Below are 72,089 nucleotides of genomic sequence, written 5' to 3'. Positions count from 1 at the left end.
CAGGACCTCAATGAGTCAGTAGGACCTCAATGAGTCAGCAGGACCTCAAGCACAGTGCTATTTCGACGCAGTTGACCACAGCGTCAAAACTCCGGTGCAACAGACAATTTAAAAGCACCGCAATGTTTACGGAACCTCAGTCACCGCCTCCTGAGGTGAGGTTGGCTAACGTAGGTTATTCAAGCTTCTGGCTAGTCTAAACCGATGGATATTTGACGCAGGTGAAGTGGCTGGTGCAGTAGTTGTGTGTGTGTGTGTGTGTGTGTGTGTGTGTGTGTGTGTGTGTGTGTGTGTGTGTACTCACCTAGTTGTGCTTGCGGGGGTTGAGCCCTGGCTCTTTGGTCCCGCCTCTCAACTGTCAATCAACTGATGTACAGGTTCCTGAGCCTACTGGGCTCTATCATATCTACACTTGAAACTGTGTATGGAATCAGCCTCCACCACATCACTGCCTAATGCATTCTATTAAATGCTGTGGGTACAACTGGAGCCATGTGTGTGTGTGTGTGTGTGTGTGTGTGTGTGTGTGTGTGTGTGTGGGAGTTGTGTGGGTAACAGACCACTGTGTGGTGTGGGGGGGAGGGGGTGAGGCCGGAGGGAGGTGGTTCACACCTACACACAGATAAGATAAGATAATGGTGGTGAGTGTGTAGTGGTGATAAAGCTCCAGGTGTGACCAGATAACAGCCTCTATGGCTACACTTCCCTCACTCACTCACACACACACACACAAACACACACACACACACACACACACACACACACACACACACACACACACACACACACACACACACACACACACACACACACACACACAACCCACATGATGATCACAACCTACAAAATCCTCAGGGGAATCGACCGGGTAAACAAGGATGAACTATTCAACACTGGTGGGACGCGAACAAGGGGACACAGGTGGAAGCTGAGTACCCAAATGAGCCACAGAGACGTTAGAAAGAACTTTTTCAGTGTCAGAGTAGTTAGTAAATGGAATGCATTAGGAAGTGATGTGGTGGAGGCTGACTCCATACACAGTTTCAAATGTAGATATGATAGAGCCCAGTAGGCTCAGGAATCTGTACACCTGTTGATTGACGGTTGAGAGGCGGGACCAAAGAGCCAGAGCTCAACCCCTGCAAGCACAACTAGGTGACAACTAGGTGAGTACACACACACAACATTGAACAAGCCAATGAATAAACTTGTCAATTTTAACTCTTTCATACAAGGTTTGACAAGTCTTGGGTTGTAAATATAGGTGAAGACGCAACTATGTTGGGGTGGGGGCTGTGGGGTGGGGGGTGGGGGCTGTGGGGTGGGTGGTGGGGGCTGTGGGGTGGGTGGTGGGGGCTGTGGGGTGGGGGTGGGGGCTGTGGGATGGGTGGTGGGGGCTGTGGGGTGGATGGAGAGGCTGTGGGATGGATGGACGCCGCTGTGGGATGGGTGGAGGTGCTGTGGGGGAGCCAGTGGGTGGGTGTGTGGGGGAGCCAGCGGGTGGGTGTGTGGGGGAGCCAGTGGGTGGGTGTGTGGGGGAGCCAGTGGGTGGGTGTGTGGGGGAGCCAGTGGGTGGGTGTGTGGGGGAGCCAGCGGGTGGGTGTGGGGGAGCCAGCGGGTGGGTGTGGGGGAGCCCGCGGGTGGGTGTGGGGGAGCCAGCGGGTGGGTGTGGGGGAGCCCGCGGGTGGGTGTGGGGGCGGGAATGTGGGCAGCGAGGCGCTGGGCTGACCCTCCCGGCCAGTTATATACCCAACATGCAATTTCCTTATCAAGGGTCTCCAACCTTCCTCGTAATCCATTGTATTTCGATGAGCCTTCCCTGGTCACGGTCTGTGGTCCCTGGGCACGGTCTGTGGTCCCTGGTCACGGTCTGTGGTCCTTGGTCACGGTCTGTGGTCCCTGGCCACGGTCTGTGGTCCCTGGGCACGGTCTGTGGTCCCTGGGCACGGTCTGTGTTCCCTGGCCACGGTCTGTGGGTCCCTGGTCACGGTCTGTGGTCCCTGGGCACGGTCTGTTGTCCCTGGCCACGGTCTGTTGTCCCTGGCCACGGTCTGTGGTCCCTGGTCACGGTCTGTGGTCCCTGGTCACGGTCTCTGCCCCCCCCCCCTTCCCCCTACTGGCCACGCCCCCCCGTACTAAGCCCAATCACTACCGTACCTTAACAACCACGAATCTCAACACCACCGATACAATCATTAGTCACATTTAACGTTGTAAACATTAGCGGCCACAGCGTAGTGCGCCTGTTACGTCACCCACAAGAGGTTCAACAACCCCATAAGGCTGTTATATCTATCTCTGAGGCTCTGAATAGTCAACCATATGACACTGTAGCCCCTCAAACACCAGCCAGTGATTAAGGAAGTGGTTTATCTTTGTCTGTACCCGATAGGTCTGTCATTTTTCAAATTGCCTCTCCGCTTCTCTTCTGATTCTGGTGTATTAATTTCTGGTCCCTCCTTAGATAAGGTATTTATTAGGATATACGTCTAATCCAGTATGCTTATACAGTCCTGAGTGTATAGGCATACTGGTGAGGCATGATTGATGGGGGTGAGGCATGATTGATGTGGGTGAGGCATGATTGATGTGGGTGAGGCATGATTGATGTGGGTGAGGCATGATTGATGAGGTGAGGCATGATTGATGGGGGTGAGGCATGATTGATGTGGGTGAGGCATGATTGATAGGGGTGAGGCATGATTGATGGGGGTGAGGCATGATTGATGTGGGTGAGGCACGATTGATGGGGGTGAGGCACGATTGATGGGGATGAGGCATGATTGATGAGGTGAGGCATGATGGGTGAGGCATGATTGATGGGATGAGGCATGATTGATAGTGTGAGGCATGATTGATGGGGATGAGGCATGATTGATGGTGTGAGGCATGATTGATGTGGGTGAGGCATGATTGATGGGGGTGAGGCATGATTGATGAGGTGAGGAATGATTGATGGGGTGAGGCATGATTGATGGGATGAGGCATGATTGATAGTGTGAGGCATGATTGATGGGGATGAGGCATGATTGATGGTGTGAGGCATGATTGATGTGGGTGAGGCATGATTGATGGGGTGGGGCATGATTGATGAGGTGAGGCATGATGGGGTGAGGCATGATTGATGAGGTGAGGCATGATGGGGTGGGGCATGATTGATAGGGTGAGGCATGATTGATGAGTGAGGCATGATTGATGGGGGTGGGGCATGATTGATGGGGGTGAGGCATGACTGATAGCATGAGGCATGATTGATGGGGGTGAGGCATGACTGATAGCATGAGGCATGATTGATGGGGGTGAGGCATGACTGATAGCATGAGGCATGATTGATGGGGGTGAGGCATGACTGATAGCATGAGGCATGATTGATGGGGGTGAGGCATGACTGATAGCATGAGGCATGATTGATGGGGGTGAGGCATGACTGATAGCATGAGGCATGATTGATGGGGGTGAGGCATGACTGATAGCATGAGGCATGATTGATGGGGGTGAGGCATGACTGATAGCATGAGGCATGATTGATGGGGGTGAGGCATGATTGATGGGGGTGGGGCATGATTGATGGGGGTGAGGCATGACTGATAGCATGAGGCATGATTGATGGGGGTGAGGCATGACTGATAGCATGAGGCATGATTGATGGGGGTGAGGCATGACTGATAGCATGAGGCATGATTGATGGGGGTGAGGCATGACTGATAGCATGAGGCATGATTGATGGGGGTGAGGCATGACTGATAGCATGAGGCATGATTGATGGGGGTGAGGCATGACTGATAGCATGAGGCATGATTGATGGGGGTGAGGCATGACTGATAGCATGAGGCATGATTGATGGGGGTGAGGCATGACTGATAGCATGAGGCATGATTGATGGGGGTGAGGCATGACTGATAGCATGAGGCATGATTGATGGGGGTGAGGCATGACTGATAGCATGAGGCATGATTGATGGGGGTGAGGCATGACTGATAGCATGAGGCATGATTGATGGGGGTGAGGCATGACTGATAGCATGAGGCATGATTGATGGGGGTGAGGCATGACTGATAGCATGAGGCATGATTGATGGGGGTGAGGCATGACTGATAGCATGAGGCATGATTGATGGGGGTGAGGCATGACTGATAGCATGAGGCATGATTGATGGGGGTGAGGCATGACTGATAGCATGAGGCATGATTGATAGCATGAGGCATGACTGATAGCATGAGGCATGATTGACAAAAATAATATTCAAATCTCAACTAAAACACCTTTTTTATGTTTTAATACCTTAGAATGTCATATGGAAACCTATGCAGCTTTTGCTCGCTTGCTATTGGCTGCCTGCGCGGTCACCCATCCAACGTTGACCTTAACCTGACTGATCGAGACATTTAACTAGTCACCAACCACTATCGCCATCAAATTAGACAATCACTATCGCACTGTACCTACCACCACCACCCTTAACAATTAGCTAACAGCTACCACCATCCACTACACTACCACCATCACCACTCGTATACTGAAAATATGACTACCACTACTAACACCAGTTGTAACCACCACTACAACCATTAATGTTATCCATACATCACTACAAATTCTTCCATTACCCTTACAATAACCACAATTACCCCCCCCCCACCTTTCACTATAAGCACCATTAACCCTCAATATAACCATCCATTTATTTTAACAACCACCATTACCACCCTGTAATCACCATTACTCCCACTTTAACCACAATTACTCTGCTATAACCACTATTAACCCCATTATAACTGCCGTCAATACCCCCACTCCATTATAACTACCATTACCCGCAACAATATCCACTACCACCCCACCACAATAACTACCACTATCCCCCCCTCACAATATCCACCACAATAACCCCCACTACCCCCCACAATAACAACCACCCCCACAATACCCACCACTACCCCCACCCCCATAATACCCCCCACCCCCATAATACCCCCCACCCCCCATAATAACCACCACTACCCCCACACCCCCACAATAACCACCACCACCACCTTGCTGCTACCACGCAAGATAACGTCGCCTACCTGACATCCCATTCATTCCCACCTGCACCCCTCCACCTGCACCCCTCTAGCAACCCCACCACCAGGAGACACAATGTGAGGGGCGCCTCACCAGGCCTCCCCAACCCCTCACAACACACACCGCCGCCCGTCACCACCATACGGGAGAAAAACAGAAAAAACACAGCAATTCGGCACGCTTGTCTTGGCGCCCGGAGGGAGGGGCGGCCGCTGGCCTCTCCCCCCCCCCCTCATACCAACCCTCCCCCCATCTCCCCCCCAGCATTTCCTCACCATTTCCATGCGTTCGTCAGCTAACGCAAGCATCTAACGCATATAAAAGGGCGTGGCACTAACGTGCCACGCCCCCCTACTCCTGACGTAGGGGTCAATAGAGAGAGGTGCCAAGTTTATGAATGACAACACCATGACGTCACCAAACATTGGCTGACACTGACACAGCTCCCCCCCCATAACCCCCCTAAAAAAAACAAAATAACACCAATATACCTCCTGTAGGAGGCGTTGCACGTGGCGGGTAAACACCCCCGCCTCCTGCAGAAGCCCCCAGGAGGCGTCTACAGCCCTACATAATAGTAGAAAAGAGATGTAGTAAATAAGGGCGGTGTTGGCGTGTCGCCGCGGCGGTCGTGCGTCTGGCAGCGGGGTCAAGGGATCGCCCATTCTATCCCTCGCTCTTGGCTCCAGGACCGAACCCTTAGCCAGCGGCGCCAGGCTAAATTTCCATCGATTTCCCCGGCTTTTCCGAGGGCGTGACCCTCGGGTAGGGATGCCCAGGGCACCGGCAGGCCCTCATGGTGCTTGTCAGGGCCAGGAAGGGCCGGCCACGGCACGGGACTTACCTGAAATAGGCTGAGAACCGAGGAGGTGTTGTCCCCCCGCCCGCCCCTAGGCTCGAGCTCTCACTAGTGGCTCCTCTTTCAGGTGCACCGCACCGACCCCTGTGTGTGTGTGTGTGTGTGTGTGTGTGTGTGTGTGTGTGTGTGTGTGTGTGTGTGTGTGTGTGTGTGTGTGTGTGTGTGTGTGTGTGTGTGTGTGTGTGTGTGTGTGTGTGTGTGTGTGTGTGTGTGTGTGTGTGTGTCTGTGTGTGTGTGTGTGTGTGTGTGTGTGTGTGTGTGTGTGTGTGTGTGTGTGTGTGTGTGTGTGTATTGTTGTGTGTGTGTGTGTGTGTGTGTGTGTGTGTGTGTGTGTGTGTGTGTGTGTGTGTGTGTGTGTTGTGTGTGAGTGTGTGTGTTTGTTTGTGTGTGTGTATGTGTGTTTGTGTGTGTTTGTGTTGTGTGTGTGTGTGTGTGTGTACTCACCTATTTGTGCCTACAGGATCGAGCATTGACTCTTGGATCCCGCTTTTCCAGCCATCGGTTGTTTACAGCAATGACTCCTGTCCCATTTCCCTATCATACCTAATTTTAAAATTATGAATAGAGTTTGCTTCCACAACCTGTTCCTTAAGTGCATTCCATTTTTCCACTACTCTCACGCTAAAAGAAAACTTCCTAACATCTCTGTGACTCATCTGAATTTCCAGCTTCCACCCATGTCCCCTCGTTCTGTTATTATTACGTGTGAACATTTCATCTATTTCCACATTGTCAATTCCCCTGAGTATTTTATATGCCCCTATCATATCTCATCTCTCCCTTCTTTTCTCTACTGTCGTAAGGTTCAGTTCCTTCAGACGCTCTTCATAACCCATCCCTCGTAAATCTGGGACAAGCCTCGTCGCAAAACTCTGAACCTTTTCCAGTTTCCTTATGTGTTTCTTCCTTATGTGTTAAATATATATATATATATATATATATATATATATATATATATATATATATATATATATATATATATATATATATATATAGTATTCGGTCCCTGCAACTCACATACCGAAAGTCCCTGAAAAATTGTGCTGTGGGCCGCCATCTTGGAAAATGGCGACCGGAAACACATTTTTACACTTCTCGGAAGGTATCGATGTTGTCAAAATATGTTTCAGACCAAAAATATTTGCCTTAACAGGGGTGAGAGAGCAGAAGCCACACCAGGACGGTGAGGGAAGGAAGGAATGATGGCGTTTAACAATCCTTCTCCCGCCACAAAAGTCTTAGTTGCTACAGGAGAGGAAGTGTTTACTTTGACCATCAAAAAATACAACTTTAGATGATTCGCGGTGCTACACACACACACACACACACACACACACACACACACACACACACACACACACACACACACACACAAATCTTGCTTGACAGGCTTAATAGAATTCTACGACCAGGTGACAAAGATTAAGCAAAAAAGAGAGGGCTGGGCGGACTGCATTTTCTTGGATTGTCGGAAAGCCTTTGACACAGTACCGCATAAGAGGCTGGTACATAAGCTGGAGAGACAGGCAGGTGTAGCTGGTAAGGTGCTCCAGTGGATAAGGGAGTACCTAAGCAATAGGAAGCAGAGAGTTACGGTGAGGGGTGAGACCTCAGATTGGCGTGAAGTCACCAGTGGAGTCCCACAGGGCTCTGTACTCGGTCTTATCTTATTTCTGATATATGTAAATGATCTCCCGGAGGGTATAGATTCATTTCTCTCAATGTTTGCGGACGACGCCAAAATTACGAGAAGGGTTAAAACAGCGGAGGACTGTTTGAGGCTTCAAGAAGACCTAGACAAACTGAAGGAATGGTCAAACAAATGGGTGTTAGAGTTTAACCCAAGCAAATGTAATGTAATGAAGATAGGTGTAGGGAGCAGGAGACCATATATAAGGTATCATTTGGGAGATGAAATTCTTCAAGAGTCAGAGAGAGAGAAAGACCTGGGGGTTGATATCACGCCAGACCTGTCCCCTGCAGCACATATCAAGAGGATAACATCAGCAGCATATGCCAGGTTGGTCAACATAAGAACGGTATTTAGAAACTTGTGTAAGAAATCATTCAGAACTTTGTATAACACCTATGTCAGGCCAATCCTGGAGTATGCAGCCCCAGCATGGAGTCCATATCTAGTCAAGGATAAGACCAAACTGGAAAAGGTTCAAAGGTTTGCCACCAGACTAGTACCCGGGCTGAGAGGTATGAGCTACGAGGAGAGACTACGGGAATTGAACCTCACGTCGCTGGAAGACAGAAGAGTTAAGGGGGACATGATCACCACGTACAAGATTCTCAGAGGAATTGAGAGTGTAGATAAAGACAAGCTATTTAACACAAGGGGCACACGCACTAGGAGACACAGTCTCTCACGGTTGAGAGGCGGGACCAAAGAGCCAGAGCTCAACCCCCGCAAACACTTTTTAGTGTCAGAGTCGTTGACAAATGGAATACATTAGGCAGTGATGTGGTGGAGGCTGACTCCATACACAGTTTCAAGTGTAGATATGATAGAGCCCAGTAGGCTCAGGAACCTGTACATCAGCTGATTGACAGTTGAGAGGCGGGAGCAAAGAGCCAGAGCTCAACCCCCGCAAGCACAAATAGGTGAGTACACACACTCAGCAGACATACGGTGTCTGCCTACATGTTTAGCAATGGCTGTGGAGAGATGGAAAGCCTTTCTGAATGGGTATGGGTAAGAGAGGCGCCTTACAACTGCATACAAGGTGGTAAGGTGCCTTTCTTACCCTAAAATCTGCTGCACCAGAGTGTTCAGCACTCACCTCCTACATTCGTAAGCCCAACATTTTCATTAATACAGTATGTCATAATTTTATAGAAGAATTCGAAATTTTATACTTAGATTTACTTGCGGGGATTGAGCTTTGACTCTTTGTTCCCGCCTCTCAACCGTCTATTTATTGGTGAACAGACTCCTGAGCTTGTCGAGCTCAATCATATCTAGATTTATGTCTGATGTCTAAGATGATAACTTACTTGTCTAATGTCTACTGATAAAACAGGTAAATTATTTTTTAATTCATTGGAATGGGATTTGTGAAAGTTTGTTAAAACTTTTTTTTATAAAAGAAACTATTTAAACTTTAATTTCATAAACATTTGTAAATAAATAAATAAATATATTAAAATATATCTATGAACAGTTACATGAAAGCCTACTTCAAAATTGTGTTTTCTGCAATGTCTCATTTCTGAAAGTTTTTTTTATTCAATTGTGCCTTTAATCTGGAATGGTTTGACGACGTATATTTGTTTTTTTCAAAATTTAATACAACCTGGCGTAGGTTACTTAGAACGTCATAGTCTTTCCATTCTGGTCCTCTTCATTATATACGCACGATCTCTTCTTTGTGATGCCCGCCCTCTTTGGCAAAGAGGAGTGTTCATGGTATTCTCATATTTTTCAACGTTAAACATATTATTTCTGGCTTAATGGCAAATTATATACAAATTTCAATGAACAAAAATATGTCGACAATGTTAAAGCTGACATTTATGGTTTTAAACATTTTGTTTAACGTGGTTAGTTTCAGAGATAGGTTTGAATAATGGGTTTTCGGCCGCCATTTTCGAAGATGGCGGCTATAGCACATTTATCTTTCTTTTTCGATTTATCGGAGAGTTTCAATGCTAGTCGGGCAACCAATTTCTATATATATGGCTAGTCACTTGCTTGTAAGAGTTGCTTTACCTAGTTTTAATAACATTACTGCACTTTTTAACTATTGTGCATGCCTTGAATTGACAGGGGAAATGTTCAATCTATATTTAGCACAGCAGTAATATCAGATTACCCAGCCAGTAATCTCAGTTTAATCTCAAACGCTTTGGATGAAATAAAACTTTGGCAATACGACACTTGGGTTAAATAAACACTAGAAAATTCATGACATGAACTCAAAACGTAATATGCAGCAAGAACTCAAGTCTAAACTTGGACTGAAGGCAATACGTTAAATTTGTAATTCTGTCCCTGAGGGCTATAGTGACAGTATTGGGCAGCGTCACTCATCCTGTGAGTGGACACACCACCATAATGACAGTATTGGGCAGCGCCACTCATCCTGTGAGTGGACACACCACCATAATGACAGTATTGGGCAGAGTCACTCATCCTGTGAGTGGACACACCACCATAGTGACTGTATTGGGCAGCGCCACTCATCATTTGGCGCCAAGACCAGACGTGACAGGACTGATCTTATTATAAGCCGTTTCAAGCTCAACAAGCCACAGTGTAGTGCAGATGCTTTGATTTTGCCATAGGATTATAAACCGATGGAACCGCCTACCCGCAGAAGCCGTAAATGTAGGAAAAAACTGCTGAATTTTAAAACCCAGCTCGATAAAATTATTAGGACAAATGTAGGGGAGGGGGGGAAGGACCTTTGCCAAGCCGCCGGCTTCCTGTCCTCGTCGAGGTCACTAGAGAGATTGTGGTCCATAGTTACATCTGGTCCACAGCCACACCTGGTCCACAGCCACACCTGGTCCAGAGCCACACCTGGTCCAGAGCCACACCTGGTCCACACGCCAGCACCTCCAGTAAAGGGCGCGACGCAGTGCTTCGAGAGACCCAAAGCCATTGATGATTCAACCACTGTGGAATTCAAACCTACGAGGCCAGTTTCCCTGAAGGCTAGGCTGCGCTGTTGTGTTGTGAGGCTTCCTCCAGGTGTAAGTCAATGTGAATACTTCAACTACACACACACACATTATACATTAAATATATATATGCATGTATATATATATATATATATATATATATATATATATATATATATATATATATATATATATATATATATATATATATATGTCGTACCTAGTAGCCAGAACGCACTTCTCTGCCTAATATGCAGGGCCCGATTTGCCTAATAAGCCAAGTTTTCATGAATTAATTGTTTTCGACTACCTAACCTACCTAACCTAACCTAACCTAACTTTTTCGGCTACCTGACTTAACCTAACCTATAAAGATAGGTTAGGTTAGGTTAGGTAGGGTTGGTTAGGTTCGATCATATATCTCCGTTAATTTTAACTCCAATAAAAAAAATTGACCTCATAATGAAATGGGTAACTTTATCATTTCATAAGAAAAAAATTAGAGAAAATATATTAATTCAGGAAAACTTGGCTTATTAGGCAAATCGGGCCTTGCATAGTAGGCCGAGAAGTGCGTTCTGGCTACTAACATACACAGGCATCCTGTGTCCGGGTGGCCATCGCCGACCCGGAACATTGTATCAGGTGGACCACACTGGTCCGCCCAGGACACTCCAGGTGGACCACACAGGCCCACCAGGTGGACCACACTAGTCAAATGGTGGACCGCACTATTTCTGCACTTTCCAGCGTAACAGAAATCTTCAACTCAGTCTAGGGTACGAACTCGGGTCGCTTCGCCTGCGTGTTCTATGGTATAATATGTACCCCATCTGAGGGCTCGAACCCGGGTCGGCTTGCTAGTCGTGCTGGTGTTATAACCACTTTACCAGATGCTGGCGCACACTCTTTGGTAACTATGTGGAAGTGCCATATATGGTTTTCCATTGTCAGGGAGAGGAAACCGGTTAGGCTTATGGAGGCCTCCCAAGCCTGGGGCAAATCTGGCCAGTCACCCCCATCCAATTACTGGCCACACCCAACGGTACTCAACCTGTCTGATCGAGCGACTCGCTTATCATTCACTGCGTCAAACTTTGTAATGAAACAATTGTCGTAAGAGGAATATTACATTAGAACTTCCATCAAAACCATCACCGCAATTGCCGCCAAAACTAACTCCATCCGTTGGGGGGTAGAAATAGCCTAAGCTACTCTCTCCCTTTGAGATATATTTCTTTCTTGTCTCAATAAACATACTTGAACTCCATCCACCACAATTATGTGGCATATAATTGTACTTCGAGTCCAAGCATTAAGAACTATGCAGTGAAACTAGTTGGGGAATAGACGTTAAATCTGCAGCAATATCAAACGTGCAATCCAAGCCCACAATGCAGGCCCACATACTCATCCAAAACCTGCAAAGAGCTAGTCCACCTCTGCCTGCAGCTCCTCCACCGACATAGTTAAAAAGAATATAGCATATCCATACATATAACATATCCATACATATAACATATCCATACATATAACATATCCATACATAAAACTATATCCTTACAATGGGTGTTATCATACTGTGGCATATAATCCACAATGATATTGTTGTTGTTGATTTCCGGTCCATGACGGCGGTGTTCCCTTGAAGGATAAAACGCAAAGCTTTGCAGATATATTAATGTCGCCTGTCGGTGGATTCGAACGCGCCTTGCGGCAAAGTAAGGCAGAGGTTTGAGGAGCCTCGAGAGTCCCTCAGGAAGCCGAGCTCTGGTCCCCATCCCACACAGAGAACAGTAGGTAGCCAAAGTCGAGGCAAAACCACGGTCACCTAAACTCTTACCCAAATTGGCAAATACACAAAAACATCTTCCAGTTCCCTCTGGCAAAGCAGGAGCCAGCCGCTCACCACGCCCTGAGGACACAACAAGAGCCTACGTCGTCTCGTGGCACCTCGATCTCTGCCAAGCCGGCGCCAAACATTGTCTTTTCCCAAAGAACCACCCAGAAAACATAAACATATATCGACTTCCTTGTGACCCCAGTCGATAACTGCGCCAGGCGTCGTAACAATCTGGACCATTGAACAGGAATGCTTGATGGCAGTATCAAGAGCCAATTGGTAAGCAGGCGAGGAGACACAATAACGTGGCTGAAAAATGTTGACCAAACCACACACTAGAACGTGAAAGGACGACGACGTTTCGGTCCGTCCTGGACCATTCTCAAGTCGAAACGTCGTCGTTCCTTCACTTTCCAATTGGTAAAATGGCGTCACGTGTTCCAGCGGTCCCCAGGCAGCGGTGTTCAGACGTCCACTCGTCACTAAGGTTGAAGCTGGAGTCCGCCTAATCCACAATGGCATTGTTGACGAATTAGCAAAACAGTTTGCACTTCACAACACACGTTAAACACAAACGAATCGTAAATATAGCTCAGAATAAAAAAAAAATATTTTACAAAATATTTGAAATACATCATTACTTAAAGCACAGCAAAATGTAAAAAAAAAAAATCAAAAGCCTCCTATAAAGAAAACTTGCAGAATAACTTTAAAATACAGCAGACACAATAAAAGAGACAGAGAGAGAGATATAAAAATGGCCAGAATACGGCTGGAATATTTTAAACTACAGCACACAGATATAAATAAACAACATGAATGAGCAATGCTTTCAATGGTAAGTTTCAAAAAGATTCGAACATTATATCTCCTCCAGTGTTTCAGAGACCATAGCTTCAGAACCATGTTCAAACAATAACCTATAAAGAGAAGACCTCCCACATTCATGGAAAACAACAAGTAGTCAAAGCACTCGGTAAATGTCTCGAATGTAACAAAATATTAAAATACAATTGAACCATAATATAAGTTAACAGTCACCCCCAACTACCAACCACAGAAAACGTAAACATCACAGTGTTAAGAGAAGCGTCCATCAGATGTCAACAACATCCAAACTTATATTTTTCTCTCGCCGTGTTGGAATCTCCTAGTTAATCCTCGACACTGATTCGATGTGATATAGATGTCTAGCTCTTGCTTCGTTGTGAGGTCATCGGGAAACGTGTTACGACTCTTGTTAGTTGGGTCACGATACTGTCCTCAAGCATATTTCTTCAAGAGCCCCTATTGCCTTGGGTCATTTGCCCGAAACGCTCTGCGTACTAGTGGCTTTAGGTATTGTATGTACTACCTCTAATCTTTAAATCAAACAGAATGTTTGTACTGTAACCCTGCAACTATGTATGTACTTTTCCTAAATAAATTATTATTTGTTAGGAGGATGCCTGATATCGTCTGAGTTCATTAGATGCCTATCTAAGATTTTCCACTTTAACATCTTGTGGGGAGTGGGATCTGCCACTTCCTTAATCAAAAGTAGCCAGAAGTCAGTATATCTTTGCTGAACTATCATAGCCACTAAATCATCACTACCAACTTACAAACACTTAATTTCCAACCGTTGCCAGGTAGAGACAAATCTTCAGGCACATGTATTTACCATAGGGAAGAAGATTCTCATGCTGTCATCAGGAGAAAACTTTAGGAATGCTTCATGCTGATTATTTGGTCAAACACTTAAGCATAGAGTAGCAACTTTACAAAATTTCTCTTAAGACTCTTAATCTACAAATATGATCAGTATACTGAATAACCAGTCTAGAGAGATATGTCAAATATTTTATGAACAAATAAATTAATATATTAATTTGAAAAGATCTTTGGATTGTCTAAAGTATATTTTTTTTCCCCAGGCACAATTGTACATTGGACCTACTACAGAGTAGCTGCCTCATCTTATTCCTGGTCTCTGGAAGAACCCTCACCATGTGAAATGCTTTGATAAAGTATTGACTCTCCTGTGTACTATAATGTTAGACACGTTTTATGAAGTTCTTCAAGCATTGCAATGTCGATGTCGACCTTCTTGACATAAGACTATTGACAGCTATCCAGACTGAATAAATAATTTGCTGTCTAACTCATTAACCCTTCAGGGTATTAGACCACTAGCTGGCCCAACGAAATCTATTCATGGAGCTAGCATGATTGTCAATATGGGAAAAACTAATAAAGCACTACTCTTGATCCTAGTGTTTTTTATCAATCAAACTGTGATATGCATGCAGGACACATGTGACAAAGGTGAACAGAAGAGCAAAAGGTAAGACTTTAGAATCATCTGTCATATAATAAAACAATCCTCTCCTATATATATTAGAAAAGTTTGGTTCCAGATCTATTCAAAACTTGGACTTGTACAGTATATTAAAATTATGGTGATCTGAGCACAAAATGCTTGCTTTCCACCTACTGTACTCTTTCTTCTTTTATATATTTTAGAACTAATGCATACTATTAAGTTAAATGGTATTAGGTCACCTTATTGCACTTCCTTTTGATATTTACAGTACTGTACTTATTGCATTTTCAAAATCTTTTGATTTCTCCTATTTCTCTTTCTCTCTGTAAATGAGAAATGTTTGCTTTGCCATTTTCAATGGTGTCATTAATGATTGCATTTATTCTCATTTTGGCCAGATCACAGGAACTCTCAGCTACACTTAGTGGGTTAGGTGATGATGTCTGACCCAGTGTAGTGTCCGACTTTCGATACATATTAAAGAACAGGGACACCACAGCAATTCTGTGAAATATCACCAATAAAATGACACTTTTTTATTAGTTTATGTTCTCATGGGAATGAGTGACATTTTTATAATCCTAAATTAAATAAATTCAAATTTATACATAGTGAATATCTGAATACAGTACTGTATATATATATATATATATATATTGATTTTTTTATTACATGAAAAAATATATAAATTCTTACATTTAGAAGCCAAACATAACTACTATATCAAAATAATCTTAAAGTGATTGTATAGCATAAAGTTTCATATCCAAAGATTCATCAGAAATGCATTTCTACAGTGCAGTAGTTACTGGTACTGTAGCTCAATCAACATTTTACAGTTATCTAACATTGATAATAAATATTTTAACAATTTGATAATGTATATTTTACATACTGTGGGTTTATATCCTTGATAATTACATTTCCAGGTATCTTTTATATGATGTCAATCCTGGAGAAGGATTTAATCTTCGCCGGGATGTGTATATTCGTATTGCAAATTTGGTTCGAAAGCTGAATGATGCAGATAACTGGGTTTTGGTATGTAACGTAATATACTGTATTTTAATTATAGGGTAATTTTGTTATAATGAAATGAAACATATCTGATATGTATGTAGTATGGATGTTTATAAATGTCTTAATCTACACGTAGGTATATAATTCTATCATGCACCTAGGTTAGTGTGGACATTTTCCAAAATTGCTCATCTTATTATATTTGTTTTTAAGGCCTGTATGGCATTCTTCTTCAGATACTTCCACCATGGGGGAACTTGTATCATTGGCAACGTGTGCAGCGTGGAGTGTATGTGCCTTGGAAAAATTTCTTTGATATTGAGAGCCTGAGCAAATGGATACCAGTTGCAGAGTTTTCTGATTACTTGAAAGGTAAAATGGAAGGGGATGATTAGTTATGCTTATTAACAAAACCTAAATCCTTATTTGTGTGTAAGTCTATCATCCAGTCTGTCTTGCTCCATAAAAATGTAGCACAATTATTTTTTTTTGTGGGCTTTCTACTGACCCCTCGAGTGTCCACCCCGACCAATTGACACACTTTAGTACAAAAGAAATACAGTATCCCATACACTTCAACCCACTTTCCTCACTCTCAACTTGGAAAACCAAACTTTAGAAAAGATGCAGGCGATGAGTCACAATAACGTGGCTGAAGTATCGTGGCGTGAAGTACAATCGACTTGAGCATGGTCCAGGATGGACCGAAACGTCATCGTCCCTTCAACTTCTAGTGTGTGGTCTGGTCAACATACTTTAGAAAAGATCAAAACTACCCCAAATACCACCAAATGTGAACACCGACCATAGCCCACAACCCTCACTTAATGAATGGTATCCACGCCATTCAGTGGCCAGCTCGCCAGACACCAGATTTTAGATGAAGTGCTCTCCCTTGTAGTTTCTGGTGATTTTTACTGTCCTTGCACAGAGGTCACATTCTTCAATATTTGCTTCAATGCATGTTGCTTGGCTTTTGTGTATCTGACTGCTATCTGCTTCAGCTTTGTTTGAGCTTCTCTTACCTTCTGCCGATTGTTGAGCAGAATCAGCTGTCAGAGTTTTCTTACAGCGTGGCTTGGTGCTTGTTGAGTACTGAATTTCACAATAATGCTCATGCAGAAATCCATACAATTGTTTGTCATTATTGTCTAATCTGTTTTGTAATAATGTAACTGCCTTTAGCATAATCCAGACTGTGTGTATCTACTTGCTTTCATGTGTCTGACTCTTCTAAGTTATCAGTAGGCTATGTCTGTGACCAACGAGCAAATTATTAACACTTTAATGACCTTGAAGCATTACATTACAGACTGAACTCCCACTCAACACAGCCTGCCTATACATACAGATTACAGACACCCTGTTTGTACTCTATATGTGTATGTAGATGGCCATTGGATACCATGGCTGTCTCCCTCCACCTCCCAAAGACAGACTCTTGGCTAGCATTCCATCATCAATTAGTTTTTGGGAAGTTTGCTTCTTGCTTTGTAACATCAAGAGCCTCATTTGTTAATTAAATAAATTTTTCCATTGTTCATGTGCTTGCTACCAGGCCAAGGATTGCCACTTATAGGCCTTCTGGCCTTGGTTGTCCTCCTGAGGGATCCTTTTTATATTCTTTCAGCGTTGGTTCCTTGAAGACCTACAATGTCTTCCTTCAAATTTTATACTGAATTGTTCGGCACAGGCTGGGGACTTTGCCTTCGGTCTTCACTTTGCTAGTCAGGAACAATAGTCTCTTATTAACATTTGGGAATTTGTGATTTTTTTTTTTTGCTTTTGTGTACTAGTAAATATAGATATGTAAGTTGGCTACTAATCTATGTATCCCAGATTCGGTTTGAATTTAATGATTATGTAACTTTACCTGGATTTTGGCAATTAGACCTGGTGGTTCAGGCTTGTGAGGTTTGAATTAGTGAGAAATTGATGTATAATCAAAGTACAGTACTAAATAGTAACAATGTGAGTATCTTTTACAAATTAAAATTACTATACAGTATATGTACTATACTAATAACTAAAATTATTATTATATATTTAAAAAATAGTATTTAAAGGATATACAGCACTTGAAGAGAGGTTTAAATATATGCACATTATATTATTTTTATACCAATGATGCTTAATGCACATTATATTATTTTTATACCAATGATGCTTAATTATACCATTCTGAGACTTGTATTGTACTCAAGACATTAATATCTGAAATTCTATTTTTATACCTAAATAGATGAAGGACCGAGAGTGGGGTCAGTGTATGTGCTACAGCATTACGCTGAAGGATGGGAAGGCAAATGGGAAGAAAAATATGATAAAAGAAAATGCATTGACAAGCACAACTTTGAGTACCGGTATGTATGACCATCATCCTGTGTGTCACAGACTCACAATGTCCCATAATATGTGGGGAGATACCATTTACCTTAGGCCTTTTCCTAGATATACAACAGGACAACTTGCAAAGATCCCAGTCATGGTGGGAAGGAAAAAGAAACAAGAACCTAATGGGTGGTATTAGTCCTTGATTGATCATTTTGGAACTATCTGTTGGAGTATCTGAGAAACATGCTCATACAGGAACATTTCAGTTCTGTTTTCTATAAATATATATACAGTTAAAGGCATGCAAATACTGTTCTGTATTCAAGTAAAAAAAAAATGTGGGTATACTTACACAGTTGGGGCAGTGTGTTGCAATGCATTGGTCTTAGGGATGCCATGTTTCTTAAAACCAAGGTTTATCCAGTAGCTTATTCTTTTTGGTCCTAATTTATATACAAGGTACATTGGTGTTCTTACATTCTTGCAACGCCACTAACATGCATAGTGTTTCAAGCTAATGTATTGCAAATCCATTCAATTGAGGTTACACTGTACGTGTACTGGATTTCTACCTGACCATCTGTTTAATACATTATTGTCATTTTTACAGAGGAGGTGATGATGGCTCATGGGTTGGGCAAGTATGGGGTACAAAAATTCAGACAGAAAACTTTACATGCCTCTCTATCCAAGGACAAGCATCAACTTTAGTGCCTCTTGTTACACAAGATTTAAAGAGGAGGTAATGTAAACTTAATTTTGTTTTATCGAAAGTATAAAGCTATGGCAACGATAATTGTCTTATTTATTGAAAATACACATTTCAAGAAACCAAATTGGAGCTATAATTGAAGAGTTAATCATGTGTGAAGTTAGAATAAATGTGTGAATAACTAATTGCAAATTGAGGAAAGACAACTGAGAAGCTACATTATTGTATTCTACATTTGTGGTATAACAAGTAAAATAATTTGATGAATGTTATTGAATATTTGTCTGTATTACAACCTGTTCTCAAGTTGAATTATTTAAGTACAATAAAGGGACATTGATGTACCAGGCTTGACAATGTTAGATCTATAGGAATGTTTGAAATAGGCTAGGTGTATTTGTGCCTAAGGTTTATAGCCCATGTTAGTTGGCTAGGTTTATATGGCTGATATTTTACATAATGTCACACTGAGAATGTGCTATATATTATTACCTTATTAGTCTACTTGACAGATCTGTGTTCATTGTTCGAGCTGAAACCATCTTGCACGATGAATATGGAGGCAAGTGGTACTGGAATGCTAGGAGAAGTATGCGCTTTGCCCACCACCTACGAGAAGAAGCTGCAAGTTTTAGAAGAAAATACTTGAACTCGGAAGATGTACAAGATAAAACTGTAGTGAAAGAGGACTGGCGAGATACACAAGTAAGTTTGACAATTCTGAAATTTTAGATCTTGTTGCATATCTTACTTCTTCTTACTCAGTAAAAATAATTTTTGATGGTTTATAATTACTGGAAGTATAAGTCTTGCAGAATGAATTGAGTTTGTATCAAGTAAATAATAAAATGCTCAAAGTATGTTAAAGATCATGCTCACTTTCACATGCATTAAGTTGAAGGTAGAGTTCATTCACAGAAGCAGGATGAAAGGCTCTTAATGTTATTAAAATTCTATTTAATTTCACTCTGCATATGAAGTTGTTTTAAGATGTACAGCTTGCGTACAAGTGGCAATGAGTTAATTTGAAGTGAAGAAATGTATGTGGTTAGGCTACATATCAAGAAAACAAGATTAACTCATAGGTACTTTATTGTTAGATTTCAGAACTACCTTGTTCTGCATATTCACTCTTCTCCTAGTATAAGTTTCTGATTATCAAGATAATTGGACATTTTGCTTTACCACTGCTCTTATTGACCACATGTTCCTTGGAGAATCTGACTCCTTTGACAATGATCATTTTGTCAATTATATCTACAGTAGAATCTCTTGAGAAACTTATTTGAAACAATTTATCTTATTCAATATGTTATCTTAAGCTGTGTACATGCATTCTTAACACAATCTCATGCAATTAACACTAGGAGATAGCTTGATATGTTTTAATACATAATTCAATTTGAATACTGAGTATAATTGGCATGGCATAGACCAGTAAGTGAATGGGTCACTGTGCAGACACAGCCTCGACTCCTGGCTAGAAACACCTTGATGGACCCAACAGGATTCCATTGACTGACAATGGCACACCAAATACTAAACTGATAAACATGCCATTCACAAGCACATATTATGTATTTCATATCAATTACTGTATGTAATAACCGCTTCTGGCAAGGGCTACCACAAAACGGATAACTTTCATGAGCGATGAATTAATAGTAGTACTGTACTGTATACATTTACAATACTAACATAACAAATTACAGTTTCTCACTTCATAGCACTTCATAGCTAAACTTTTCGTCAGGGTAAAATGACAACAGATACCCAATACAATACAGGCATCATTCAGGGTAAATAAACGAGCACATGGAACAATGGATCTCTTGAATATTCTATAAAATGGACAGTGCTATAGTCATTCTGGCTAAGAGATTTCTTTGCATAATTACATGTTGTAAGGCTTATTGTAAACTTTCCTTCCTATGAATAAAGTTAGATAGCACTGGTAAATATTAGGAATGAAAGCATAATAATTAATAAGAATAACCCATATACTGTTCAGGTATTATTTCTGACTCAATTGTATAGTTAGTAAAGATGTTCATATTACCTATATCTGGTTATAATTATTGTTTGTACTGCAGCCAAAACGAGGTGTAGCTGTTGGTGGCCCTTACATTGCTGCTCATCTTCGGAGAAGAGATTTTATACATGCAAGAGGTGATGAAGTGCCGAGCTTAAAGAAGGCTGCCCAGCAAATTAAAGAATTGCTGAAAAAAGAAAATCTCACTACTGTTTTTATTGCAACTGATGCTTCACTAGAAGGTACATCTATATTCACTGTATGTACTTATATATGTACAGTACAGTACAGTAATACTCTACATATACAGTAGATTTACTTGTGTAGACAAAAGAGGGTGAAAACAAATTGATTATTAAATATTTAATGTTTGCACATAGTTGGGTGTGATCCTCTGCACCTTTTCAGGATCATGGCATTCTCAGGACACCTACAGCACCAAATCTTCAGGGACATATATATATATATATAGCACGAGGTGCCTTTTCAGGACCATACTGAGGTGCAGGGAGCTACTGGGGAAAAGCCACCTAGCCAGGATAACATATTCAGAAGGATCTGTTCTCTAGCCCAGAGTAACAAGGTCCCAGTTACCATCAGTTCAAGTTGATCCCAGTTACCAGCTTGTACTGTGTTAATTACCAATTAAAATACACATGCCTAGTGCCCTCAGTCCTATTAGGTGATGACAACACTGCAAGGCAGGTGTTGCCAAACCCTGTCAACTTCGTATGGATCTTAACTGTGCTTGTGATAGGTTGTAAAGCTCAGTCATTTTACAGCAAAATGTGACATTGTTACCTTAAGCAGTGGCATAGCTAAGTACACAGTTGTGTGTAAACACTGGTAAGGGTTGTCAGTCTTTTGAGTGTCCCGTCACTGTCTTTGTTCATGCCAGGTGGCTACTCAGAGCTTATTTGTGTGAGCATTTACCAGTTAGTGGTCAATTTCTTGTTTTCTTGTTAAGACACACTGGTATGCTTTAACACTGGTTGCCTGTGGGGTGCAGGTTGTATTGAGTTGAGTGACTATGTACCAGCTTGGCTCTTGGTTGAAGGTCATAATCTATGTAGCTGTGGTGTCTAATGTCAGCTCTCTGCATACCCTTGTTTGGTTAAAAAGTGGTGGTGTCGCAAATGTTTTATTCCTCTATTTTGTTCCAGTGGGTAAGCGTTAAGGGACATGGTTTAAAACTCTCGCTGGTGCATGTGGCTAAAATGCCAGAGTTTTCTGATACTGTAGAAAATAAGGTGCTGCCTCTTATGCTTTGCCTTGTTAGCAAAGTGATGACTTTCATCTGCTGACCTGTGAAATATACAATGAGATGTCCATGCTTCTTGACCATCACTAGATGGATGTCTTACTGTGTAGCCCACCAGTTAAATGTAAGAGATCAGAGCCAAGCAAGGTGACGGACAAGTTTCCTGGTAGTTTGTGGAAACCTCAGAGTGAATGTATAATTTCAAAATTATATCCTTTCATCACGATACCTCCCAAGCATGGTGCACTTCAGCGTAGACCTTGATCCATGGAATCACATGATAACTGCTTTATTGAGAGAAAAGTGGTAAAAGTGCAGTTTTGGATTTACAGTATCTGGAACTTAACTTTTCTCCCTTCCCCATATAAGTGCTAGATTTTTAGGACTGCTACTCCTTGTGTAGAGGGAAGGGGTTCAATGTGCAATTTTTATATCTTCCATAACTCAATTTTGAATGTTTTAAAAAGAGCAAACTTGCAGTTAGGATGGGATGCCAAGATGAAATTCAGGTTCTCCTTGAAGGCCCCTACATTTTCTCATAATATTACCCCTGAATTGTTCTTTTACTATGAATTGTATTTTTACAACTTTACGAGTTTCACATGTAGACACAAATATATACTGTACCTTATTTGCCAGCATAAAAGACACACCTTATTTACCGTATAAGGATATTTTTTGGGGGGGAAAAAAATTTAGTATGTTTCATCATACATTTATTGAAAGTGATTTTTTAGGGGAAAACATGATTTTGTGCATGTAAATACAGTGGTACCTCGGTTTAAGAGTTTAATCCGTTCCTGGAGACAGCTCGTATTCCGAAAACTTGTATTCCGAAGCTAATTTCCCCATAAGAAATAATGGGAAATGAATTAATCCGTTCCTGACTACCCCAAAAACCCCACATCAAACTAAATTTTTATACCTAATTCATCTAAATAAACCTACAAAACTATGTTCAAGTTATTACTTACCTTGCTGTTGGTGTATGGAAGATGGTGAGGAGGGGGGAGAAGAAGAGGTGTTACTGTTTGGAAGGGGAGTCCCCTTCCATTATAACATCAGGCAGTGAGGACTTCACTGGTGTGCACTCTCTGGCACGTTTTGCCTGCATACCACTAGGACTTGCTTGTCTTACTAAGAATCTGTCTAAAGACACTTGTTTTTCCCTACATTTTAAGACTTGTTTGTAGTAAGACATCACATTGTCATTTAAAAGGTCAATGCAACGGCCTGCTACAGCTTTATCTTGGTGAGTTTTTTCAACAAAACTTTGGAGTTCTTCCCATACTTCACATATTTTCTTAATCAAGAAGGGACATCCTCTACTGCCTCTACTCACAGCTATTTTCTTGGGTTGAACCTTACCAATGGCTTTCTTGAGATCCATGGCGAGATATATAATAACAAACTTTTATTCTCAAATGGCCAAAAAAACGACAAAAAAATGTAAATCCCTGTGAAGAATTCAGGAGGGATAGTCACTGGGCCCGAGACACTGGTAAACTGAAGCATGATCGCCGTGCCACCACGCGCTAGTCGGCCTGTACATGTATCAACAAACTCGTGTTCCGAGGCAAATTTTTCAAGCCAATCCTGCTCATATTCCGAAAAACTCGTATACAGGGACACTCGTATTCCGAGGTACTATACTATAATATATATGTACTATATAATGTACATAATATAATGTACTATAATATATATATAGTTGATGGTGGACCAGAAACATGCATCCTATGTTCTGCCAAAGATGGTACTGTATTTACCATAAGAGAGATAACAAGTAAGTATGAGACAGGGTGTGTTAAGATTATAAGTTGGTTATGAAAGGGCTGCAATCTTTACACTCATAATTCTTCAACAGAATTTCAGGAACTTGAATCGTTCCTTCCTGGTTATAAGGTCGTGCGCTACGAACCCAGCCCTGACTTCTTTCACAAGTGGGGTGATGGTGGTGTTGCAGTAGTGGATCAGATCATCTCTTCTCATGCCAGGTTAGTTTAGGAATGTATAATTAATAATAATGTTTATTCAGGTAAAAGTACATTCATTCAAAATGAGTTACAAACAGAATGTTGGCTTTCTAGATAGAGCTAGTATGTACTATGCTTAAAGCCACTAATATGCACAGCATTTTGGGCCATAATAATTCACTGTATCAGGGGACAGGCAGCCAGAGTGTATTCATACACGTTAGGCTTTTATCGAGCTATATATGAACGAGTTTGGGTGGATAGACATAGAAGCTGCCTCGTATGGGCTAGTATGCCTTCTGCATTTGTTTGTGGATACATGGCATCACAAGGTGTTTGAATGCAATGTGTTCAGTGAAGTTAATGGAGTCTTGTTCATTGAACGATGGGTTCATTGTTGGCCCTGATAACTTCAGGTACTGCTGCATACCAAACTTAAAAAGATCTCAGAGTCTAGAGGTGATGGTCATTGCAGAATGTGTAAGTATTCAGAAATTGAATTCATCACTGTCATTATTGACTGCCATCAGGTACTCTCCATTTGGTAGTGGTTCATAGAATTACATTGATCCAACTGTCCAAGATTCTACAGGTAGGGGTGAAAGTTGCAGTAGTGTTAGTCTTGAAGTATCCACCATAGTTTGATAAAGGATAGTCACTGTGCATGGCCTTTGCTTAATATATGCCAAGAAATTGTATTATTTCTCATTGCAGTCATTTGGTCCTCCTGATGTGCAAGCTGTCTTAGTGAAAGTTTTTATATTCTCTTTGGTGAAAGGAAATAAGCAATATTGTTTGTTTCCATCAACCAGTTTTTCTGTATTTTGAATGTCATTTCAATTTCAGACCTCTGCTCTTTCCATTATTGATCTTGTCCTCACCAGGTACTTCACTGGGTCATATGAATCCACATTCTCCTTTCGTATCCAAGAAGAGCGAGAGATTCTGGGCTTTCAAGAGAGAACAACTTTCAACCGACTCTGTGGGAAGAAGAAAAGTTGTGAGCAACCAGCAAAATGGAGAATAACTTATTAAAATGCTAGTTTCGTGATATATTTGAAGTAGTTAGTTTTTCTTCTAAACTTGAAGTTTAGAAGAAAACTAAACTAGAAGAAAATTTAAAGTTTTCATCAGTACTGTACATTATTCTTACCATTAAAGTTTTTTTTTGTGTCTGAAAAATGAAGATATGTAATAGTTTTACTAATGGTGTTATTTAGGTTTGAGAAAGGGTTCAACAAAGATATACCAGGCATTTATTTTTGAATATTAATATGAGACAATGCCACAAATCAGAGAACTTGCTTTAGGCAGCTGGCATTTTCAGGTAGGTAACACTAACACACACTATTGCTCCACATGCTCGTTTATTTTGCCTGAATGATGCCCGTACTGCATTGGGTATCTGTTGTCATTTTACCTTGACGAAAAGTTTAGGTATGAAGTGAGAACTTTAATTTGTTATGATAATTAATAGTAGTTCTGTACTGTATGCATTTACAATACTAATTCATGGTTCATAAAAGTTATCCGTTTTGTGGTAGCCCTTGCCAGAAGCGGTTATTACATACAGTAATTGATATGAAATACATAATGTGTGCTTGTGAATGGCATGTTTGTCAGTTTAGTATTTGGTATACCATTGTCAGTCAATGGAATCCTGTTGGGTCCATCAAGGTGTTTCTAGCCAGGAGTCGAGGCTGTCTTCACAGTGACCCATTCACTTACTGGTCTATGCCATGCCAATTATACTCAGTATTCAGGTTGAATTATGTATTAAAGCATATCAAGCTATCTCCTAGTGTTAATTGCATGAGATTGTGTTAACCTGTGTATACATTACATTCTTAAGATAACATATTGAATAAGATATAAAAAATTTCAAATACATTTCTCGAGTATCCTTTTAAGAAAAGATTAGTTTTTTAATAATACCTTCACTTTGGTTTATATATTTTTATTATACCTGTGGTATAATTGTTGTGCACAAGTATAATAAAATAAATTTTGTAATCAAATAAGTGTTAAGATACATATATTCTGAAAAATTTACATGAAGGCTTTGTGGATGCCTCAAGGTCCATTGGAAACCATAAAACTTGGCATAAACTACTGTATAGGGTTTTATGTTATGTAATGTTTGCTTTAACCAAACCTGTTGTTATTATAGTATTAAATAGAAATACTGGCTCTAGTATTTAATACTAATAGCACTTGAGGAGCTGTATTTTATTACAGTGCTGCAATCAAGAAGTCCACGACCTTTCTCTGTTTCCAAGTTCATCCCCAGAGTTGGTTAGTATCATTTACTGTATATATATATGTTGGTATTACTGTATATAGAAATTATTTGTTTTTGATAGGAGCCACTAATATAATGCCTATGAAGTAAATTTTAGTTACATTATTCTTAACACTGCCCTACCATAAGTACAACATATGTAATTAAATATGTAACTCAGTGGAGAAGCCAAATCACAGTACTGTACTGTAAAGTCTAACTGAAGCCAAGAGTTTACTCCATTGGTCATTGTAAAAGGGTTTCAAACTATCCTATCAAATACAAATTTCCCCAACTAATTTTCTTGATTTTTTGTTTTAATTTGTTATAAAGTTATCTTTAAGCAATTGTATTTTAGTAACATGTTGGCTTTTGTCCTTGTCAACCCCAAAATTTAACTTATTTTTCTTCTTCAGGCTTTAAGCTTCTAGTTAGTACTATGCTATATTCCATAATACCTGATTTATCAATATAGATTGTCAAAATCACCTACCAAGATCAAATGTGCAATATTTGGTCTGAACACTGATTCAGGTGAATTGGTGTCTGAAATTATCAAATGTATCCCTGTTACCTAGCAATAAAATAGGTACCTGGGTGTTAGTCAGCTGTCACTGGCTGCTTCCTGGGGGTGGAGGCCTGGTCGAGGACCGGGCCGTGGGGACACTAAAAAAAAAAAGCCCCGAAATCATCTCAAGATAACCTCAAGAATGTATGTTAGCATCAGGAAAGGATCAAACAAATATTCATCTGCTTTCACAGATACAAAAGTACGAGACGACACATGGCTATGAAATATAAACTCGTGCATATACTGGATGAGGTAGGCATGAGAGAGTAGGTTCTAGGGCTGACCACTGGGACTGTCATTCAATTCTCATGTACTTTATGCAAATGATTATCCATGATAAAATATTAATAAAAAATTTACCTGTTATGCAGGCTTCCAGTTCTGCTTATCTTCAGCACGTTAGATGAAACTTGCTGTTATTTCTGCAGGGAAGCTGGGACTTCGTTAGAATTGGATCCGGTAGTTTTGAGTACTAATACTGCTCTCCTAGCAATGATAAGAAGTGCTGGCAGACAGTTTTCAGTGGCAAAATGGCATCTATTGTCACTTACTAGTGTTGAAGTGAAGGAAATTATCTAAGTTTTCATACCGTGTTTAATGAGCTAGTGTCAGTTTTGTTAGATTTGCACTCATTAAAACATTTCTTTATGGGATGTAGTGATCCTCTTGTATTGTTTTTTACTGGGCTGGGGTTGATCTATTCCTAGATTATTCCTGCCCTTGGGAGGGGGGGGCCAAGTGTTTTTTTTTTTTTTTTTTTTTTTTTTTTTTTGCAAGGGCTCTTGTCCTTGGTGGAGTGTCTCAAGGGTGCCTATCATAGCTAGTTTGACCTCTTTCAGCCAGTGTGAAAGCAGAGAGGAACTGCCAAGGCAGAGCCTAGGCAGCAGCATTTTATTACTTCAGTGCTCTGCTTATTTCAAATTAAAAAAAAATTAGACTGGAGAAAAATAAAGCACCTAGTTCACTAGCTCCCCTTAGCTAATATTGCTAGAATCTTTTGACATTTTAGATATGCCAGGCTCCTGCAACAATCTTGAACCACCAGATACAAGCACCATATAACATCGTGTTGCCTCTTTTTGGTGCAGGGGAACACATGCAGGAATCCAAGATCAACTCACTACAGAGGTAAACTTCCTGCAAACATTTTTTGCACAACAATTAACCAAGTGGGCTTACATAGAGCACGAGTTGGTTTCAATTTAGATATTCAATCATTGAATGTAATTTAAACACTCTTCTGGGAGGCCTCAGTAGCTTCCTAGTGATTGACCTTGGTATCAAGTGCAGCAACAAAATTACCAGGACTCTAAACTTGTGCAAAACTACTGGACATCAGGACCGAAATCTGGTTTGCTCAAAGGTGAGGGAGCATGGGGAAGCAAAACTTTCATAGTTAGAGAGAAAATGGAGACAAGGGAAGCTGTAATTTGCATATGTCAACAACCCATGTTCTAGTACCTAAGTACACCACCAGGTGGCAGCTAAAGTCACCCAGGGGTTCAGCCAACCTGCTTCCACACTTATATAATGCATCCAATTCCCCCCATATGCAAGAACTAAGGTGGATTTGTGGAGCTACTGAGGCGACCCAGAAATGTAATAAAATGGCATTTTATTCCATCTGATTCTCAGTTTCTGGGCTGGCCTCCCTGGTGCATGTTCTAAATGATGCTTCAGTGTAAACTGTCTTTGGGCTAAAAGAAAAATTAATAGAATAACAGAGGCAGAATAACCATTCAGTGATAAGGCCCAAAACCCTGGGCTTGAACCTTGACTGGAAAAGATACCAAAAGCCCCAAGAGTCCCAGCAGGGACGGGAAACATTTAACAGGTAACTAGCAACCAACAGAAATCCAAATATTACTTATAGATACATTAGAAAAGATGGCAGTAATAGTAGTATACTTGCATATTTGTATTCAGATACAAATCAGGCTTGCTGAACAAAACCACCCAATATTGCCTAGCCTTGGAATAAGGGACTTTGTAAATGGGATTGAAAAAGAGCCACAGCTCAGAAAACATTAACATGTAATAAACACCACACAATGGCAAAAGGGTATGATGCACCAACCAGACAAATCAACTATTTGTCACCAAAAACCCCCAGACAAAAAGCATACTTGTTCTTGATCAAAAGGGACAAAGGAGGATGGGGGGGGGGAGCCCAAGCTCCAGGATGTAACAAAATCCATTCCCGCAGGAAAGAGTATAGCATTTGCAAATGCAACTACAGTACCAGAAACCAGCGAAATAATTTTCAGCTGAGGGAAAGAAATCACACCCAAGTTTAGATAATAGGAAAAAATCCTCATTCCAAGGACTCCAGAGGAAAGGAAACCAACTGAACAAGAAAACAGGCCCAAGACGACTTTAGTAAAGGAAGACAGTAAACATCTACCTAAAAAGGCAAGTAAAAGAGGCTCCACCAAGTCCAAATGGAGGGAGGCAATAGTATTGGGTATGTAATAAGTGCTCCACAGAGCCAGAACAGAAAGGACTGACCACTGGCACAAAAATGGAGGACAACCAGCAAAGAGAAAGGGGAACTGGATGAACCACAAACTACTTCACCAGGAAGAAAAATGCCACAAATACAAATGTCCAGTAAGTAATTATCAAAAGAAAGCACCACACCAGGAAGACTGTAGCACCATAAAGTTGTGGATAGACTCCAAACATCCAGGCAAGTGTTTTGCTTGGATCATTAGAGATCAGAACTCTGCCCTCAAAAGTACGAGACTTGTGGCACCAATTAGGCCATGGATGCCCACTCAAGGATCGTGGAAAATATGGCCCGATTGGTCAGACAATAGTCCTACCAACCAGGCTATAGGTAACCTCTTCAGTAATTCAAGTGAGTGACATCACAAACACTGGTGGATAGCATCTTATCCAGACAAGTCTTTGTTGATCGCCTGGAAGAGGTGATCAAATTTATTTATTATTTCATAAAATATAAAAAATCAATATCTTCATAGTGATTGTAAAGAACCCAAGAGGTAAAATCCTTATCTTTTAAACAAGAAAACATCTGTTTACTGTAAAACAAGATCTATTTGGTACAGAATAATATTGACTGTGTACATAATTATACATCAAGAAGAAACATCAAGGAATAGGTTCATGTTACAATTTATTTGCTCAGTTCACACACCAAAACTTGTCTGGTCTTTCCTTGTGTAGTCACGTTTGTTTTGTACTCTTCATAAGCATTATTAGAATTGTGAAAATGTGCCAAGCCTTCGGGTGAAGCCTTTTGAAAGCCCTCAGTGCTCATCTAAAACCCCCCACTTTTGAACTAATTTTCAACAAATTAGCCATCAAATTCTTACAATCTTTTTAGCTTCAGGCACTAATATTACCTAAAGTATTCTCATCCCTTACTTATCAAGTAATTTGTGTATGTACATTTTTTCTATTTCCATGTACGGTGATCGTAAATGCTACAACGTAACACAGTTACTTGGAAAGAACAGACAAGGTTGTGATGTAGCTTTCTAGTACTCTGGGCTTCATGTCCACTGTCTTCATCTGAGTTGGAACCGAGTATATTGTCTAGATTTACAACAGGAGAAAGGAAATAAGTTTTTAAGTACTAGATTGCCGAGTGATGCACAGTTTGACTGTAACATTTCAAAAACTAGAACTTAAAAATTAGGGAAATAACATGACTTAGATATCAATCTCAAAACCAACTCAGTTATGTAAATTGCTTAAGACACAGCATTTCTGTCCCATTCTGTCTTAAATTCCTCTTACAAATTCACCAACAACCTACTTTAACATTTAGTGATTAATTTATCATAAATTAATGTTGCAAAGATGCCAATTAACAAAAACTATAGAAGGATCTTCCTTGGAAGCCAAAAATCATAATAGGGTCATAAGGATTAATTCTGACTAATGTTAGAAAGCAGCTCAGGTTTCTTGTAAATAAATTCTGAACATAATCTAGTATTGGTGGAAGATAATGCATCCAAATGTGGCACTCGGGCCAAGAGCACAAAAATGCCAACCGAATCTACATTAAAATTTGGTGGAACATCACAATAAACAAACCCGAGTACAGCTCCTGCGACGAACACTAAGACAACCCGAGATCTAATGGGTTATTCATTCCTTGACTGTAATGGCCACTTAAAAAGGTGCCCAATGCTCCTTGCATCACAATGACACAGTAACTGTACATTTGTTAAGTAGCCCAGAACCTGGTAGAGCAATTAGGGCCTAAATCACCCACATTACTGCTAGTGACACTTCAAGTAAAATATTTGAGCATGCTTTAAAATAAAGCATGTATTTGTATTATTCAGGGCCATATTAGAAATCTATTGCTACTTCAGCATTATGCTAAAATACATTACAATCTCAAAATAGAAAAATAAATAAAAAAAGAAAAGAAAAAATAAACTCTTCAATACTGTCTGACTCAATGTGCCCCTGTTATCACTGATTGCCCAATGGTCTTGTGCTTTCAACAGCTGCACTTTTATCTAAGCTATGCTGGCAAAACATCGTGGCTTTTATGGGTGCAAATGCCCAGTTTTTATGGTAAATTAAGTGGGATTTGTTTTATCAAAACTTCTATTATAATATTGACTGTACATCAGGTATATAAATACAACTGGAAGATTTAAAATGGACAGGTCAAGTTTCAGTTCATATAAATGAAGTCTTGTCACAAAATAGTTAATAAATAGCAATTTGATTCCACCACAAAAACTGGGCTAAGGCTCCTCTGCGAGGATGGTACTGGGCATGGCAAGAAGTCATGGGTGGTCACAGAGTGGATGACGTCGGCGTGTGAATGAGTCCGCCTGGGGTGGGGATGTGCGGCCGCTCTTCCAACTTGTCATATTCCAGGTGAAATTCCTTTGGAACTTTCCGCCAATTCTGAAAATGAATAATAAGATATATTAAGTCATGGACCAAACATCTCTATCATCCGAAATAACCTGCATTGAATGTAATGAAATGCTATTTTCTGGACGAGTCCCGGAGGCTCTTCGGAGCTATACCGGGCCAATATGTATGTACAGTATTAACCGTGGCATCGGTCAATTCGAATTAGTTCTAAACCTACTGGGGACCATGAGCCAGAACCTGGACCCCCTCAGAAAGACACTAGGAGCAATGGCATATAGAAACCTGCATGTAGTTGGAAGCATTCTATGTCTGCCATCTGCAAAAGTATCACTTTCGCGCAATTGGGAACAATTCCGCAACCGTAATTTTTCTCACGGATGTTTGTCAAGGATGCAGGTCGCGTCCCAAATTAAAATATTAGTTAAAATTCTAATTTTTATCCAATCATTCTGGGACTGGTTTCAAAATGAGTGCTAAAGTCTTCCTGTTTTCTTCCATACACTACATGGCATCTTTGGTCAGCATTCCATGTGATGGGCCTATTGTTTATGTGACTAAGCTTGTGATCGCTGTGCCCTCCTCTCGCGTCCAAAACTTGTGCACTTTCCGGCAATTATCCTCAAGTTATATTTTTTCCCTGTGTCTTTAAACACTATATTTACTACAAGATGGATTGGGATCAAGAACAGAGCAGTTCCATGATGAAAGCAGGGAAAGAATCAGCCCAGAAGGATAAGTAGGGTTTACCAAAAGTACTGCCGAGTGAGGCTCACACCAACCAAGTTCCAGGCTTTAGTGGAAGAATTTTCAGATATTGAGACTGAAGAAACAGTGATGTAGATAGTCAACTCTGATACAGAAACAGCAGGTGAGGATGAATTGGATAGCGAGGAGAGTAAGGATTCTGATGGGGATATCGAAACACGTGCAAGGCCTGCTATTCGAAAGCGTGCTGCACGTAGCGATCACACCAAATCTACTCCACCAAAAAATGATGCTAATGGCTAGTCTACCGACAACACTCCACCACTTTTAGACAGCTTTACAGGAACACCAGGCTTGACTGTACCAGTACCTACCACTCCTTTGGGATTTATAGTTATTTGTGATGAGAGTTGCTTGAATTTATGATATATGAAACAAACGTGTAAGCTTCACAAAACATAGCAAATCCTTCTAGCACCACCACAAATAGGTGGGATGAAGTAAGTGTAAAAAGAGACTGCAAGATATGCGTGACTGTCAACATTGACGGGCATTATGAAGTTGCCAACGATGAGAATGTACAGTACTGGCAAATGGGTAAATTGTGACATGTATCTTATTTTCTTTCAATACGTATATGACTTTGAAACGATATCAATAGATTGCAAAGTATTTTCATTCTCATAACAACAATGCCATTCCCAAAGACAATGAAGACAGACTTGTAAAAGTTAGAACAGAGATGCAATACCTAACAAGCAAATTTACAACATTCTACATTCCTCAAACAATTGAGTTTGGATGAAGGCACATGTTATGGTGTTGCCGACTATCTTGCAAGGTTTATAATCCAAATAAACCTGATAAGTATGAAGTAAAGTTGTACATGCTTGCTGAATCCACTACTGGTTACATGTATGATTTTGAAGTATATGCCAGAATTGGGGAAACAAAGATTGAGACTTATGGGGCTTGATTGAACCCCTGAATTAATTTATAATACATTTATAATCCTGTGGAAAGATAAGCAAGTTGTTTCACTCATCACAAATTGCCACAATGCAGAGACACAACAAGTGAAAGGAAGGAATCTAGTACGCAAACCCGACGGAACATCTTCAGTGCAACAAGTAACTGAACAAACCAAATGCAATATGCGACTATAATTGCATGAAAGGTGCTGATCATTTTTACCAGATGGTCAAGTATTATCATTTCACATGGAAATATCACAACTGGACGAAGAAAATCACCTACTTTCTGCAAATGGCTATCCATAATGCATTTATGTTGTACAAGAACTACACAACTGATACAAAGAAAATGACATTGCTCCAGTTTTACAAATCAGGAATTTGGTCACTACTGAAGTTTGAGAGTAATAAGTGGCCTCTCCAAAATAACAACATCCCACATGCTCCTGATGTTCATGAAGATGGGAGTACATTTAATGGCATAAATTTTGCAACACCCTGACCATCAGGTGTGAAGCAGCCCCTATTTTCCTCAACACCTCGAGCTTAAAGTTCATCTTGTTAACAAAACAATGTTAACAATGTGAACTATGACCAAGGGGCAGACCCCCCTCTTCTTCACCAGGTGTGTAAAAAAAAAAAAAAAAAAAAAAAAAAAAATTATACATCGTCTCCAGGGGAACAGAACCAGCCACCATGATATTATAAGACAAGCTGCACAGTACCCTGCGACAATATTACCTCCTACCCAAGGCCAAACAGTGGCTAAGAAAACCCCAGCTGACACCAAGGGCAGGCAATCACCGAGCAGCAGCAGCAAAAGACCCTTACGGAGGTAGTTCCCAAATGACTTGTGGAAGAGAACCTCAACCTGCAAGGGCAGTACTAGGAAAGAAGGCCCTAGGCACATGCAGCCCCAGTACTTCTCAAAATACTCCGTTCATGCACACCACAACAGAACTACCCCCGCAAGGCACAGCACTGCTTAGCACTGCAAGATTCGAATGACTGCCACTCAACACATCAGCCTCAGGACTCAGGTTGGATAGCCGGTGCGAGGGTTTGGGGCTCCCCCTTCCCCTTGGGGGAGGAGCTGCATAGGCAGGCAGGGGAAGGGGGGGGGGGTGACGTCGTACTTGTTTGCTTTTTTCAGATTGGGGAGTTCTGCTTAGTAGTTCGGTTTTCGGTAGCAATGTTTCACCAGTTTGGAATGCCTACCTTTCTAGGTGCCTAACTCGGTAGATGGCAGAATGCTTCCAACCACATAAGGGGTTTCTATAGGCCATTGCTCCTCATTCTACTCTGATATTGTAGTCCCCAGTAAGCTCTTGACTCCATTTGAATTGATTGATGCCACAGCCTAATACATACATATCAGCCCGGTATAGCTCCAGGGAGCCGGGGAAGGAGGGGGGGCCTCTCTCCCCCTTCCAAGTTTTTATTTACACAAATTATTAATATATATATATATTATATACATGCACACACATTATCTACAATGTAACTGCATGGAAAAGATGCCAAGTAGGTATACTTTGCACAATTGGTGAAAAAAAAAAATGCTTCAGATAAATATCAACTATGCACATGCATTAATAGAATACATAAATAATTCTCACCTGAGCATCAAAATAAAAATACGTCCCACGCTCATAATTTGGACCCTTATCGACAGGCGCCATCCCTGGTGCTCTGGTTATCCATACACGGTCTTCCTTGTGGTATCTCCAGTCTCTATTATACCTACAAATGATTTTCTTTAGATTAGGAGCAAAAAGTACAGAGAAAGGTTTCATGACATCAATCACTTATCAATTACACACCAAGAATTTTGGTCCTTAAGACTATTGCCATCTTGTACCGATTCTCTAGGTGACTGCAGTCAGTCAGTCATTGTCATATTTGGACTGTGTTGTGCACGAATGTTTGAATGCTGACGGTGCCCAAATGCAACCAATCGTTTAACAGCATCTCCCAGCATTCATCAGGGCCACACAACCCTTTACAGACAGATGAACTGGCCCAAACTGGATAAGTAGATTTTGTTTGCTAGATGGGCGATTCCTTCCAGACAAACGTAAATTCTTCATTTGTGAATTATTTCTTCTAATGTAGATGTGGACATCAGGCCAGGCAGGAGGGTGCAAGGATAGACTCCCAGGATGCATCTTGCATATTTCCTTCATAATTAAGCTTACCCAATTCAGCATTTTCTAGGTCATATAGTGCACATCAATACAAGCTTGGACATTGAATGTTAAACAACGTTGTTTATGATCAACCCATGACTTTTTTCTGACTTTCGAGTCACCAATAGAAACAGAAAAACCGACAAGTGGGCCCTTTGAGGATATAATATACCCCATATGCTTTTCAGAACATTTTACTAGAATATCTCTGCCTAGTAATTTTAGTTTGGGATTTAAAAAAAATATATATATATATACTGTATATCCCCAAGAGTTACAAGCAACTATGGCACATTTGGCAGGAGTGAACGTTGGATTCAATCATAATTGAATTAGGTTCAGTGTATTCTGCACAACATCTTTCACATTTATATCACATCACGTCTTCTATTGCCTCTTTTTGATTGTATTTTTCACAAGATAAAAGCAAACTTGTTTACTAACAGTGAGATGATTACAATATATTGCTACAGTCTAAGGGCTTATCAACTGCTTCCATCACTTTCCCAATCATCCTAATATCACATACATTTCTATCTCCTCCTCCATTTTATACAAGATTCCCTCTCCACCACCATTCTTCTGCTTTTATCTACATTCACTTTCAGCCGTTTCCTTTCAGGCACAAAGACAAAGAACTCCACTAATCTAAACCCCCGTCATTCTCTGCTAGAAGAAATGAATCATCCACATACTTCAAATTCTTACATTCTCCATTTATTCTTATCCAGTTTCTCGGTTATGCATTTCAGATTGTAAACATTATGGGCATCACGAGTCACTCTGCGATGACAAATTTTTTTTACAATCATTTAACATTTTCAAACTTATTTGTTGGTTTATAACAATAAATGTGTCAAGATGAATTGTCTAGTGAATAGATGCAAAATCAAAAGGATATTTATAATGGATTTTGATTCTCTCTGCGCGTTGTAGATCATAAACCTAGTGCGTTTAGTGGCTCCTGCCAAGCACCAATCAAAATGTTCATGTTTTCTTGGTTATATTTTAGGTTACAACTATAACTTTGTTGTCAAAATGTTCGCAACTGAATTCGCTAAAGAGCAGATGCAAAAATTAATTTGAATTTATAATAGATTATGTATGACAGTAATGAATATATGAATGTTCATGAACAGCAATCAGATGATGCATTTCAGTGTCATCAGAGCATTTACTGTCCGAGTATCCATCTTAAGTAATCTCAAGTAACCTTAACGTAACTCATAACCCTGTTCACATACCATACTCTATACAACGAACACACACGAACATTACAAAACACTGGTGTGCTCCTACTCAGATATTATGACATTTATTAGTTTCTGTATTTTTATATAGTACTGTATAGTAAACCCATTTTCACCAAATCGACTTTCAATGCAAGCAATACTCGTGTTACAAAAATATAGCTTATACTGTAACTGATCATATACATATTACAAAACATATAGTGCATTTTCAAGAGTAGAAAACCCACTTTTACAAACTGCTCAGTTGTAACAGTATCACTAGTCAAGAATTTAACCAAATTTCTAGTCGTGCACAAAATTCAAAAGGTGCATTTAAATATAATTTAAAAACAAAACTGCTTCGAGTAATGTGAAACACTCCTTTGCACCAGTACGGCTCGGCAAGGATGCTTGAAAAGATCCTTGCTCCGAGAAAATATTTAGTGTGATGGGATTGAATCCACACCCTTTAACTCCCCAAGCACATCATTACTGACTGAACTGTAATGGGCTTAGTCAATAGTGTGTGTGTGTAGCCGAGGTGTTCAGGGATGAGGTTCCAATTCCATCATACAGCCTAAATGTTTTTTAAGAGATAAATCATATCCTTAAAATTTTATCACCCACATTTGTTTTGATGCCAAATATCAATCTACCCTGATCTGACCATAGTCCTTTCCATAGGAACAGGGGACTACCGAGTTATACTACTCGGAAAATGTAAAAACTTGAGACGAAGGGAAGAACTATCAAGGGAAAGTGCCAAGCCATTACGACTATATAGCAACTTAGAGACAAACTACTGTATAAATTTAAACTTACAGTTCAGCTGCGGCAAGAATTTGTAGTAAATCTCCAGCATTAGAGTAGAACATATAAAAGAGGAGATCTTCTCCGTATCTATCAAACTTGACAGGCGCTAACTTTCCTCTGGAATGTGGAAAATTATTTAAATTACTGTCAAATATTTGCTCAAAATAGTGTTACTGTATTTACAGTTAAGCCAAGTCATTGAATATTTTCTTTTGTAGGGCATGTAGATCAGTGTTTACAAAGAATAGCAAATATGATTCAAGTAATTTGAATTAAGACAACTTTTAAGTATAAATTGTTAATAATCAAGTGTTCGCACATGTGATGTACAATATCAGAGACCACTACAGTCACATAGAAGTATCAGACACATTCTACAACATGCCCTACTAGAAGACACCATCCCTAGTGAAAAAGTACGCTACATATTGTGGCCTGCCGTAGCAAAGATGACACCAATATACTCGTGTAGAGGTACCCCAAAACATAGTATGTCGTAGCAAAGACGAGACCATCATGGTCATATTTCCTCCAGTGATGGAGATCATCAATTACGTAACTGTATACTTTCCAATTTAACTATTCTTGAATACACAGCTGAAAGCACTTTTTTCATATGGATGAACCAAACAAAACTATTATTTTATAGATATCTGGAGAATACTTGTCCCAAAAATTATATAGCTTTGATTAGAATTTGTGGAGTTTAATCAAGACTATCACAAAGTATTAAAGTCGTCAAATACTGTATTTGCCGGCGGATAGGACGCATATTTTTGGTTCACCACGAATTTAATGTACAGTATCTTATTTACATCCACAAAATTACACACACAAAAACCACTTTCAATAAATTTAATGAGAAAACAAAAAATTGTAAATTTCAGTATGTTTCCAGGTAACTGCACTTTACCTTTTTTTTTAATTTCACTATTTTCTTAAAGAACAAACCTTATCTGTTGATTTGTAAGATACTCTTGGGGTACGTGGTAGTCAATATCTTGCGGTCTACATGGTGTTTCCGCCCAAGGGCCAGCAAAATTAGGGTAAAGATTTTCTGGAGAATTCAAATTAAGACCTAAAGTAGTAAGATCAGACCCTAACGCCAAAGAGACAAGGTTATGATCCGTTTCTGCTGCTCTGATAAACGTGAGGAGACCCACCATACCAAACTGATCTGTCACCATGCCCGCAGGAATGTTGGTCACCTTGCCTGAAGAGAGACAGTAAATAAGAAGCTATAAATTACCCTATAAAAACCAATTTTACCTAATTCTCAATGCACAACTATCATAACAAAAGGGGTTTCAACATGAACAAATACAATCAAAAGGTGCATGGACTGAGAGGTGAACGACCAAGAGTTGTATACAAACCGTCAGGTGATGTTTGAATTCCTCTTTTCTGAGACTGACTCTTTTCTGCCGCCCGCAGCACCAAATCTGAAGGGGTGTCTGTACCCGTCGCAGAATTCGATTTCTTTTCGTTATTAGAAAACCCATCATCTGAAAATGGCGAAAAGACTTTCTTTCGGTTATTATGAAGTGCAAATAAAGACTAATTAGTTTATCAAATAATTTTTTTATTACCACTTTTATTCTCTTGAAGCAACATGACACTTGTGCCTTAAAACTGGATTAAATATACCTATTACTGCTAAACAAATAAATGCAAATCCCAGAAAAATCATATTTGTTTTAGAGGAAACAAGACCTTTAAGTTGGGCAATGTTTAAAGACTTAAAACCCATTAGTTTTAATTAGGAAACCCTTCCACAGTTCAAATATGCATATATTAATAGCTTTATTGAATATCCTCATTATATAATTATACATAAATAAAAATTTATTTGTATAAAAAATATATCACATTCATTGCCAGATACTCAAGCATACGACGATTCATTACACTTTTCTTACGTTTACACACAGTACATTCCCATATCAGAGGTTTGTGGGTCATGCTTATGGAATGATTAGGGACTATTCAAATATTAATATTAGTGATTTATACTATCAGTACACAAGAAAATGGAGAAGGGGAGCTATAGGCCCGAGAACATATTCAATGTCTCTAGATGAAATCCCACAGGAAACAGTCACAACACCCCAAGCCTCGGCATGTGTACCCAAATAGCATTAAATCGAAGAAGGTAAGAGATGACATGCAGTGGAGGCAGCCAGGAAGTGCAACACCATGGGGCCCCATAGTGGCAGTATTTCCCACAAACTGGAGGGGGGTGAGGCAAGAGGACCTTCTCTGAGTCAACACAGGAGAACAAGTGCACAAGCCTTCAAACCCACCACCAGACGGGAGGAAAGTGCAATTAGGTTTGCCTGCTATACCCAACAATGGATAGTCAAGGCAGAAAGGAAACCTACACCCAATAGGTGAAACGCCATTGACTGCATTGTTATTGTCCAGCATCAAACATCATACACTATAGGGCAAAAACCTGAGATGTAATTCAAAGGATGTGGAGATAATGAACAGGGAAAGAAAAAAAAAAAAAAAAAAAAAAAAAAAAAAAAAAAAAAAAAAAAAAAAAAAAAAGTGCACTAATGTAAGTTGCAATCACCCAAGAAAAGATGCACTGGTCCTGGGACAAGTAAAATTAGGGACACGATCCAGAAAATACTAAGAGGAAAGGTTGAGGGTGGACACAGAACATGGGCTCTACAAGCAGTATGCTCTGGAGGGAAGGAACCCCAAAAGTGAAAGGGGACTCTCGCCATAAATTTGCTGCACTCCCACTTATCACCTGAGGCCGTAATTCCCTATTTATAGATTAGGAGGCCCTTCACAGACCTAACCCACACAGTTACAACTTCACTGGATGCGAGCTAGACCAGAAAAAACATATGGTGGGGGGATGTAGCACCTTAAACCCCTGCCAAGGAGTAAAATTGTCCCCCCCCCCCCCCCTCGCCCTGTGACTGGCTCTCACTGCAGCCTTTTAAATTTGACCACCTAATGCACCATCTTACAGGAGGTAAGATGGTGATAAGATCCCCTAAACCTTTGAATTCACCGTCATCTTGGATCCTCTTAGATCATTCCCTGCATATTATCAAATCCAAATCGAGTTATTCAGGTACCATATTGAGTGATTAGTAACCTCAGAACCTTGATCGATAACCTCGGTTACTCGATTAGTAACCTCAGTCATAACCATCTTTCACAATTTTACACCATTTTTTCCCATTAGGATAACAGTTTGTACAGTACACTAGAAAGTTAATTAACATTAGCAAGGTGGGACTCGGCAAATTGCATTTTTAATCAGAGGAGAAATAAACTGGGGTTGTTTCCCTACCATTACATGTGATAATTGTTCCACACTGCCTCGAAACATGTATTTTTCTAAATCTTTTAACATTTATCCACAAGTGGAAATGGGACCCAATAGCTGCTGCCATCTTAGTGGCAAGAGAAGAAAATATCTGCTCGACACCTGCTTGATGGGGTTCTGGGAATTCTTCTATTCCCCAAGCCCAGCCCAGGCCAGGCTTGACTTTTGAGAGCTTGGTCCAACAGGCCGTTTGTTGCTTATCATTCCATGCAACATCAGAAATAAACATACCATGAACACTTACCTACCTACCTACATCTCCACCTCTCCATATCTCTCTCTCTTTCTCTCTCCATATCTCTCAATCCCACACATTCACAACCATGTGGCTTGACATATTAAAAGTCAATTTGCAAGTTGACCAAACCAACTTGCAACACAAGCAAGGTATGTAAACTTAGGTGTAAATGTTTACTTGCTCATTTTCAACAATGTCACCAATATAAGTGGTATAATGAGTCATATGAAGAGCATTTTCGAGCATTTTCATTAAAAAAAATTTTTTTTTATATATAAAACAAGTCAATGAGAAAACAACACAGATGAATGCAGGTCAACAAAAGGACAGAATGTATTATGTTATAGTTTAAAATTAAAATATATAAAAATTCCTTGGCAAGCATGTCTACTTGTTTTATTTATGATGATATTCTATGTAGTGGGAGCACTGATGGCCAGGCAGGGAACTATCAGGGAAAAGTGCCAAGCCATTACGACTATATAGCCCTAGGAAGGGATCAGGATTACGATTTGGGATGGGCCGGGGGGGGGGGGGGGGGGGGAGTGAGGAATTGTGTCCAGCCACTAGGACTGTTGGGGATTAAATGCCGTCCTGCAGGAAGTGAGACCGTCGCTCTACCGTCCAGCCCAAGTGGTTGGACTAATAGCCAAGTAATGCCAGTCATTTCCCAAGTAATTACCATTATCATTCTTGATATCATATGACTTCTACAATCCTGAGGAGGTTAAATTCTCACAGTTGGAAATTAAGCTTAAAAGTCTTTTTTCATTAAACCAATTGACATTTAACAGTAAAACATTTAAAGTACGGGCTAGAAACACAAAAAGTTGAAAACTTATATACACTATTCTCTTGTAATTAAAACTTAATAACAGTACTTAAAATATAAACTATATAGTTTATCTTACCAATGTTCTCTAAACATATTATGCTACAGCTGGGATTTCCAAAGTAGATGCTACTGCCCCCCAAGGGTAGCTGGGATTTCCAAAGTAGATGCTACTGCCCCCTGAGGGTAGCTGGGATTTCCAAAGTAGATGCTACTGCCCCCAGAGGGTTGCTGGGATTTCCTATAGGGGTGCTATGAGGCAAAGGGGGGGGGGGACAGCAGGGAAGCACTAGCGGTGGGCCCCTTTGAGTGCCTAGCCCTACATCAGTTTATAGAACCAACAACATGGCAACTCAAAAAAAATTAAAATGGAAACCACTGTTCTATCTAGAAAATCATGAATTAGAATAAGGTCAAAAGAAAAAATCTATACATAGTTATTTTGCTTTTATATTAGCATCATGCACTCCAAAGTATATTTATTAAGATCTCCATTGTAGAATTTTTGCATTAAAGCCAATTTAAACTTTACAATGAAAAAATAAATTTGTTTAAATTGTAAAGGCTGAAAGAATTGACCAAGGTAACCAACTGCTTTCTGTGCTAGACTCATTCATCTTTCTTACTAAAGACTTTAATTTAAAAACTATGTAATACAGTGGGACCTAACTAGAACTAGTGTACAGTGTGCAGAGCCAATTCATTAGAGTGTGGAATGTATTTGATTTGCCACAGCTCTGACTACACCCCTTCCCCCCTCCCCCCCATTTACCCATTTTTTTTTTTTTAATCTTTCCCTTTTTCTTTTCACTCTTTTGTGAGGGGCCTAGAACCATTTTACACGTGACAGAGGAACGCCACTTACTTTTACCGGTAGGATTTGCTTGAGAGCCTGGTAACGCTGGAAAGTCTTCACTGCTCATGGTGAATTCTGAGGTCTCTGGTGTAGGCTGTTTAACCATACCAACTGTGGAATAGGCGTGATATTAACAGGTTTGCTCTACTCGCTTCACTAAGATATCAACCTTAAGACTTTGTTTTTTATCAAGTTGCCACTTAGTACTTGAATTGAGCCACAGAGCAAGTCTTTCCCATGTTCACAATGTTCTCAGAGCAGACAAAATAGGGTAAGTTCGGGTAATAACCCTACTACCTCTATTACAACGTCAGTGGAAGGCAGCAGACATAAGCCCATTACAGAAGTTTATTTCTTTAACCATTCTCAATTTAACAGTATAGTAACTGGTGGTCTGCAAATTTATCAATAGCTGCCCAGTTATTTATTTGTATTTATTTAAAAATATATACAAGGTACAATAGGTTGAGTTAGTATATTGACTAAATAGCACATTCTTGCAAAGTCACTGAACACGCACAATTTTTTTTAGCTTATTTAGCCACTCTTATTGACCTGTGTGTTTTCCCAGCTTCTTTTTTCAATGCAGTCTGCTTGAGTACAACCAAGTGGCAATGGATTTACTTCTGGCATCACTAAACCACAATTCAAACAATTTTCAGAACCCCAAAAGGGCTTTTAGAAAGAAGTAAGGATGTAATGAAGCAATGAGATTGGCAGACAAGCCAATGAAAACAGTAAAGGTAGGGAATGAAGAAAGTACACGGGTGAAGAAGAGACGGCTGTTGGGCACGATTGATGAAACAATTGGAAATCTGAAGATAACTCGCTTTGTTAGTGATAAGAATACAAAATGAATTACCAAAACTACATCGTTTGGAAGAGGAAAGTGCATCAATGCAAAAGCTGCAAGTACCAAGAATTGCAGCTCCTTGGCACTTGCAGGAGAAGCAACACCAAATCGTGTTGGTGGACGAGGTCTGTATTTTAGAGGGTGCTCTATATTTCAGATTTTTAACACAGTATACCAAAAAACTCCAGCAGTGGGTACATATGAAAAGACCTTTCCTGTTGAGCACACTGGTTATTCCCATTTATTCCTTTCCCTTTCTCCCTCCTGTGTGCTTAGGAGGGTTTTTCAGTTTTTTCAGAATCAGGCAGGATATGATAAGCTTGGGTTAGGAGGGGTGGTGGGGGGGTCTTCTTGTGTCAGTCTACTACTTGTAGTGGTCAAGGACCGTGGGTAGTGATCGAGCGGGCCATTCGGTACTTGGCCAGGGCACCGAGGTTCAAGTAAATGCACTTTCTGGCTGCATTCCAGGATACATTCAGCCATTCCAAGATAGACCAAGTTCTCCAGTGTCTCCTTAGCACCAGTATGACTGGATAAGAACCATTTGAAAAGTTCCCTTTATGTCTACCAATAATGTTTACCTTGCCTAACTGCACTAGATCCTAACCAGGGCTCAGCAGAGTCTGCCTTAAGGACCAACCGAGTAGGATAGCTCAAAGTTGTAATTGTATATGCACCCCACAGTAAGAGATTTTATGACGAGTTAGGGCAGATAAACTAACTTTGGTGTATAATTTGAAAGGAGAAACATTTTAAGTTTGAGGAGATAATGCAAAGAGTGAAAATTTTAAGAGTGAAGCAATGTTTGAGCACTGACTATTGTTTGAACTGAGAACAAAGTGCTGACAATGCAAACATTAAGTTTTGAGTAGTCTTATTGAAAAATGACGGCCTGAAAGTGCTTTCATCAAATGTCAATACTCACTAATACAAAGTCATCAATATATGTGGGTAGGTCTGGTATAGATGCTTACAAAACCAAATACATTGAGAAAATAATAAAGGTTAAACTAAAAAAAAAGAGGTCTCAAGTGAAATTTTCATGGCTTAAGTGGCAAATGAAGAATAAATTCTTAATTCCAAGATTACATTACCAATGAAATTATCCCAACCACTTCAATTGTCACATTATATGGCTATGCTATAACATCATATGTATATATATATATATCCCTTCCAGTAGTGCAATCTATTTATTTCAGATACTGTATCTTTATTGAACCCAGATCATTAGCCCTCTAAAATCAGAATACAATCCTGATTAAAGTCTGCCATCGTTAAAATCTTGATCGACTGGGCAGCAATTTCCAGATAATAAAATTTGCTCAAAATTTGTACTCTTCCCTTTGTTTTAATAGTACTCCATTATATGATACAGGTAGAAGCACTCATTTTCAGAATACCCATTATCAAAAAAATACCTATAAAATGGTAACACGCTTGCCCCACACTATGCAAGCGATTTTGCAAGAACCTCGAGCAAGAGTTACCTAGGCATAAATTCTTAATTGATCTTTAAAGTTGTACTGCTCTAACATCTCTTTGCCATTTCCTTCAATGCGCAAATCGCCATATGCGCTTGATCCTTTATGGTTTTCGCTACTTCCCTTACCCCCTCCCTTCCATGTGCACCTTAAATGCAGAACTTTTAAATAGGAGTACCAATTGAGGGTTACCTGTTCACACAGGAATAATGGGTGACCTGGTTGTAATCTGACTGGCAGTTCGTGTTCCATGGACAACTAATAGTCTTAAGGTTAGCTATAGGTAGGGAGAGCTCTAAGCCTACTAACAGGAGTCAGAAGCTGTGTGCCTGTGAACTTCTTGTTAGCAGCAGTTCAGTAAAGTTAATAATAATAACAAAAAGAGTCCTATTATCCAAGTCCAAATCATATTTACAATTAAATAACAAGATTAGCTAAGAATATATATATGGTCTGATGGAAATTACTCGACATGAACCAGATTTGACCACGTCCCCCCCCCCCTCTCTAGAATCGATCTTCATTCCGAGAAACCCAAATTTTGGAGATTTACTGGGTGAATTTATCCAGTGTTCAGAAGATTCCATTATGAGGTCCGTATTTTAGAGGGTGCTCTGTATTTAAATTTTTTTAATGTTATACTGTATATGGGAAAAAAAGTATCCGATGTATTATCCATGAGTATTTTACGCATTGGATTAGATATCCTTCATAGCTGTGACATGACTAGCCAGGAAAATTTCATAAAACTACACTGTAACAAAACACAGTACTATGACTAAATTAGCCAAATGATCATTAATTGGTAGTATCTTTCATCGAATCACTTAATATAACATTAAAAATATCAAGAAATTTAAAACGTCCATCAATATTGCATGTACAGTATTTAACTGGTACAATGGTTAACCATTGGCTGCGACAAACGGTAATAATTATTTATTGTTATTACATTTCTAGTAGCAACATCTCTCTCCAGCTGTCAAAAAACAAAAACCCTCCCAACATTATTTAATTTTCAATTTGACAATATGGTCCACATAATATAAAACCAGGCTGTGTGTGTGTTCAAGATGTACAGTAATGTTCATTACTGCAGCACAAGTACAACCAATGAATGATTTTCAAACATTATTTGGGAAGGGGGAGATGCAAGGGGGGTGTGGGGAGGTCAAGAGTTCTTACAGTTTATCTTGCATTTTTTATTACATTTATATAAAGAACAATGTTTGGTTTTCAATATACCAAAAAACCATTAAAAATGGTCTTTTAGATAGAAATAGGTTTGAATCATCATTATATAATATTAAAGATGGACTCTGGTAACGATATCAAAGTATGTGCATTTCAAATGTATAGAATATCATCATAATTATAAACAAGTATGCTTTCCAAGGAATTTCATGTTTTCACGTTACAACCAAAAATTATTTCTGCCCCCATTTTTTTTATACACTGTACTGATTTTCATATTTACCATTAATCATGAATCTGAAAATTGTGAACAAGTCTTGAAAAAGAAGAAACACACATTTACATGCAAAAACCTAACAAAAAAAATCCAAGCATGTAAATTAACTGCAATATGTTTAAATAGTACTGTATACCTTATACGAAATGATACAATATACAAAACATAACATACCTTAATTATGTCCAAAAAACTGCAGAAATAGGTACGAGATGCGAGTTTGAGGGTTTGAAGAAAGCATAATTGCCAATTTTTTGGCGATACCGCTAAGGGGCAACACTCGATTCTGTCTCCAACTGATGCCATTATTTATCAAGTCCAGGTGGCTGTTTTTAAAGTTAGAGGAGCTGGTAAAGCATTACAGAATTTGGAAACGTTTTCCTAGGGGCATGGAGAGAGAGATCGCATACTGTACTGTGGCCTAGGCAGATTTTTACACTGTTGAACGCTGTCGCTTAGCACGGCCAAAGGGTCAACAAATTTGCTTTTAGGCTGGGGCTTTAAAACTAATATTTGTGCCTACTGGATTTCCCTAGCCCTCTTTATTCCGTCAGCCCAATTAATAGCCTAGTTTTATCACCCAAGAAGTTCTAAGGAGTATTTCCCTAGGTAATTATCAATACTGTATCTTCAAATTCAATTATACTGTAATTAGCACTCTTAATTTTTTAATAATAATACCTAAACTCACCATAAGGTTGTCTGCCAGCCATTGGGTTTGGTTGAGAACTATCAGTGTTTCGAGAAGAGAGTGAAGGAAATTCAGTTAAATCTAGTGGGGGTGGGGCAGAATCTCCTCCAAAATTGCTATGGAGGCTCATGATGTTATTCCCTCCTCCACTGCCATACTGTCTACCAACAAAGCCACTTAAACCTCTGGTTCTGAAATATAAGAGAACATTTATTACCGTTTTGCTCTGATAAAGGCATGATGACAAGGCATGTAATTATCTGGAGAGAATGCTTAGCCAGTATAACTACACAGTTCTGTATAACCTTCGAAGTTATAAGAATGATTAACAGCTGGAATACGAGGATGATGTGAAGGGACAGTACCCAGCCACTTGAACCACCAGTGATCAAGTGCTGACCCTGCAAGCAGCAAGGCCATCACTATTCCGACCAATCCAAGTGAATGGTTAGAAGCAATTACAAACAAAAAAACTTTTGCATGACTAATACTGCAGTGAGAGCGCCTTATGTGATGTTGGCAAATACCACAGAAGGGTATTCAGAGCAAAGAGTTGACAAATTGTTAAACAAATTTATTTACAGCATGTCACAAAAGTTAAAATCTGTAATATGCTAACGAACATTAAAATAGGGAAGTCGAAAACATAGAACAGACTGGATTTTAGTGCTATGAAATATGAACTTTGAGGATACCGTATAATAAAACTACAGTATTCGAGCGTGACAAAATTGGAAGAAAAAAATATACATGATAGGTATACATGATATATGTGGTCTGGTCAACATACATGATAGCTATACATATGTCTAGAAAATATATGAGAAGGCACCTAATTATTTTAAAGCAAAAATAAGGGAAACAAGAGGCCAGATTTAAAAAGAAAAATAGAAAATGGTTAGAAAAATAATAAAATAAAATAGTAATGCTTAATAATAATACAAAAAGTTCTGAGGTAGTAATTATCTGAATGATCTATGAACTTCATCTACCTTAGGTACAATGAAACACTTAAAATGAAGAAAAGCTAACATTTACTTAAATACTGATAAATTTTTACCCAATGCCTTGCATATGTCTGAGCATTTCGCTCACGGCCCGTTGTTGTGTGGCAGCTGTCGCTTGAATACTATTCGCCATGAATAGCGAGTTGGTGTTGTGCGTTGCTGCCACGGCTGAAGACAGCGCTGCCAAACTTGGTCCGCCAGAGCCACCGCCTCCACTACTGACGAGGTTCCCCACACTTGGACCACTTGCAATACCACGACTCTCGATGCTTCTGGCAACAGTACCACCTAAACTCCCCATAATACCTGTAAGAAATACAGTTGTTTGCTACGAATTAGTATTCAAGAAAGATACTGTTTCTGATGTGTCTGAAGATGTGTGAGAGAATAGAGAATTTACTCTTGGGATCATCTTTTTGCTTTTGAGTACAGTATCTGGTGCAACCACTTTCTCAACTCATTATGCAAAGAGAAAAAGAGAAAAACAGATAAATGATAAAGAGAAAGAAAAAAACAGAAAAAAAGAATAAAAGTGTGTAAGAGTAAACAAGGAAGTGTACACACACACACACACACAGACAGAGGCAAATTTGAAGTGGAAACAGAACTCTAAAAGGTCTTTACAGTAGAAAGCAAATGACAAGAGATTAGACAGGGTCCAAAAAAACTGAGTATTTTTTTTTAGAACTGCATCAAGAATTTTAGAAGAATTTCCCTATATTATTATTATAAATAAATATATAAATATATAAATAAATATAAATATATAAATAAATATAAATATATACAGTATATATATATATATATATATATATATATATATATATATATATATAAATAAATATAAATAAATATAAATATAAATAAATATAAATATATATTATACAAACACACACACACACAGGGAAGTAATATTCCAGGTAAGGGTGAATAGCTTTTGTAGAGTAATATTAATTTAGACAAAGTTAAACATTTCAATATTTAAAGCCGATGCCTAATTTTTGGGAAGCCTTCTTGGCAACTGTTGAGTTACACATTTTCATCACAAATCTAAATCATTCTCATATCCTTCTGTTTAATTCTCATATTACTTTTTCTAGCTTGGGAATATCCAGCAACTTAACTTTCATTTATATCTCATTTATTGAGATATAATGCTTTTTGCTGATCAAAATCCATCTGGAATATATTCACAGGAAAATTGGTGGAGGGGTGAGAGCTTTGACAAACTGCTAGATTCCTGTTCCTGTCTGGCTACTAAATATATGCTAGCCTTAGGTAAACTGAGGTAAATAATTCTGATTACTGCTTAGTGATCAGCCCAATTAACACTATTTCTTAGAAAAAAAAAAAAAGAGAACTAATCTATATTAGTCTGAACAGTCTCTAAGTATAGAGACAGACGAGGCGTATGCACATGCTAATGCGCACACGCCCTATCACAAGTGTGGAAGGATTAAGGATGAAGTGCATCTCTTCTGCACTTCACAAACATGATTGCACACAAAAAATGACAAGGCAATGTTTATGTTTAATCAAATTTATGTAAAAATAAATAAACGTGATACCTAACTAAATTGGCCTTTTATCACATTTAACCTCCTAACTGTGCAGGCTATCTTGATGCATGGTCTGTCATGTACAAAAAATAAAATAGTTCTGAAAAAAATAATATTTTGTTTTGACATAGTTAATTAGCATCCAGGAAGCACGAAAATCTACATAAAATGTGGAAAACTAAAAAAAACCTATCTTGGTTTAGCTGTAGTAGACAGACAGTGATGTGTTTTTTTCAGTAGAAATGAGGCGAGGTGCAGTGTGGAAATAACTCGGTCCCTTTATTTTCATTGTTTCTCACTTTATATACTGTATTTTTTCATGCTCACATGTTGTACTGACGAGTCAATAGTGGTATTCACCATGTACAATTTTGGAAAAACACATATGTACAGATATACTGTATGTGAATAAATATATGCACACCCTGTATTTATTCACACACATATACTGTACTTATATATACTGTACAGTACTGTATATATGCAAGCCTAAATCTTATAACTGCACATAGCACATTCTAATTGCAAGCATATACATGGATATTGCTAACTTGCAGTTGTTAAAAATTCAATGGTTCCTAGCATGGCTGCCCTGCACATTCAGTCGCTGAATGGTGATGCACCAGACATGCCAGCACTTTTTTTCAACCAAGTGCCCTGGAAGGAAACTAAGGGGGCAAAGGATTTTTTTTCCAATTGGGACAAACAATTGACAGGGGCCTCTAATGTCAAATGACATCCCACAAGAATGGGTGGGGCTTTTATACAAAATGATTTGCCCTAATCCTTCCACTGTGCAACATGACAGGTTGATCTCGCTTATTATGTGTAACCTGCGAGGCATGAATGGAGAAGTTTTAAAGTGATGTACCATGAAAAGTTTAAAAGTTCCACAGGTACACAGGGGTCATCATGTACCTGCGAGATACATAGGTACTTTGTACCTATGTATCTTTGTACCTATAATGTGATGTCATTGTGATTTCTTCACCTCATCATGGCCAAAGCAAAAAAAAAAAAAAAAAAAAAAAAAAAAAAATCCTGTGATCAGGGAATGTATTCATTCAATATTCAAAATCCAGGATTTTTTTTTCACACCAGGGCATTGTCACATCTAAATGGGACAACACCAAGAGTTAAATCACAACCAGACGACTGGAACATTTGGGCTAATTGCTCTCAAGCAGTGTAAATAATAATGTACTTCAATTATGTTGACACTATCCACCAATCAAAATTTAGGTCCTTTAGTGAAATTAATACCTCCACAATATTGACATTCTTCGTACAGTACTAATAAATATTGGCCTCAATAGGTAAGGTGGGTTGCCTATGTTCATATGCTTCTGCTAGGCACAAAATGCTTCAGATCTGATGCTTGTCAAGTTGAAAAAACAGGCTGAATTAAGGCAACACAACTTTAATTACTATGTGAACTTTGAAGTACTAGTACTGTAATGTGAATGTAGCATACAAATGGACTGACAATACTGATTTTAGATACAATATTCTTATGTCTCTCCTATTAAGTTAAAAAATCTTTTAAAGTCTTTTTCAGTTACACAAAAATTTGCCTATACAGTGTTGCACAGCTCAAATGTAAAAGATCATTCTCATTCGTACATTATCTTCAGTTATCTTCAGATGATTTCGGGGCTTTTTTTAGTATCCCCGCGGCCCGGTCCTCGACCAGGCCTCCACCCCCAGGAAGCAGCCCGTGACAGCTGACTAACACCCAGGTACCTATTTTACTGCTAGGTAACAGGGGGCATAGGGTGAAAGAAACTCTGCCCATTGTTTCTCGCCGGCGCCTGGGATCGAACCCAGGACCACAGGATCACAAGTCTAGCATGCTGTCTGCACGGCCGACCGGCTCCCTACCTAAACGTTGACATGAATGTCAACATTTATGTACGAGGGTGCTAAATATTTAACTTCCCCACTATGTTCATAAATGCAGTTGCAACAGCAGATATAAAGCTGTAATAGGACAAATTTAAATTTAGCTAATTTTTTCTGGATAGACCTTGTTTGGGGGCTCCATTGTATACTAGCATTTACTGGCTGTGAATTGCTTCAATTCCTTACACTGCAGTGCCCAAACAGAAAGTGAGGGGTAACTTACCTAAGGTTTCTTCTCCCGCAGGCCTCACACCAGGAGCCCTTTGGTTTCGAGCCCAACGAGATACCACTGTGCTGCGAGGCTCCAATGAAGCCTGCAAACAAATCCTCAGAATTAATCTCAATGTGAAGTACAGGACACAACTATAAGTACCATATATAAATATATTTAGTTTCCAGTTATTTTTTTTAATAAACCAGCAAGTTAACATGAAAAAAATGGGCGAACTGTTTTAACTTGTCCAACATGTCTAAGGAGTACACTGGTACTGTAAAGTATTTATAAAACTGGATTATGCAAGTACTGCATTTCATTAAATTGGTAAAGTATAAACAATTACAATGATAACTAAATACAGTACAGTATGGTTTAATCTCACGAAGATGATAAAGAAAAGTACAGTAGGCCTAGTCCAGATCCAGCAACTCTTAGGATTCATTCAGGATGCATTACGACATCAGAGGGGGTTAAACAATACTCGATAGTGGTGATAGACAGCCTGGTATAATGATATCAACTGTACTGTACAGTCCAGTACTAGCTATTGATCTATTGTTTAGCCAATATCTGATACCCTTGAAGTTGTCAGCATTGAACTACATCTGCTAAGTGTCAGAACATTTTGAAAATCAATTTAAGTACTTCTGTTATACAGTACAGTATCTGTATCCGAGTTTATTACTTCCAGGATATAGTGTCACTGGCAAATTTACGAATGTTGACATTCACTCCTGTGAGTATTGTTACACATCTTTATGACCAAACCACACATCAGAAAATGAAGAAACGATGTTTCAGTCCATCCTGGACCATTATCAAGTCAACTTGATAATGATACAGGACAGACCAAAACGTTGTTTCTTCATTTTCTGATTTATGGTTTGGTCGTCATATCTTCCTTAAACCATGTGATTGCGACTCACTGCCTACACATGTTCTTGCTCATCCTTGGACCTTCTGTTATTTAACAAGGGTTGTCAATAACCTATACCATTGTCTTATTGACCTCTTCTGCTGCCATTCCAAATATGTTCCCATGTGTTGGTTGTCTCTGGTTCTTTAATTGCCTAAAGGCTCTAGTGTAGCTTTAGTATTATTACACTACTGTACTATATTCAGTTTTGCCTTCAGTACTACAGTGCCATGCGGCTATAGTTCCATCATCCTTTTAGTAGCTCTACAATCTTGTTTGTAATTCAACTGCATATGTGTACATAACCTTTGTTCTATAGCACTGTACTCATCTCTAATGAGCTTACCGTGTTTTTGCCTCTGGGTGGAAGTTTCAGTTGGTCTCGGCCCAATCTAGAGAAAGAGATATACAGTACAGTACATAGGTTATTTTGTAGGAGTAATACCATCCCATTTTGTCGACTGGATAATATGACTATCTGGGCAAACAATATTTTGCTTTGAAGGAGATGCTGCTGGCAGTCTTTGAGCTTCACTTGTGCTTTTCTTGGGGTATTTTCTATGTCATTTACATCTTCTATATTCTTTTCTTTCCTATTGTTCTACCATGCATCTCCCTCTGGCTCTAGCAGACTCGAAATGATTACAAGTTCCCCACTTTCCAAATCCCGCTTGCTGTAATGCATGGCCCTCAGCCTGTTATTTTGTGACCAACTTAGCCCTCAGCTCCTGACACTGCCAATTTAATAATCCGCTTTACTTTCAGAGCCTTTAACCACTACAGCTCAAGTTTTTCTAGGCTATATTTTCCATAAATCCTTAAAGCCACCAACAAGCAGAGAAAAGTGGTTGTATCCCCTTTCCATATAATATTTCCCATAGATACATATAACAATAATTGAACATTAAAAGTGCATTCAAGTGCCTCTTCATTCCCATAAATTTGTGATTTGAGATTATCCTGCCCCAAGACTGTACTGTACTTGCACAGCACATTCAGGCACTTTCACTATGACAAGGCACGACTGGATAGGGAAGGACAGCCGAGTAAGTCTCCTTACACCAACTGTCTGTTCACCTAATAGGAAATAGGTATTGTACAGTACAGTGCCTTTCTAAATATGTACAGTACTTGGTTGCTATTTGACTATTGTAGGTTGCATCTTGAGGAATGCATTGTGGCTCAAGTCACAATGTAGGACTGAGAACAGGAGATGCTTTTTCACCCACAGGGTTATTAACCCATGAAACCACCTACCTGCCAAAGCCTTAACTGCCAAAACTGTGTCAAGTTTTAAAACATTGTAGGAAAAGATCAAGGCAACAAATGGGGGGGGGGGGACCTTTGACAAGTAGCCAGCTTCTTGTCCTTGTCGAGGCCACTAGGGTTAGTGGCCCCTCAGGTAAATCAGGAATGGTCAACCACCACTCATTCAAGTACAGTACAGGTACAGTACTCAAATTTTCCCAAAGAAGTCACGAAATAACACTTATATAATTTGTTTATAAATTTCTTTGGCCTAGGCACACGTGATTTATCACATATATACAGTGAAGACAAACAATCTTAGATTATGTACAATCTGAGACCATGATGAACATTTGTCTGGCGATTGGAGGACTCTGAAGTTCTTAAAAACTACTTGATCAGTAATAATTTACAGCAAGTTGGCTGTTTATAGTACAACAAATGACTTTTTCCTTGGACAATACAGCAACTCTGAACATGCGCATTAATCACACGAGAGGCTTGGATATTCACCAATCTAATCTTTTACTAATGTATAACTTCCATCTTCTGAAAATCCCAATAGATAACTAAAAACTTGCTTATTGCATTCAACATGCACAATGAAATCAGAATAAGGCAAGGGAAGGACAAGATAAGATGGGTCACTGGGGTTACGATAAAATAAGGCAAGGATAAGGCAGGACAAGGTAAGGTCACTTAGATTAGAATAAGGCAAAGGACTATTAGGGTTAAATAAGCCTTGTAAATGAGTCAACTGTGCCTACTTGGAGTTACACAAGATTTACAGCAAGATTGAAATTTGAAAAACAGAATGAAGATTGCATAAAGAGTTAAAAGTTTGAAGCAAGTTTTCTAACCAATACAAGTTGTGTTTCGCCACACCAAGAACATCGAGTGCAAGGTCTTGCAGAAGACACACACACACACACCTTAATACATCCTTACCTTTGTTGTCTCAAGACAGTACAGTACACAGTGATGCACACCTCACAAAAATTAACATTTAATTTCATTATTATATAGTTGTCAATTTATGTGAATACACTTCACAGGTACCATGTACCAATTATCGCACAACATTACACACACTTTACGCGCGCACACACGAAAAGGTAACCAAGCAGTGCTTGGCCGATGTTAAAAATATTCAGCATTCTATTTTGCGAAATATCACCCAGACAACGTACAGGACCTGCGTCGGCACCTTGGGTCAACTGGCCTCACATATATTGCCATCAATAAGTAACTAATATATGCACCAATATTTGCACTTAAACTTCACATTTATTTATTTATTTATTTATGCATATAGAGAAAGAATTCACATACATTCACTAAAAGAAAAAAAAATATTCACATTTCAAGCTATGAAACATTATTAGTCTTTTAAAAACTCACACAAAATGAATAACCAATTCACCTTTAAAAAAAAAAGTAAAATTACTCCATAGTTTAGAAATGGTACAATGTTTTAACAACTGCCGTGTGAATCATAAGCATAAAAAGTCACTGGCGATTAACTGAGGGGCCCCAAAAAAGCACAGGTGGGCCCTAAAGTCACTGTAAAGGCTGACGAGGGCCCACAAACTAGGCCACTGCCCCCCCCCCCCATCCCCCGGGGGGCAGTTCTGGGCATTACAAGCCAACCCTAAGGTCCAGATGACAGATCAAGGCCCCAAGAAACAGCCCTGGGCCCCGCAGGGCAAATCTGGGACCCAGGGGCCTGACGAGGGGCCCTCAGACCACCTCTCCTGACGTAGGAGTCCTCTACGAGCTGGACCCCAGCAGGAAAATTCCCAGAGTGAGATGGGGGTATATGGCTGCTTTTAGCCCTTACGAGCCCGTGGGGAACTATGCCTCACAGAGCCTAGGGTCCGTACTTTAGAGTGAGGGTAGGGTGAGGGACGCGGAGGGCCGTGGGGGGCCGACCCTCACCAATATACACCAAGACAATATGAAGCAGCTTACACTGACAGACAATCCGAGATCAACAAAGCCACTGGTGCCATCTGTCGGCCGCTCCTCCAACACCCACACACACACTCACACACCCGCCACGTTTGAACTCCGGCTCCTTCCCTGCTTGCCCCTTCCACTGCTTGTCCCTTTCCACTACTTTTACCTCTACTGCCTGCTCCTCCACTGACTATATCTCCACCATCCCTCCACTGCCTGCCCCCTCCACTGCTTGCCCCCTCCACTGACCCTCGTAAAAGCTCCCTAATCACCTCCAGTGGTTAAGTGCTTAATACCACTCTAGTTTATGTGGCAGCTATTTTACCCTGTCAAATTAGGAGAGACATAAATGTATGACATAAATGTGTGTGTGTGTGTATATATATATATGTATATATGTATATGTGTGTATATGTATGTATGTATGTATATGCAGGATATGTGGAAGCTGTTCAGAATTGCATTTCACCTTTGTAAACGCACATTAATGACATTATGTAAAAAAAAGAAAAGACACATTGAACACTATTTCCACAGAGTCTATCACAGATTAAGAAAGTAATTAGAAATAGAGCAATGCAGAAGATGTACAGTGACTACAACACAGCCGTTGCAACATCAGGATCTGCGGGACGGTACAAGAATTCAAACAACTACAAACCACTTATTTTGATGAAAGGAAGCATTAGAACAACAGAAGTACATTTACATCGAATCAGGCTTGGATACCCATGTGCATGGGAAATAGGCTTACAGGTTCCGGAAGATGAGAGGAAATGTCAGCATTGTGGAGAAATGCCCGACAGACCACAGGAACTTTATCTAACACAGTGCACAGTTATATACCCATAAAGATTTCAACTTAGATTCAGCAGAACTGAAGAAGTTGTTAACAGGAATATCCCTGCGAAAAAAACACTTTATGTAGTCCAGACGTAAGTCTGTGTATTTATGTATGTAGGTTACATTGGCATTTTAAAACCACTACAATCACCTTCTGTGGTTGATTATTCAATAAATCACTGAACTATATGTTTAACAGATCTCTAACCTGTCCATAGAGGGCAGAAGAAAAATGTATAAATGTTGGTTAGCATTGTAAATGTGTGGCCACGTCTGTGGTAAAAAATAATAATAATAAAGAAAAAACTTCCTGCCCCTCCACTGACTGTCCCTCCACCAGCCCTTTAATAATAACAATAATAATAATAATAATAATAATAATAATAATAATAATAATAATAATGATAGTAATAAAAATACAAATGGGAAAATCCACAGGAGCCGTGTTATATCTCATTTATATATCACGATAACGTGATTTCTCTGTGTAATAACAATAATAAAAATAATAAGTAATGGTAATGTCTTCTTACTGACATAATAACGTAGGATAAAAACCCACACTTATGTAGTGTGGGAAATTTATGTAAATATTTACACACAATATACAGTCTTTCGAACAAACAGGGTGAAAACCTGAGACCAGAATTAAAGAACACAAGAAAGCATGTATAATCATGCCTGGTAATAGTGCTGGAGCAAACCACAGTTGGGAAAAGGATCACAATATTGATTTTAAGAATTGTGAAATAATCTATAAAAGTGAATAACATTAAAACTAGAAGGGGTAGTGGAGGGGGTAGAAATAGCCTAAGCTACTCTATCCCTTTGAGATGTATTTTTTTTTGTCTAAATAAACATACTTGAACTTGAAAGGGGTAGTGGAATGAGTTCTAATAAATACTCTGAATACTTTCGCTGGCAACAAAAGCTTTACTTAGGAGAATAGCTTTACTAGAAAAATGATTCTAAGCGAATTAAAATTAGACCTCAATAAATGGATGATTGTGAGTAGCCCCTCTAGCTGCTTTCCCTGAGGTATAGAGATTTTTACGATCAGGGATACCATGAACACATCTATTAATAACAACCCCAGTTCCCAGAATAGCAGAAAGGACACCTGACCATAATTCCGTGGAAGACTACCACAGGTACATCGGCAGTCGGGAATAGAGGTGACCTGGTCAGTCGGTCAAGAAGGATAAGAAGATTGAAACTAGAGTAGCAGCCCAGTGTTGCCAGATTGGGCTATAAATTGCGAATTGGGCTACTTTTGAGAGCCCCGCGCTCCCAAATTTTTAATTTCGCTACTTGCTACTTTTTGGGCTAATTTAAAAGCAAGATGTGCTAATTTGGGCTATTAATGTTAAGAATGTACGATTGCGAGTTACATGAAAGTAGCTAAGCTATAAATAATTGTAATTAATAATAATTGTAAATATTAATTAATACTAAATAATATTATTTAATAAAGTAGTCCCAATTCAATGCAGAGTTTTCTTCCAAGCACAGAAACTTATAAATATAAATACAAGATAATAGATAGATCGATAAATAAATAGACAACTTTCAAATATTGCACCAAGTAATGGCGAGAGGAAAAAACTAGACAGTATACATTACATTTGAAATTAATAATGGATGAATGGAAATAAATTGGTGTATGTTTGTATGTATACCAGACAAAGTCCATTTAATGGCAGAATTTAGCCATTTTGTGTAAAAACTTTTATATCTCATATTATTAATTATAACAGTAATCGAAAAAAATCATAGTTTGTATATACAAGAGATGAAACAGAGAGCCATGAGCTAGAGCGATGTGCTGAGTCCATAAGGAGGCCGAGCTTCCGGAAATACCTACCTGTGATTGGCTGATGCGGGGAATACCAACACTCTTTTATGAATAAAATTTAAACTAAGAAATAGGTCCTTGTGCACAACAACAAGGTTGTTGTGAAAAAGAACAACAATTTCTGTTTTGCACCTGACAGAAATCTCCATCTAACTGAATAATTTACTCGAATAAGAGGGCAGAGCAGTGTATCATTATTTGTGTCAAGGCAACCCCCAATAATAACGTCGCAAGTTACGTAGCCAACCCATTTTTATATAACATTTGTTATATCCTGCAATATTTAATTATCACTTTATTAACACTTTAAATAATTAACACTTCACTTTTTTGGGTAAATTAAAGTTAGAGCATAATTCCATAAGCAGGACTGGTGGGCTGAACTAAGATGATTTACTAAGTGGATGGCACCTATAGCTGATCCCCTCCTGTGATTGGCTGTTGTGTGAATGTCAACAAAGAATATCTACCAATGATATGCCATTTATTATGCACCCCATACCATCTTGGGGCGGAGCTTGGAACCTCCTACCCGAGCACAACAACCCACCTTATGGGTTGCTGTTTGGCTATTTATAGTGCGTTGGAAAAAAAAGAGATGGCGCTAGTTGTATTTTGTGGGGTAATTTGTTATAAGTGTAATTTGATGTCAACAGATGGCGTAAGCTGTATCTTATGGCCACTGTTGACCTGCTAGTTGATAGTGTTCTTATCTGCCGACAGATGGCATCAGCTGTATTATTAGAATTTTAATAATATTATTACATTAATAATAATGTATTATTATTACTTTAAACACTGATCTATACGTCTGGTAGCTTATAATAAGGTTTTATACCATGTATTAGGTAACTAGAATTCTGCAATTACTTTTTTTTTATCTACTGTTGAGGATATGTAAGACAAATGTAAGGTTTTGAGGCTAAGTAACGAAGATAGTTACAAGATACGAGCCAGATGGTGTTGAGATTGCAAAACGGATTATGATAAGAACTTAAGCCAAAAAATCAATGCATAAATGTTCGCAAATATGAAACTGGGATTTATTTCTCGAAAAGTTAGCAATAAAATACGCTTTCTAGTTCTTTATTTTTAAAATTAAGACCAGGGATTCTGTCTAACGAAGCTGCAAGCTAAAACACCGTTATCCTATCATGTTCATCTGTAGCTTGACCCTAAATACTCGTTTATTAAACGAATTTATTGTTAGAGTTTATTCGGAATCAACTGTGTTGAAGGCAGAGTTTCCAACAAATACTTTCCTGTGATTGGCTGTTGCGGGGAATGCCAACGCTTATATGAATAAAAGGCTAAATAAGTAATACGTCCTTTTGCTCAATAACCTTGTTGTTGTACAAAAGAACAACAATTTGTTTTATACAAGACAGAAATTTCCATCTAACTGAATAATGTAGAATAATAAGAGGGCGGAGGCATTGTATCGCCGATATTATTTGTGAGGCAACACCCACTGATGACGTCACAAGTTAGGTAGCCAGCCCATGTTTCTGTAACTCCCGTTACATCCTGCAGTATTTAATTATCACTATATTAATACTTTTAAATACTTAACATTTCACTTTTTAGGTAGATTAAAGTTGAAGCAGACTGTCATAAGCAAGGATGGTGTGTTGAATAAAGATTATTTATTAAGTGGATGGAGCCTTTAGCTAATCCCTTTCTGCCTGTGGGCGGAGCTTGGAACCTCCTACCCGAGCACAACAACCCACCTTATGGGTTGCTGTTTGGCTATTTATAGTGCGTTGGAAAAAATAGAGATGGCGTTAGTTGTATTTTGCAGGGTAATTTGTTATAGGTGTAATTTGATGTCAACAGATGGCGTAAGCTGTACCTTATGGCCACTGTTGACCAGCCAGTTGATAGTGTTCTCTTTTGCCGACAGATGGCATCAGCTGTGTTATTATTACTTCCGAATTCCCTTTAAACACTGATCTACAAATCCCTTGACTTATGATAAGGTTTTATACCATTTATGATAAGTATTAGATAACTGGAGTTCCGCAATTACTTTTATTTATCCACTGTTCAGGATATCATCATATAACGTCTGGTTAGGACGTACTGCTCTCGATTGATGAAGATTAAGCCACCCAAGAGGTGGCACGGGCATGAATAGCCCGTAAATACTGCTCTCGTAATATTATTCAGGAGGGGTGGGGGAACTATCAAGTGAAAGCGCCAAGCCATTACGACTATATAGCACTCGGAAGGGATCAGGATACGGATTTGGGATGGAACGGGGAAAGGAATGGTGCCCAACCTCTTGGGCGGTCGGGGATTGAACGCGGACCTGTAGGAAAGGAGACTCTACCGTCCAGCCCAAGTGGTTAAGCGTAATATTATTAAAAACTACAATGTATGCATATAATAACAGCATTTCACACTAAAAATACTTGGATATATCGAAATTTGGTTGTGAATTCCAATCTAGGAATCTCCTATGACTAAACTGTACTGTTTAATCATTTTATGTACTTACTACTTATTATTAAATTATTAAGTACTTAATTTGGGTTGATTAGATAATAATTAAATAAATTATTTTATTTAATATTTAAATTAAATGATAAAATAATAGGTAATAATAAATCATTGTGTAGGGGGACAGGCAGCCAGTGTATATATACATGTTAGGCTTATACCAAGGTCCCAAAAAGGTCCCACAAAGGTGCCAAATTAAAGACTGGGTGCTGCCGGGGCGGGCCCAAGGGCTGCTGGCGGCCCTGGCCAGGCTGAACTTCTGTGCCCTTATAATCACCATTGTTTAATAATCTTCACAGGGAGAAACAACTGTAAATATAGGAATAGTTTCGTGTACTCTATATATCAAAATATATTACTTTGAAATCCATATCATTCACTAAAAAAAATTTGGGCTACTCTTATTACAAGTTCGCTACTTTTAGACCGTCAGCTCGCTACTTTTAGACCGTCAGCTCGCTACTTTCCGCAATTCAGATCTGGCAACCATGATCCAAGTTACAGCCGTAACTGTAACGGCTGTGTGTCAGGTGAATATGACGGGCTCATCAGTGCTACCTGAAACTTTTTGTTCTGAGTGGCTGAATCTAAAACAACAACAGTAGCAGCCTCATTAGTCGAAGTCTCATCCTAATCACACATTCAGACTTCGACAAATCACTTGGGAGAGTGTAAAAGACTTGGTGTAAATCTTAACATATGTTTCACAAATTACATAACTGGATTTTTATCCAATAATAATTATTCATTGTTTCGGGGGACAGGCAGTCAGTGTATATATATACACTGTTCTTTATTTGTATACATACGAATAAAAAGGATAGCACAGAAGGAGCTATCTGCCTCCTATTTTATATCCATCCAAACACATTCATATGTATGCACCCCTGGATGCTAGGATTCATTAAGCAAAATCACTACGTGCTTAGGGCCTCATGTGAAGAGGGGGTCCCATAGTTTGTTTTTTCCAGTGCCGGATTTACAGTGGACCATGGTGTAATGTTTGTCATAGTCCTTAAAAAGGTGCCCCACAATAAATGAAAAAACTATTACTATTAATAAGATGATAGTACTGAATAGGTTAATAATATATTTTATTCTTGGAAATAAAACAAAACTGGAATCTGGTAAATGCCACATGGTCCACGGAACGACCTGACTTGGCTTTAGAACGTGGCCAGCATAAGTTCACAAGTAACAGTTACTTGTGAGTGAAGCGTGGGAAGTTGCACTCAGTTGCTCACTCAGCGAGCCACAGCACCCGTGGGTAAAGGCGGGCTCACACTGGGCCAAATCTGAGCAGCCAGCAGCAAAACAGCTTATTTTGTGTCACACTTGTCTACGTTGCTGCAACTTTGCGAAGCATGAACAAAGCTTAGCAGTGTATTTTGTTATTTAACATTCACTTGAATTAGGGGCCTGACGGCTGAGTGGACAGCCCTCAGGGTTTGTAGTCCCGGTTCGATCCCCGGCGGAGGCGGAAAGAAATGGGCAGTTTCTTTCACCCCTAATGCATCTGTTCACCTAGCAGATAAATAGGTACCTGGGAGTTAGAGAGCTGCTTCCTAGGGATGTGTGTGTGTGAAAATTAGGATTAAGGACTTGCCCGAAACGCTATGCGTACTAGTGACTGTACAAGATTGTAAGAACTCTTGTATAAATAAATAAAATAAATAAATAAACATGGTATGTGGTGCACAGGGTTAAGGCAGTGCAGTAAAATGTTTTATTTGTTATTTCTATTATTTACACTCATTTGACTTATTTATTGTTTACATTCTCAATTGACTGATCCCCGGCAGATCAGCTGTGACTCGTAAATGCAGGTTGGTGTCAGGATTTTCCCCCTTATTTTGCTGTTTAATTTGGCCTTAATTTAATATGCCATCTGTCTATTATTACAAGGAATAGAAAATGCATAAACTATATGTATTATTGTATATGTGTGGAGGGCGAGGGCGTCGGTATGGTGTGTGCAGCAGCCTAATGTGTGTGTGTATGGAGGCTGAGGGAGTTGCATGGTCTCATTTTATTACAGGATGTAACTGTTATAACATTATTTGATCAATAAAGCCACATAATTGGTAAAGCATTTGATTAAATCAATTTAGTGATCAAACAATTCACGGAGTGGACATGCATGGAGCGGTTCCTGCGGCCTGAGTGGTTTGGTACTGACTCAAACTCCACCAGTTGCAGCTAAAGAATACCGTCACTGGCTCAAGACATTAACAAATTTATCCCTGGCGATACAACAAACTACCTCTACCTTGGATAAACTTAATCGCCCATCCACTTGCCGTGGACGGTAGAGCGACGGTCTCGCTTCATCAGCGTTCACTCTCCGACCGTGCAAGTGATTAGACACCTTTCCTTTCACCCCGTCGCATCCCAAATCCTTATCCTGACCCCTTCCGTGTGCTATACAGTCGTAATGGCTTGGCGCTTTTTCTACTGAAAATTCCATTCCATTCCTAATAAAGTACGTTGCTGGGAAAGCCCTAACCGTATTGTTTGTGAAGCCCAAGAATGAAATATTCGCTTGCAGTACGGCTCAAAAAAAACGTGAGTGACTTGATCAGTTTCTTCAGGTATTGTGATTACTCGCTAAAGATTGTCGGTTCAATGCCGTGGAGGTTTGTGATAATTATGTGACAGACGTTTTCATTAATGTACTAGGTTCTCCCACATAAAGGCAGCGCTTACTTGAAAATAAAACTTTAAACTTACAGTCGGCATATGAATAATAGGCTCACACGCTAGAAACAACACACAAACTTTCTGTGTCTTATGTTCAGCCAAACTTTATATGCCGCTGTGACGGGTTCGTTGGACCAAGTGGGCATACATAAACAAGAAATTGTTGAAAACAAAGCTAAAACATTTTCCACTACTGCAACCAATGCATCAAGGTGTTTCATTTGTGGTTACGCTCTACTTCCCCGCGGTCCATGTCCTGCTAGCGAGGCTCTGTGTATAAACTGCAATAAAAAGGGTAATTTTACCCAAGTTCTTTCGATCGAAACAGACTAACAATTAATGTTTCAAACACACCCAAAATTCAGCTGCAATGCTTGCTACTTTAGCTGGGACTTCACCTTCGTGCTTCAGTAAATCGGCGCGCAGCTCTAAAATCAATGGAATTCCAGTCGTGCACTGATTGGTAGCTCTGATAACTTTGTTCGTAAGAATATTGCCGAGCACAACAAGATAATCGTCTATCCTGACGATGGAGTTGTTATGGCTGATGTATCGTTTTCTTCAAAGTTTCTATAAGGGAACTCCATAAATTAAAAAGTAGATAGGATAGCGAAATAAGGCATAAATACCTGTGTACAATTTGGTAAACACAGGCATACGCACACAGACACGCGCACACAGAATTCCTACACACATACGGCAGCAGACTTTCACCTGACATGAGGTTCCCAGAACCATAACAAATGACGACTTTCACTTCTGATGAGAGCGAAGAGGTAAAGTGATAGGACAGTTAGAGATGAGGTGGATATGATGAGTCCAAATGGGTGCATATATACAGCAACGACAAAACCATTGCCATGACGAGGCTAACCATAGCCCGTGCTTCTTGCCCCGCTCCTGTGCCGGGTAAGTTACGGGCTCACCATAGCCCGTGCTACTTGGAACGTGTTCCGAGTAGCTGAATCTATAACAACAACAACAACAACCATTGCCATGCCTGCCAAAGTGGTTGGTACACAGGCAAAGGGGATAGGAAACTGGCATCTCCAATCATTCTAGCACGACACTTTTCTTTATTTATGTTCATTTGGGCTGGAAGTTGAATAATTAACTTTTCACGTGTTGCTAAATGACTTTTTTCGTTGGAGCTCTCAACCTCTTAAGAGGCAGAGGGGAAGTGGATGCGGGATTTACTTATATATATATATATATATATATATATATATATATATATATATATATATATATATATATATATATATATATATATATATATATATATATATATATATATATATATATATACAATGTGGTGTTTGTTGGTCTCTCTCTCTCTCTCTCTCTCTCTCTCTCTCTCTCTCTCTCTCTCTCTCTCTCTCTCTCTCTCTCTCTCTCTCTCTCTCTCTCTCTCTCTCTCTCTCTTTCTCTCTCTCTCTCTCTCTCTCTCTCTCTCTCTCTCTCTCTCTCTCTCTCTCTCTCTCTCTCTCTCTCTCTCTCTCTCTCTCTCTCTCTCTCTCTCTCACTCTCTCTCTCTCACACACACAGCAGCTGTCGCCCTCGCCGTCAGGCAGCCGTCAGTACACGGGTGTTTAGCGAGGCCGCCCGCAGCTCGCCCTCAAGGTTACCATCGTTGGAAAGTAACTATGTGCTGCTGGTCGGCCCTTGTTGCGTCATGGTGCCGTATTTGTCCGGGAGTATATGGCACCAGTCACTCTGTGTTTACTCTTTAGGCCTGCTGCAGGATCTTGCTATTAGCTCTTGGACCCCACCTTCCTTACCGTCGGTTGTCTATAATTATGTGACAAATAATTATTTATATTAATTATTAATAATTCTGACTCCCGACTTATTTTTGCTCCTATTATATCTTCGACATATTTATCTCATGCATGCATCACCAGCATGCAACCCGTAGCAGTTGTCTAACTTCCAGGTACCTATTTACTGCTAGGTGAACAGGCCAACAGGTGAAAGAAACTGCCCATTTATTTCTGCCTTGTCCGGGAATCGAACCCGGGCGCTTTGAACTACGATCCCAGAGCGTTGTCCACTCGGCCGCTAAGCCTCTGCATTCGGCGTGTGTGTGTGTGTGTATACTCACCTAATTGTGCTTGCGAGGGTTGAGCTTTGGTTCTTTGGTCCCGCCTCTCAACCGTCAATCAACAGGTGTACAGATTCCTGAGCCTATTGGGCTCTATCATATCTACATTTGAAACTGTGTATGGACTCACCCTCCACCACATCACTTCCTAATGCATTCCATCTGTTAACTACTCACTGAAAAGTTTTTTCTAACGTCCCTGTGGCTCATTTGGGCACTCAGTTTCCACCTGTGTCCCCTTGTTCGCGTACCCCCTATGTTAAATAAACTGTATATCAACCCTATCAATTCCTTTGAGAATCTTGTATGTAGTGATCATGTGTGTGTGTGTGTGTGTGTGTGTGTGTGTGTGTGTGTGTGTGTGTGTGTGTGTGTGTGTGTGCGTGTGTGTGTGCGTATGTGTGTGTGTGTGTGTATGTGTGTGTGTGTGTGTGCGCGTGAGGGACGCCGCTTGCCCGACCTTGCCGCTAATGTGTTTTGCATGAATGTGAAACACCATCATTAACACTTGGGGAAACCCGCTCCCCCCCCCCCCCCCGTCTGTTGTTTCCCTTCCAGAGCTGCGGGCGGAAGTTTGTGTTGACCTCCAACACGTCGGTGACAGCTGTTTCGCACCAAGACCTTCAATGGCGTTGTTTCCGTGGGGGAAACAGGCGCTGGGTGTTTCACCCGTATCTTCCATGGTGGCGGAGCAGTTGATAGTGGCAATGATCTACGATTACTCATTAATTAAATCCTTCGGGCTCGCCATAGCCTGTGCTGCTTGGGACGTTTTTGTTTCAAGCAGCGAATCATAAACATCATTGGTCGAGGTAAGATAGTTGTGCGAAGCGGTAAGCCAGAATGACTATATAGAACATAGGAGGGATATGAGACAGACTAAGAACTGGCTAAAATAATGGAAAATACGTTCTGTATAAGACAGGGGTGAAGCAAGGGAACGTGTTCAGTATAAGATAGAGTAGAACACGGGAACGTGTTCAGTAAAAGAGAGTGTAGAACACGGGGACATGTTCAGTATAAAACAGTCTAGAACACGGGGACATGTTCAGTATAAAACAGTGTAGAACACGGGGACATGTTCAGTATAAGACAGTGTAGAACACGGGGACATGTTCAGTATAAGACAGTGTAGAACACGGGGACATGTTCAGTATAAGACAGTGTAGAACACGGGGACATGTTCAGTATAAGACAGTGTAGAACACGGGGACATGTTCAGTATAAAACAGTGTAGAACACGGGGACATGTTCAGTATAAGACAGTGTAGAACACGGGGACATGTTCAGTATAAGACAGTGTAGAACACGGGGACATGTTCAGTATAAGACAGTGTAGAACACGGGGACATGTTCAGTATAAGACAGTGTAGAACACGGGGACATGTTCAGTATAAAACAGTGTAGAACACGGGGACATGTTCAGTATAAGACAGTGTAGAACACGGGGACATGTTCAGTATAAAACAGTGTAGAACACGGGGACATGTTCAGTATAAAACAGTGTAGAACACGGGGACATGTTCAGTATAAAACAGTGTAGAACACGGGGACATGTTCAGTATAAAACAGTGTAGAACACGGGGACATGTTCAGTATAAAACAGTGTAGAACACGGGGACATGTTCAGTATAAAACAGTGTAGAACACGGGGACATGTTCAGTATAAAACAGTGTAGAACACGGGGACATGTTCAGTATAAAACAGTGTAGAACACGGGGACATGTTCAGTATAAAACAGTGTAGAACACGGGGACATGTTCAGTATAAAACAGTGTAGAACACGGGGACATGTTCAGTATAAAACAGTGTAGAACACGGGGACATGTTCAGTATAAAACAGTGTAGAACACGGGGACATGTTCAGTATAAAACAGTGTAGAACACGGGGACATGTTCAGTATAAAACAGTGTAGAACACGGGGACATGTTCAGTATAAAACAGTGTAGAACACGGGGACATGTTCAGTATAAAACAGTGTAGAACACGGGGACATGTTCAGTATAAAACAGTGTAGAACACGGGGACATGTTCAGTATAAAACAGTGTAGAACGAAGGAACACGAATGAAGTCGTGAGGCACAAATGAGTCAGAAGGATGCAAGAATGAACTTATATAGCATAAGAGTTGTGAACAAAATGTATGAACTAGGAGTGATACTAGAATCTAGTACAACAATTTGTTTCAAGAACAGATCCAGTAAACAAGAGAAAAGATCCAGTAAACAAGAGAAAAGATCCAGTAAACAAGAGAAAAGATCCAGTAAACAAGAGAAAAGATCCAGTAAACAAGAGAAAAGATCCAGTAAACAAGAGAAAAGATCCAGTAAACAAGAGAAAAGATCCAGTAAACAAGAGAAAAGATCCAGTAAACAAGAGAAAAGATCCAGTAAACAAGAGAAAAGATCCAGTAAACAAGAGAAAAGATCCAGTAAACAAGAGAAAAGCGGTGAATTACTGTATTAGACAGCGAGAGCTGGTAAGAATGGGTTCATGAGCGAATGATTAGCTCTACAATTAAACACACACACGCGCACACACACACACACACACACACACACACACACACACACACACACTAACACACACACACACACACACACACACACACACACACACACACACACACACACACACACACACATACACACACACACACACACACACACACACACACACACACACACACACACACACACACACACACACACACACACACACACACACACCAATTTATCATCATTGCTTTGAAAACAGCGTTGTTAATTTGAGGAACAAATTACCCGGTAACATGATGGACGTGGGATCGCTGTATTGTTTCAAGCGTAGTTTAGACATGTATATGAATGAGTTTGGGTGAATGTAAACAACAGTTGCCTTATATGGGCCAATAGGAACTGCCTTGTATGGATCAATAAAAGCTTCCTTATATGGGCCAATAGGAGCTTCCTTATATGGGCCAATAGGAGCTTCCTTATATGGACCAATAGGAGCTTCTTTGTATGAGCCAATAGGCCTTCTGCAGTTACCTTTATTCTTCTTGTATTATACCTGAGGCCGATGATAATGTTTTCTAGGTTTAGAGTTAGATCTTGAAAGATTTATTTGTAAGTGAATTGTATAAATAATTTAGTCGGATGTATTGAATAATGCAGGGAAAATGAAAGGTCATGATTTGTCTTCAAGCCAGCAGGTAGGTACGTGCTGCCAGCCTCATCATTCTTGACTCATGCGTCCACTCTTGACTCACCAACCAGATGCACTCATTAAAAATAACTGCACTACACAGGCTCAAATTAACCTCCTCACTGTCGTTCCACTTCACTGTGCTGTTAATCTTCAATGTATGTACCTTTGCATGAATAAAAGATCTAAATCTAAATCTAAATCTAAATTTTAAGAATAGTTGATGCTCACCCATGCTCGGAGCTCGGAGTTGATGCTCGGAGCCGGTCGGCCGAGCGGACAGCACACTGGACTTGTGATCCTGTGGCCCCGGGTTCGATCCCGGGCACCGGCGAGAAACAATGGGCAGAGTTTCTTTCACCCTATGCCCCTGTTACCTAGCAGTAAAATAGGTACCTGGGTGTTAGTCAGCTGTCACGGGCTGCTTCCTGGGGGTGGAGGCCTGGTCGAGGACCGGGCCGCGGGGACACTAAAGCCCCGAAATCATCTCAAGATAACCCAGATGCTGTTGATTCTTCCTCAGTCGCTACGTGATAACAGGCCAGTCCCGCCCTAGCTCTGAACTCTCAATTGCCAATTAACTTAACGTACTCCGGTCACGTGACCCCCCTGGGATGACGTCACAATTCTTCCCCCCCCCCCCCCAGCCTATTAGTTTGCAGTACTTACTACCGAGGGGGGAGGGGGGTAGGCCTAGTTCTTCGTGACCCGCCTACAGGTCTTGTCGTACCTGTTGTCTTATCATTTAACAATCTTGATTTTCGAATTCTTTGTGTCAAAGTTTGTTTTAAAGCTGTGGATGGAGGAGGCTTCTACAACTTCTTCTATCAGTGCAATCCACTAGTTGACCGCCCGTACAGGGTACGAGAACTATTTTACATTTATTTACTCAGGTAAAAAAAAATGAAAATATAAAAGCAGAAGCCTCGTACAAAACACAGCCAAATCATAACATTGAGCGAAACGGCAATGTAAAGGATTTGGGTGTACTCATGTCGGAAGACTTTACCTTTAAAGAACACAATCTGTAACCTACCTTACCCCTATAATGTCAACCCATGTCTGTTATTATTAAACAATGCTGTTTGTCGACCAAATTTATTTTTGCTGTTTTTCTGCCATGTTCCCCCCTTTTTTTATTTTTTTATTTTCTCAACACATTTTATACTTTAATCTCAATTAGTATTAAGTTTTAGTCTTTAGTGTTTTTCCTGCCCGAAACTCTTTGCGTAATAGTGGCTTTAGGCATTGTGTGTACTAGCTCTATCTATAAATTCATCAATATTTGTATCACCCCTTGTATGTATGTACTTTACCTAAATAAACATTTGAATTTGACAATAAAGTAGCCGTCACAACTGCAAGAAAAATGACAGCTTGGATAACAAAAACTTTTCACACTAAAGATGCAATATCAAAAATTACATTCTTTAAGACGCTAGTGCTCTCTAGAGTGGAATACTGTTGCACAATGACAGCCTCTTTCAAAACTGAGAAATTGCTGACCTGGAGAGCGTGCAGAGATCCTTTACTGCTAGAATCCACTCAGTAAAACATCTAAACTACTGGGAACGACTAAAATGCCTAAATCTGTATTCCCTTTAGCGCAGGCGGGAGAGATACATAATAATTTACACATGGAAAATAGTAGAGGGGCTGGTCCCAAACCTGCACACAGAAATGACATCACATGAGACCAGAAGGCACGGCAGGATGTGCAGAATACCCCCGTTGAAAAGCAATGGTGCAACAGGTACTCTGAGAGAGAACTCTATCAACATCAGAGGTCCGAGACTGTTCAACACGCTTCCACTACACATAAGGGGCATAACTGGCCGACCCCTCACAGTGTTCAATAGAGAATGAGGTCTCGTGCTGTTGTCTATCATCCTCACTTACTCATTTTGGTTCTGTAATATGCTGTTTGAAGAAGTGTTTGTTGGCTACGTCTACCAGTTTTGCTCTCCATGTCTCGTCACCACCGTAGGGGTCTAACACAGACAACATGTTATCATACATACAGATTCGAGAACTGCCATTGAAACCTTGCAACAAGAACACGTATGTGACAACATCCATCTGATCACAAATGTCATATCATTAATGCAAACACCTAAACGTCAAGGCCGTCGGGTACTTGTCAATTGCGTGTCAAGTCATGTGGGAATAATAGGAAATGACATTGCAGACAAAGTTGCAAAACTTGCAACTTAGAGAAGAATTGTAGACATTTACATACCACAAAGTAATTAGAAACAGCAATGCAAAAGATGTACAGTGACCACAACAGTCACAGTATTCCCAGTCATGATGTCATGACAGTATTCACTGAGTATCCCAGTGATGATGTCATGACTCCCGCCAGCCCATCAGCTCGAAGTATTCTGGTTACGTGATCCCAGTGATGATGTCATGACTCCCGCCAGCCCATCAGCTCAAAGTATTCTGGTCACGTGATCCCAGTGATGATGTCACACGCAAGCGATATACACTAACTACAAGGCTGCTTTGATAACAATGCGCACATAAACATTGTTTTGTCGTGGGTCAGTATTGGCAGTGTCCAGGAATGTAAATATGTACATAGTTAGTATATATATACGGCTTGCTATTGTCAGGGACAGGAAGCCTGTCTCC

General features: G+C 39.9%; 3 protein-coding genes across 11 annotated transcripts in view; 1 reads left to right on the top strand and 2 right to left on the bottom strand.

The window, feature by feature from the left end:
• The window catches only part of LOC123773359 (uncharacterized), a 57,384-nt gene extending 51,390 nt beyond the window's left edge, over positions 1-5,994 (bottom strand). The window contains exon 1 of the mRNA XM_045767040.2: positions 5,909-5,994. The gene's annotated coding sequence lies outside the window, so the exon portion shown is untranslated. The remainder of the gene's footprint in view (positions 1-5,908) is intronic.
• A 7,509-nt stretch (positions 5,995-13,503) lies between these two features.
• On the top strand, positions 13,504-26,666 carry O-fut2 (O-fucosyltransferase 2). 2 transcript variants are annotated; one of them, XM_045767042.2, is made up of 10 exons: positions 13,504-13,741; positions 14,315-14,724; positions 15,633-15,744; positions 15,960-16,095; positions 17,966-18,086; positions 18,668-18,799; positions 19,282-19,474; positions 20,863-21,043; positions 23,930-24,059; positions 24,923-26,666. In XM_045767042.2, exons 2-10 carry the CDS (start codon positions 14,606-14,608, stop codon positions 25,071-25,073), a joined length of 1,275 nt encoding a protein of 424 aa, XP_045622998.2. In that variant the 5' UTR covers positions 13,504-13,741; positions 14,315-14,605; the 3' UTR covers positions 25,074-26,666. The 2 variants fall into 2 exon arrangements, with proteins under 2 accessions (XP_045622998.2, XP_045622997.2); XM_045767041.2 differs by having other exon boundaries at positions 13,514-13,736.
• Positions 26,667-29,930: 3,264 nt separating this feature from the next.
• On the bottom strand, positions 29,931-56,394 carry LOC123773361 (CCR4-NOT transcription complex subunit 2). 8 transcript variants are annotated; one of them, XM_045767047.2, is made up of 11 exons: positions 56,273-56,363; positions 53,400-53,445; positions 52,144-52,234; positions 48,513-48,765; positions 47,453-47,643; positions 42,963-43,064; positions 39,052-39,180; positions 38,627-38,888; positions 37,685-37,792; positions 35,061-35,184; positions 29,931-31,789 (listed from the first exon to the last, which is right to left on the bottom strand). In XM_045767047.2, exons 1-11 carry the CDS (start codon positions 56,311-56,313, stop codon positions 31,676-31,678), a joined length of 1,461 nt encoding a protein of 486 aa, XP_045623003.1. In that variant the 5' UTR covers positions 56,314-56,363; the 3' UTR covers positions 29,931-31,675. The 8 variants fall into 8 exon arrangements, with proteins under 8 accessions (XP_045623003.1, XP_045623002.1, XP_069174204.1 ...); XM_045767046.2 differs by having other exon boundaries at positions 39,052-39,198; positions 56,273-56,361; XM_069318103.1 differs by lacking the exon at positions 56,273-56,363 and adding an exon at positions 56,185-56,272 and having other exon boundaries at positions 39,052-39,198.
• Positions 56,395-72,089: the final 15,695 nt, after the last annotated feature.

The sequence above is a fragment of the Procambarus clarkii genome, chromosome 89 (assembly GCF_040958095.1).
Source record: "Procambarus clarkii isolate CNS0578487 chromosome 89, FALCON_Pclarkii_2.0, whole genome shotgun sequence".
NCBI lineage: Eukaryota > Metazoa > Arthropoda > Malacostraca > Decapoda > Cambaridae > Procambarus > Procambarus clarkii.
The sequence above is the reverse complement of the archived record's forward strand: the minus strand, read 5'-3'. Positions and strand labels throughout refer to the sequence as shown.

Excerpts from the sequence above, each read along its gene's own strand:
- O-fut2 (XM_045767042.2), top strand. The coding sequence starts at position 14,606 with ATGATTGTCAATATGGGAAAAACTAATAAAGCACTACTCTTGATCCTA. Across the intron at positions 14,725-15,632 it reads GGTGAACAGAAGAGCAAAAG|GTATCTTTTATATGATGTCA; the intron begins GTAAGACTTTAG and ends TTACATTTCCAG. Across the intron at positions 18,087-18,667 it reads AAGCACAACTTTGAGTACCG|AGGAGGTGATGATGGCTCAT; the intron begins GTATGTATGACC and ends TCATTTTTACAG.
- LOC123773361 (XM_045767046.2), bottom strand. The coding sequence starts at position 56,313 with ATGGCACCAGTGGCTTTGTTGATCTCGGATTGTCTGTCAGT. Across the intron at positions 52,235-53,399 it reads CACCCAGAGGCAAAAACACG|GCTTCATTGGAGCCTCGCAG; the intron begins GTAAGCTCATTA and ends ATTTGTTTGCAG. Across the intron at positions 37,793-38,626 it reads CTTACAAATCAACAGATAAG|AGGAAAGTTAGCGCCTGTCA; the intron begins GTTTGTTCTTTA and ends TCCACATTCCAG.